We start from the raw sequence: 70,970 nt of genomic DNA, 5'->3' as shown, positions 1-70,970 counted from the left end.
GAAGGATTTTCACTAACACAAAATAGATAAGCAGAATACAATTTACAAGTTTGGGATTTGCAAACATGAGCCATCCTGCTAATGTGTCTAGCACTATGAGCATGACAGCGAGTAGCACTGTGAGGTGTCTAGACCTCCTTACCAGCGACATAAATATCCGATGAAGCAGGTGGTGGTTGAGCTGGTTCCCTTGGGTTGCTCGTCGTGGTGCTCCTAGTGTTCACATGGTGCACAACCCTCATGGTGTGCTGCTGCGGCAACGATAAGTTGAGGAAAGTCCCTGACATGCACATCGTGGGTAGTGGGTGCAGGACGACAAGAACGGTGAAGTGCATGGTGACGAGTAGTTGGAGTTGAGTGGTCTTTTTTGGTGCACACCAGCGAGAACAGCGAGGTGCTCTAGGGGTCGGGAATGACAATGCCTACGATAGAAAACACAGGCGAGCAAGGTGATGGTCAGTGATGGGATGGTTGGCGCATAAACGCTTGATTTGGTAGTCATTCGATGGTGTGCATCCTTTGCCTGCTCTATGCTAGATGCAACTAGCTACCGATGTTGGGGAACCACCCCACCGACTATAGAAACTGCTGGCAATGCGATTGTTGGGTGGTGGTCGCCCTGCAAGCTCACAGATGCCGGTGTGTGGGCCTCCGGTAGCTTGTTGCTCTCCACCCACATTGTGCATGGCGTGCATAACACTTTGATTTGGTGAGTTTCAGGCGAAAGCCTCTGCCATCGCTGTATCACCAATGGGTCACCAGTGGCTGTAGCTTTCGCTGGTGTAGGAAGTGGGTGCACGCCATGGACCCCTTCCTACGTATGCAGTGCATGTTGCACATGTGTAGTGCTTCTATTTCTTGCGTTCTTTCTCCACATATAATATATGTATATGTATATTTTTTATTCACTGAGCGGTAGTTTGTAAAAAAAAAAAAATGAATAACAAAGGTGAGGAGATCTTATCTGTTTTTTTGAAGACATTCTTGTGAGTCGCGGAATTCCCTTTCTCTCCTTTTCGGTATTAAGAAATTGCGGTTTGTGTGCGATTGCGTGGTGGTTAGTGTGTGAAAATCATATTGAAGTTTGTATAGATCCTACAGACGGCGTCATTGTAAAGGACGTGCTTCACACCACCAACCATATGGATGACCTATAACGAACAAAGGGGTGGCATTGGTTGCCCTGAGGACACTTCGATACCAAAGTCAAAATAATAATATGAGGGTAACTGTATGTAGAAGATGAAGTAAATCAAGTGAAGAATTTGTTACCTCTTATAGGCTATTTATAAAAGTTATTTCCTTAGAGTTATAGGAGTCTAATTAACCTTGTAAAGCCTTTTCCTTGAGGAGTGTGAGTCTAGATCCTGTTAGAAGTGTGAGTCATCTCTCTCTTAGGAGTCTAAGTTCCTTATTGACTTTATCTCTTAGCTAAAATTGTAAGGGTTCAAATATCCTTTCTAGTGTGATTTGCTAGACTAGGGGCATCATCTTGCTCTGTTTTTAAAAATTAAAAAAGAAAACCATTTGATATATTTATATATGCTATTTTGGGCATGAGATTACTGTTTTAAATTTGTAATCAAACAAGGTGAGACTAGGGACATAGCGTAAAGAGATTCAAGCCTTCAAGGAATAAGAAGATAGATCAATTGGTACTTCGGATTAGTGTAAATTTTGCACGAATTTGGTCTAAGGAGAATTACCACCAATGGCAAGTGCGCCCATGCAAAAACCTCATAATCCTTTTCCTTTTTTTTTTTTAATTTTATATATAGAAGGAAAAAAATAAAACAAAACAAATGTGAAAAGGTTTCATTGCTCTGTAATCAGTTTAAGTAGGGTTGCAGAGGCCAAGTTGAACCATGCTTCCAACTTTTAATTGAAGCAGATTTCAACTCCGATTGGAGTTGTTGGAGTCGGAATCAGTGTTAGAGCCATAAAGGAACTACAATTTATTAACAAGAATGAATCCTCGTGCTAGAGAAAATATACATAACTTAAGGGGTTGATTTTCCAACAATTTCTTGGCGACCAAATAGAGAAATAAAAAGAGAGAGAGAAGAAGAAGAAGAACCCCTTATGAGGACGTGAGAACCATAGTACTTGCAGTAATAGACAAAGAGATCGGAATCCGGTCCATCTGGAGTGATGTCCTCGCTCAAGTACTTATGCATCGTCCTCTTCATCATTCCTTTGCCGCTACTTCTCTCTAAGAGTTAGGAAAATATTTTTGTTAAAAACTGTGTTGTTTCACGTCAAAATTTTGCAACATATTCATGTAGAGGCTCAAAGCACTAGAATTTTGCAGTATACTCAAAGGAAAATGCTACTCAACATATGGAGAGAGAGAGAGAGAGAGAGAGAGAGAGAGAGAGAGAGAGAGAGAGAGAGAGAGTTACCAGTGGTAAAGTGATAGACTCGATCTAATCAAAGGATGTCGAAGTGACAATGGAGTGGTAGATGTAACAGAAGGAGTGGAGGGGGATGCAGTACTAGGAGAGGAGGGTGAATATCAATTTGTTGGGGGAGTCATCAAGGAGGGCGGTGGAAGGAGACAAAGAGAACAAGAGAGCAGCGTCGGCATTGAGGACAAGAGAGAAAATAGAAGAAGAGAGAACAAAACAAATGTGTAGGGTTTTAGAATATATAAGAGGAGAAAATATCAAAGTTTTGAATTCCATTTCGGTGACCATTTCAGTTGAGACACTGAAACAGAATATTTTGGTACCAATACGTTTCGGTGTACCGTTTCGAAATAAACATTATATAAATAAATTTTCTCTATATATATAAAAACTATTTTTCATAATAACATCAATGTAATATTAAGCAATGAAAAATGTAACAATGGATAAAACATCAATGAAAAGCATCAATATTGTATTGCAAAAGCTTTTCCCTCCTGAGCTATAGTCTTTTTTATTTTTATTTTCACAGCTAGATCATGATCTACCAGTAATAGCAGTAAATTTTATTTCTATTTTCTACTTTTTTGACTTTTCCAAAGCATTTTCAAGTGTTAAAGCCTTTGAATTTTTACAGCAAGTCAGAGTCTAAGAGATCTTGTATGCTAGTGTGGAGTTCCAGTACACCAGTGTACGAATTATATTCACTTTTCGTCTGAATGTCATCATCACTTTACCTATTCATTTTTTATAAATTACTACTCTATCCTCAATTTTTAATTTATTTTTAAAAATACCATCAAGTTGAATTCCGGTACGAAATAACCATGCCGACTGAAATATCAAAATCTGGCCGGAATGGACCGAAATTGGCCGAAACGGTTGGAATTTAAGCCGGTACCAAATATAACCATATCATGTGCTGACTACTATTCCGGTACGAAAAATTCTAACCATTCTAGTCAGAATGGAACGAATTTTAAAACTTTGGAAAATATTGTTGTTTTAAGATTTCCTTAAAAAATAAAAAGTTTGCAAAACACTATCTCATATATAGGGACTCAGACATGGGTTCTTAGGTTTGCAAAACACGGTTTTAACCATTAGATCACTCAACTACCTATTACATATATTATAATACGAAATATATTAAGTAAAATATCATATTCGAAGCCTATATCAGCTCTGACTCTGACTATTTTTTTTTTAAACAACTCCGGCCAATTCCAACTCTGAACTCTAAATTTTTTGACTCTATTAGAATCAAAGCGAGTATTAGTCGAAGTCGGAGTAGCTGAAAGTTTTGCCTGCCCCTCTAACCCCGGAATGAAAAGCTAGTTTTTAAACCACCATTTTTCAGTGATCAATTATTTCATAGAATTCAGGTCAAAACATAGAGGGACTGTTATCCTATTTTGTCTTTCATTATTTGATGTTAATATTATCTTGCAAGTATTATTAAAACATGATGAAAAGGATCACATCCCTTACCGCATCTATTATAAACAAATAAAAACTAAGTTAGAACCACGATCGAGTACTTATTACTAACCCGGAAGCATGATAATTGTTACATTCGATACTCCGGAAACTACTCATATAGGGACGGGCGGACAGGTAAGGATCCAAAAATCAGATACAAAAAGTGGTCATGAAAACTTTAATTTAGTGCCTATGATGATACTCTGAATAGTAAGTAAAATAGTGTATGAACGTCTGGTCATTCAATTTGTTTTTAGCTTTCAGATGATTGACAGCGACAAAAGAGGAAAATTTACCTGCTGCTAGGAAAAAAACATGAAATACTCGTCCTTTTAAGTGGTATTTTACTATCAGAATAAACGTACTCCATATTATCCACCGAGCATTGTGTTTTTTTCCAAGTACTTCACTGGAGAATCTCTTTTAAAGTTTGGTGAAACTCCGTGAATATTTGAAAGGACAATATCTGGCCGGTACTGGTGCACATACCGGGAAACCTGGCGATGGATGCAGCAACATGGCTTCTGTATATGTACCGAAATGACAGTACTCAGCCCATTGAAAGACATTAATATATAATATGGCGTCTCCAGGAAAAGCTAGGATGGGCGGGCGTGGCCAGTCTGGGAGGCCTTGGGCATACAGCAGTCAAATTTTGGAAGGAATGCATTGGTCACCATGCGAGTGTCTCGATCAAAAGAATGTAGAGAGCGTTTGTGGCGCTGATACTTTTGTAGTCGAGTTAGTCTACTTACAATCCTTATTAGGTAGATTGCTCGTCTATACAATTATCTTTAATTTTTTTTTAAATTACGATAATATATTTCTCAAAATAATACTTTCTTCCTTTTTATCTCCATATATCAATAGATCTACACACACAATCCTTACCTTAGATTACAAATAGAATTTTTGTTTATAGGAGTACCAGTATCAGCACACTATTGCAATTGTAATGTCAATAGTGTACTTGAAGCCTTTTCACCCAGCAAATTGTGTCTCTTTTGGAGTTTGGAATTCAGTCTGCTAAAATGGGTTAAAAAATCAGGCTAAAATATTCAAGAAAGGCCGTAAGAGCCCATTAGAAACGTCCCTTGAGCCTGGCTGGCCCAACGGCTTCATTCCATTTTATCACGTATTGGTACATATATAGCCGAGTATCAAAGAACACCCAGCAAATAAATTATAGACAAATACTACAAGATTTTATAAAAATAAATTTATAAAATGATATAATTGTATATCATATATTAGATAAAATAGATTTAACATACTACATCAAACCACATCAATTTTTATAATTTTTTTTTTTTTTTGGCTAAAGCATTACTTAGCATTACTTTAAATTATAATGCTCTCTAGGGTCAACAAAATGAATATCCATATAAATTTTAAAATAATGTCTAGCCTAAAAAAATGTTATATATATATTTTTAAAACTGATCGACTGTAATATATATATATATATATATATAGTTATAGATCTCTTATATTCAAGTCATGGACTAATGTCATGTTCATGTATATTATTTAATTAATATTGACTAGTCTTTTTCTATTTTAACCAAATTCTCTTAATGATATATGAATAAGAGCCTGTTTATAATGTAATGCATGTCTAAATAAGTAGGTGTACGTATACGTACGTATTAGGCCGTATGCATTTTCTCTTCTAGAAGCTATCAAGATACAAACGCACGTATATATATATTTATTGTCTTCGGTTGGTTTTGACTTTTGTGTTAGGTTTTTGTCTTTTCTCTTAGCAATGAAATGGTTATTAAGATTTTTTTTATGCCTGGGTTTTGGATATTTTATCTGTATATTCCAGGTGTCGGATTGTAAACACGCGGTCACGAATGGAACCAAAACTTCTTGTCTCGGGGGTCCAAATAGGGTTTTGAGTAGTATGTAATCTATGATCTCATGACCACATAGCGCACCAATCACCAAATTATGCTCTATCTCCAATATCTAATTAATTCGAGCGATCAATGATTAATGTTAGAAGCAAACCTATGTACGGTACTTGGAAATCAGTACTAATCTCGGAATAACAAAAGAATCAAGAGAATATTTATTATATGCCGTTTGAAAATAGAATAACCTTTGCTAATTCTTTCTCCCAGAAAACTATTGTTCGTCAATCGTCGTACAATATTTGGCCTATGCTCACAGATAGAGTGCGAGTTAAGGTAGGTAGCCACTTATTGAATGGACACCTCTGCTTAATTTAATCCATTTCCCTCCGTTAATTTTAATTTGTGAGAATTAATAAGGATAATGGATCGGAAGACGTTTGATAGATCATCTGTTGGCGCATATTATATGATCGAGAATCATTTTGATCAATTCCTATGTACTGTCCACCGCATGTGTGATATTATTATTAGGGTGGCACTTCAGCCACCACTCTGATAAGCTCTTGTTTAGAGCTACCGTTAATATAAAAATATGTTTTTTTTTTTCTTTTTACTTTGTATTTTTTTAACATTTTAAATATATTTTTTAAAAAATCACAACATCATTAAAAAAAAACTTTCTTAATAACAAAGTAAAAAAAATAAAAATAAAATAAAAACTGACAGTGATTACTCCCATTGGAGCGGTGGATTTAGCATTTTCCTTAATGTTATTTCTCAGTAAATTAGTTGTCGTCCTTGCATTTTGTTTTTGTAGAGAATCTTAAATGAGGGCTGACAGAAATTAATAAAATATAATATAAAAGAAGCGGGAGAAGAGAGAAAGAGGCTTTGAGAGCTACATTTTTACTTTCTGAATTGTTTTTTAATACAATACATACATCCCTATTTATAGGAAAATTATATACATTAAGATAAGATAAGCTAAATATCTTAAATATTATGAAAATCAAATCAATATAATATCAAATCAAATTATATTGATTTTATTTTATTTTCAACATCCCACCTCAAACTCAATGGGGAGGAGAACTTTGGAATCTTGAGTTTGAAATTTGAAAGTAGCATTCATATTCATTAATTGATTGTCGATAAGATGATGGTATTGGTGATGAAGTGGCTGGCAACTGGACCATCAAATTTGGAGCTATGGCCAACAATGGGTTATATATGGCCTTAGTCAACTATTGGACCAGCCAAAATTGGATTTGGGGTTTCAAACAATGCTCGCAATAGATTAAAACCCCATAAAAAAAGGTCTCATAGCTAATAGATATACTCTAAATGCATTAATTTTAGACGATACATAATTGAACGACCATAAAAATTTTGTGAGAAGTAAACTTAGATGAAGAATAAATATTCCACTGGATCAAACCTAGCGTTAACCAAGAGCTCTAATATCATGATAGAAAATATAATATAATATAAAAGAAGATGGAGAAGAGAGAAATAGAGAAAGAGGGAAAGAGACTTTGAAGACTATATCTTTACTTTATCAATTGTTATTGAATACATGAACACATAGATCCTTGTTTATAAAAAAATTAAATTGAGATAAGAAAAGATAAGTATCTTAAATATTATAAAAATTAAATCAATATAATATCATATCAAATTACGAACAAGGGCAAAGCCAATTACCGACAAACTAAAATTTGTTACTGTGGAAGAAAAGCTATTACGCACAACCCTGCTTTTTTGGATATCTAAGAGGTTGTTTGGATAGTAAGATGTGATAAGATAATTTTAAATAAAACTTGAAAGTTGAATAAAATATTATTGACCACATTCTATTATTCTATCCGAGATGACATTTCTTTCTCACATGACACGCAGACATGGTACACATAAATTCAGTCTTCCTCTCACACTCTGTCATCAAGTAGTTCTCGGTTCATCTCTAAAGCTGTAAAGCAGCGAAGAACAAAGAGAAGAGAGAATTACTATATAGCTAATTAACTTCTTGTTGCATGTTCTAATCTCAGTCTTTTAGAAACTTGTAAAAGATGTCTAAGGAAGTGACTGAAGAGGGAGAAGCCTCTCAGCAAGCGAGAGATCATGTTGACTGTCCCCTCGCACCACTTTTTGACACCAAGGAACTTTCCCTCTGGTCGTTTTACAGAGCAGTTATAGCGGAGTTCGTAGCCACCCTTCTCTTTCTCTACATCACCATCGCCACTGTTATCGGCTACAAGAAGCAAGCTGATAATCCATGCGGGACAGTTGGTCTTCTGGGCGTTGCTTGGGCCTTTGGAGGCATGATTTTCATCCTTGTTTATAGCACCGCAGGAATATCAGGTTTCTCTTTTCACGACTGCTCTTCAAATCGTCATCTTCTTAATTTCCTATATTTATTTTCTTATTTTTATAAACTTTTACGATATGTTTTTAATTATATTCTTTTGGATACAAAGTACAGGTGGTCACATTAATCCAGCAGTGACCTTCGGTATGTTCCTGATACGTCGGAAGGTTTCAATAATAAGAGCGATTGCTTATATGGTAGCTCAGTGCTTGGGAGCAGTATGTGGAGTAGCGATAGTGAAGGGCATCATGGAAGACTACGAGAATGTTGGAGGTGGTGCTAACACCGTATCTCCTCTCTACTCCAAGGGAACCGCTTTTGGAGCTGAGATTATAGGGACCTTTGTACTTGTCTATACAGTCTTCTCTGCCACGGATCCCAAGAAAACCGCGCTCGATTCCTACCTCCCTGTAAGTTGCAGGCCGAAATTATAAAATAATATATAACTTTGTTGATAATCAGTTCCTCAATCATTAAATAAAATAAAAAATTAAAAAAAATTAAATATAAAAAAAAATAGTAGATAAGTTGTATTAAAATAGCAAGTCTATAATTTTTTTAGCATATACAACGCCAACGCCGCTATATACTAAATTACCAATGCTTATAAAGTATCTCTTACTTGTATAATGATACATCATCGATTATTTTACAGTTTATCTGTAATTTCATATTAAAAAATTATTTCTTTTTACTTTAATTCAAAATGATTGTCCTAGCAACAGTTTAAATTACAACAAAAAAAATAATTATTTAATACTTAGTTGTAAACCAATTTGTCATTATATCGTTTTCCTATTTACTTTGTGTTTGTTAAAATGATAGGTTCTGGCTCCCTTGCCAATTGGGTTTGCGGTGTTTTTGGTGCACTTGGCTACAATCCCCATCACAGGCACAGGAATAAACCCCGCTCGCAGCTTTGGGGCTGCTGTAATCTACAATAAAGGCAAAGTTTGGGATGATCAGGCGAGTTATTTATAGTTAATTGACGAACAGTTGGTTTAATTTTCTTGTTGAATTGATGTTGTTAACTGAGATTGATCAGGTACTGATATATATGGTGATAATTTACAAACAGTGGATTTTCTGGGTGGGTCCTTTTCTGGGAGCGCTTGCTGCAGCGTTGTACCATGAATTCGTCCTACGAGCGACAGCCATCAAAGCTTTAGGATCGTTTACGAGCCAACCCGGCTGAGTACGAGACCGGTACCGTTTGGAGTTGAAAAGAGTTAAAATGAGTTAGAGTTTTTTTATAAATAATAATGAGGTAAGATGGCAGAATAAGTTTTGTAAAGATTTACTTAAAATAAGTTTAGATGTATTTAGATATTAATATATGTTTATATATTGTATTTATAGTTAAAAAATTAAAAAAAATTATGGATCTCTTGTGTAAGACTGTTCATCCGAGTTCCGGATCGGAAATCTGGGTATACCCGGCCTGGAACTTGAGTTTCAAACCTGTGCCGGGTTCCAGACCAGATTAGTGCGGATTATGATCCGAGCCGGAACCCGAATGAATCTGGGTTCCGTGCTATACCCGGGATTTTTTTTTTCCCTAGAAAAAGATAATGTTGAAAAGTATAATTTTCTTTTAAAATCTAAAAGCCTATATTCTATTACAACTTTTTCAAGAAAAATGTTGGAAAGCATCTTTTTTTTTATATATAAAACAAAAAATATTTCTGGCTAATGTTATAAGAAGTGTCTCCTTCCAAAAATAAAATAAAAATAAAACTAATTACCTTTTTAACTAATTACATTATTTGATATTTATATATTACATTACAAAACACGACTACAATATATGAAAATTACATATCTAATTGTCCTATTTTACTGCAGGAACCTGTTTCATTTATCTGGAACACTAAGGGCAAAGCATTGCCCATGAAGTCGATCACTATATTAGCTTTTTTCAATAAACAGATCACTACATTAGCTTTTTTCGTTGGTCCATGAGAGTTTCGCTTTCATATCAAAACCATTTATTGGAACTGTATCTTCAATGCTTTTCAAAAATTTTATGATTTGGTAATTTGTAACATATGGAAGAACTCTGTCTAAATCAGTGCATGAACTTACTATTGTATCAAATGTGTCTACAACAATCTCCAAGAGCTGCAATAACAAAATGAACTTTAGAGAAGAAACTTTAAATGAGAAAATGGCACTATAAATAAATAAATATAGAATGTATCTAGTGCATATATATGGATAAATTAATAGAAATGATAATAGTCAAACAACCACTTCAAACCCTTTAAAAACTTATCTTTCAAGAAGTCTAGTAAGAACTCCAACACACATGCCCACGTACAAATTACAGACCAGCCTACTTCACACATAAGTACTAGTACATGATATTATCTATATATTTATAATTGAATTATTATTTTAAAAAATAAGATATAATCCAATGGGATGAGAATCATATTGAGGATGAGATCATCTATATATAGCTAGCATGTACTATATATATATATATATTAATGAAGTCTTGAACACATTTATGTAAAGTTTTTATATATGGAGATGACCTGATCATTTAAGATTAGCAAGTACATCTAGCTAGCTAGCTAGGTCAGACATGTCTATATTGGATGGTCCATGTTCATGGGAGTTTTTTAATTAGGGCATGCACATAATAATAATTGACAAGTTTAGTACTCATGCATGGTACTAGCGCTAGAAGGTTCTATCTTGAAAGACATTATCCCTTTTATATGTTTCGGAGAAAAACATTAATTTTGACCTCCTTACACACAAGCTTAACAGACATAGAATGCTTCAGGTGCATCTGCAAGAGTGAGCAGCATAACAAGAGGCTAAATCTTATCATCAAAACAAAGAGAGAACCCTCTCCTCAAACATTCTTCAATTATCTATATTCAAAACCATTATTCAAAATATTAACAAAGCACCAAATAGTGAACTAAAAAGTAAAGCAAGAACAACAAACTACAAAGAATTCACTCAATTCAGCAGCCTTCCATTAAAGAGCAACAAAACATTCCATTTCAATTGCTACAAAACTTGAAAAGAAAATGAACAAGCACTCGTGCAAACTAAAATTAAGCAAGCATACTTTTCAATTAATTAATTTTCATTAGTGGCAAGAAAAAAGACTAACAAGTAACCAACATAACAACGTTAAAATGTTCTAAATCTCTGAATCTAAGCCCTCTTACTACATAACAAAAAACAAAAAAGCCCTCTTACTGCTTTGTCCTTTCGCATTTGGCGCCAAGAAGCCAATGAATATATCTGTCACTTGCTTTAGGATAATAAAGTCAAAATTTGATAATTATTATTTTTTATTCTATACCTGTATTAAATAGTCCAATTTATATAAAAATATATGCAAAATGTAGATTCTCCCTTATGAGTTTTTCCGTTTTCCCCCTTCTACAAATTTTGAAGTGACCATTCATGACCTCTCCTCTCCAAGTCCCTTTGCCAATAACGACAAGATTGTGGTATATATTCCCAAATATATAGTATATAATATACCCAAATACTCCTTAAATCAACAAAGCAATAAAAGAAAAATAAATCTTAAAAAAATGCTTCAAATATGAACTTGAACGGGAGCATTGGCAAACACTCTTGTAGATGAGTCACCACAGAGAAAAGAACCACATCTCACACATAGAACAGAACCACCACAGTAACCTTATTTCTATCTAGATTTGCCTTTTTTCTACCTATATATTGCAACCCAATCAACAAGTTTGCCCAAAAATTCCATTAGTAGATCTATCCAAGCACATAGAGACTCAGTTCACTAAATCACTAAATCTACCATGTTTATATTTATTGTTCACAGATCGGGAGAGAGACTTACCGAAAGATTACTGGCGATCGAGACAAACACGGCAATTAAAAAAAAAATTTAGACAGATGAAAAAGGTATCGGAGAGATGAGGGATTGAGGATAAAAGGAGATAATTGGTGAGCCGCGCTTCAGGTTCTGGACAAAACGAAAGCGCTTGAGGAGAGAGAGAGAGAGAGAGAGAGAGAGAGAGAGAGAGAGAGAGAGAGAGAGAGAGAGAGAGAGAGAGAGAGAGAGAGATCTGAATTGGGTAGGGCCAATTCGGGTTCTGGATAAAACCCGGGTCTCGGATTTAAAATTTGGGACCCAGACTGAATTAATCCGATTTTTCAAATCCAGGTGCTAGCCTGAATTGGACTTGGCTAGGCCAGATAAAATCCGGTCTCGATGAACAATCCTACTCTTGTATAAATAGGTGTTGAGTTGAAAAAAAATTGTGAATATTTTCAATTGAAATGGATTTAATAGATTGAGAATTAAGTATTTGGATTATAGACTCAGTCCAAATTTCAAATGGAGCCGGTTATGTACATATCATCAAGGTGTATTTTATTTTATTTTTCTCTCTCATGTGTGTGTATAAATATATAGTCATATGTACGTGTATATATATATATATGTATATGCATCATGCTATTGCTATTAAATTGTTTGTGTCTGGATAGTTACGATGTGGGCTTGTGGGGCTATTATCTATACCGTTCTACCAGGCATATGAGTTTAAGTTATGTTGTAAGATAATCATATTCACTTCTAAATACTATATTCCAGTCCAAATCAGAGACGTACATCTAACGGTCACGTGTGTTGATAATATGATAAATTGTATAATAAACAATAATAATAAATAATTTAACTAAATTTTCAAAATCCCCTATAAAATATAATAAACAATTTAAAATTTTTAAATTTTAAAATAATCATAATATTAAAAAATAATATTTTAATAATATTTTACTCAACTTTTAATTTTTATCTTAATTCATCTTATTTAAATTTATTATCCAAATAATATCTTAAAAAATAAATTTTAAATTTTAAAAATCAAATTATGCAATATCAAAGATATGCCGGCGTATAAAAATCTTTCCGTAACATTAGTCAATCTTTATATAGATGTAACTTCCTATCATTCGCAACCATTACAGCTAAATACAAATCACGCGATTTGACCCGGTGTCTCATCCTTATATGAGTTATCTCTACAGTGGCCCTTTGAGCGAGTAATGCTCGATTGGAAGTTAATTGACATCGTTTAAATAAGATAAAATAATAAAATTAAAAATTAAATAAAATATTATTAGAATATAATTTTTTAATATATTTTTTATTTTAAAATTTTAAAAAAATAAATTATTTATTATATTTTATAGAAAAATTAGACAAAATGAAATAATTTGTATAACTGATGCTTTATTCAAATTGAATGCATAATAATCATGTGAACGTCATGTTTTGTAGGCCTTTAAACCTGGCTCTTAGTAATCTGGTCTTTGGTTTTGGACCTGTAAACACAGAGAAAACACCGAGAGGGGTGATAGCCCTTGGGTGGTTGGGAGAATTTTCGATGCCAAAATCAATAATGCTTATAGTAAATGTATAGGAGAGTCATAAGAGTAGAGAGAGTGCAAAGAGTCTAGAGTGTAATGAGTACATAGAGCATAACCTCCTTTCGATACTTGGGAATTTCCTTTTATAACCGATTTTGAGGGTTGAGCAACCATGTCTTGCGCTGGTTAGTGAGGTATCATCCCAAAGTCCCTTCTATCATACTCATTTAATGCAGTGTGACCCTCTAAGAAATGTATTTAATGGAGCATGCTCCTTTAGTAAGCGTATTTCATACGGCATGATCCTCTACTTGTCTTAGGGTTCAATCCCTTTTAATCGTGGCAAATTTTCTGCGCACCCTGGGTAGTAGGTTGTCCTCCACTCCAAGGTCCCAAATTCGGCTTATAAGTGTCAAGAGCCCTTCGGCCTGATTAACAAGTGGCTAAGCTGGTATGAGCTACTGGGTATTGGGCTTGGTCACTGGGTCCTTTGGGTTCGGGACAAAACCCCCCTAACAAATCGGATCTTGCCTTTTGGGTTATAATTATTATTTATAAATTTGCCCACGGCATTGCAATGCTTGCTTCCTCATTACATGACGGCCCATTTTAGTAATTAAACCAAGCTTATGAAACTGTTAATTGTCCAATGGAAAAAGAACGGAAATAATGATACTATTTGGGCTTTGCTAGATACAGCCGGGAAATGCAGTTGGCGTGCAGTCGGTTGTACGGAATGAATAAAAAAAATTATAAAAAAATTATTTTATATTCAGGAGAACCTACATGAATAAAAAAAAGTTATAAAAATAATTTTTTTTTTCATGTAGGTTCCGTATTAATTCACTTTTTTCTCCACGACATGCCGACTGCATTTTCTGACTGCAAAAAATATTTCTCTATTTGGATATCCCTGCCGGCCTGGATGCGATCTAGCTACTCGATCTGTCATCACCCCAATTAACAAGCAACCAAGCATGAAACCTGACTTACCTAATTAGAAATGAAAAAATTTAATTGTAAATATAAATATATGATAATATGTATATTAATTTAATGTGATTAATCAATAATTAAATTTTATTAAAAATAATATTAATTTAAATTTTAAATATAAAAAAATTAATATTAATATATAAATTAGTACGGAATTTTATTTATATATAACAAAATTTATTAATAATTAATCTTGAGAAATAAAGAAGTGATAAGGGTGGAGAAATAATTTTAGTAGGCTTTGACTCGTAGCAAAATAGGAAACGACTGTCCCTTCGTGCCTAGGAAAAGACATTGATGAGCTCTTTCAACATTAACCTCGGAAACCATGGGAACGCGCGCAGGTGATCATCGGGAAAAACGACGTTTTGAACTCTTTACGCGTTTGGTTGATGGATGAAACTCAATTTATTTTAAATTAATTATTAATAAGATTTACGATCTGTTAGAGATTATGATAAGAATCTTTAAAAATATTTAAATAATTTTAAAAATAAATCTTTTAATAAAAAATTAAGTTGTTTAGGTGTTACATGTAAGTTAAAAAATAAGTTTAAGAAAAAATATCAAAAATGTTTTTTTGGATAATCCAGAAAGTAATTCAAATTTTAAAAAAATTATTAATAGATAAAAATATCTATATAACTTTACAATAATTATAATTTTTTAAATTTTAAAAATATGGAAATAATATTTAATAATTCAAATAATCATCATTTCTATATCAGAAAGTACTTTTTTTTTAAATTTGTTTCCAAACAAAAATAACATGTTTAAAAGTACTTTAAACATATGATTATCAAACAGTAAATAAATTTTTAATAGTTGAACTTATACTTAAATTATAAGCTATAAGTCTTAAAGTTATAAGTTATATTTTTTATCACAATTCCAAACGTGCAACTACAACTTTTTTAACTTATCATAAAAAAATTAAATTTATCTCTCAACCTACTTCATGCATTTCAACTTAAAAAGTAATTAAATCCTATCAATCTATAAAAGTTAAATCCATTTGAATAAATTTCATAAAATATTATTATTCATAACTCAATTCAACTTCCAAAAATAGCAAATTACTCGAAACTCTACCAAAACTTACGTACGACGTTACCCAATGGGTATACATAGTTGCTTCATTAGGCCAATGTCATGAAATTAGGGTCGCATGCATGTATGCGATCGAATGTATAACACGTAGCATACAACATGATCATGCATTACAGTTGGTCATAGCCGGCGGCTCCGTTCTCACTGCAACAATGTTCACACGGCCGATCGAGGTCCATTCATGTGCGCGCATGCTGCTGCGACGTTTTCTTCTTTTTAATGTCTTTGGACGTTGTTGACGTAACTGTCATAAGGCTGCACTCGAATCCCAATCCGAACGAACAACCAAATTACCAATTGATTCCTTACTAATTTCCTGCCACGTGCAAACTTGGAGGCCGGTTTTCTAATTCGAAAACCAGGCCAATTAGTCTAATTAGTTCGTTGTTTTAAAGAACTCGCGGTATCCTTCTCACGTAGACAAGTGGGATGTGCAAAAGGCATGCAGACCATCCATTAGAAACATCATGGAAATTAATGTTTAAATCCCGAAATATCGTGAGAGATAAAAGGATTAATATTGCTGCGTACGTGGTGGATACGTGGACCGTGTATGCATGGAGAATTAATGTTACGTACGCTTCCTGCAGAGCTCCATGAAAATTATTTTTACGATAAATAAATTATAGACATATATTACGCATGAGGAAACTAGTTAGCAATAATATTAAGTATAACCAAACCACATATATCTAGAAGGGGCAGGTGGCTAAATCATAGCCTCATGAGACTAGATATAGTTTGTGTGTCGGTTTGAAAGAGATGTTATAAACATGATATGCAAGGAGTGTAAGCAAGGATTTATTAAATTTAAGAGCTAGTTTTAGGTCCGATCGAAAGCAACGTCGTCCATGCATGCATATTATCATAATTATGAGCTAAAGATCAAAAGAATTAGCTTTCGTCCTGCCAAACTTTAAGATATGAGAAATGATATTTATAGTCGTGGTTGTATAAGTGACGTGCAGTCATTTTGAAAAAAATAAATTAATATGAGACTCACATGAAAAAAAAATTAATTTTTTAATCATAAATTCCACTTTTTTCAAAACGATTATACGATATTTATAATTTTACGACTGTACGTAATATTGCCCTTTAAGATATTTACTTATTCCTTGCATGCGACCATTGCACGCACCCAAAAATGATCTTATACTGATCAGCGCTAGCTACTGGCCAGCATGCGCGTAGGATTTTAATTTCAAAGTTTTCTTACAGAATTAATTAATACGTACAGTTAAAAGTATATGTGCTAATTCCTAGACGTTTACCGAGGTGGAAGTTAATTGATGGCGACCTTATCTATATTTGCTCTTTAATTTTTACAAAACATGTTGTCTTTTTTTTTTTTTTTTTTTTTTTTTTTTTTTTTTTTTTCTTTTAAAAAATCAAATTAATGTTCATTGTATATATTAACTAATTATTGACAGAAAAACGTGAGTATTTTCTATATATAAAAAGTGTGTATGAAATAGAAAATCTTGTTTTAACGATTTTTCTTGTTTTTCCGTTAAAGTTAACACCGTTTGTTTTAACGGTTTGACACATAAAATGAAGACATAAATATTGAGAGAGATAGCATTCAATATTGTTATATGATTTATTAATCTCAATAATTATAATACTTAATAGTTTATATAATAATAAGTAATTAAAGATTAGTTATTATATTTTTCTCTTTCTCCTTAACATATACACGTATTAGGTGCATAAGATGTGAATCCCTAAATATAATATACATATATTATACGTTTCATTAACTCAGATTATTGAGTATTCCAAATTTAAAAATCTCATATAATATATAATACAAGTGTGTTTAATCAAGTGTTTTTTTTTCCATGATAGTAGGACGTAGCTTCCGCTAAGTCATATTCTATACGTAGGCTTGCTTTGATAGGCACGTAACAAAGGCCGTGATTCTTGAGCTAATCAAGAAAGAGTAAATTCGGCCAACAATTTCAAAATATATTTTATGATTTATATATATGCTATATATAGAAAATATTATACCACAAATTTTATAAAAAGATTATGTTTTAACTTTGTGTTGTCCCTGATTGACTCAAACAACAGCAAAATAAGAATTTCAATGTTGTCTCTATTGATTGTCTACAAGATGACATAAATTGATGAATTATAATACAAACATCAAACGACACATATTTTAAACTACCGTTTGTGTTAGACTTTTATTAAATTTTTCGCATACATCTTTGCTAAAATTATAGATGTTATAAACATGTATTGGATTATATGATATTTTGAACTAATTTTTTTATTTTCTCCAATATGCCTTAAATTATTAAGTGACATCAATAATTTTTATAAAATATATATTATTTTTTACAAATAATCATTTCATAAAATTAGATAAACGTGCTTTGCACGTTACTCCCACTTAGTATATATATAAATACTTTAAACACAAATGAATTATAAAAAATATATTTACAAATTAATGTAACTTAATATAGTACGTTAGATTATAATGTTATTTTTATCATAAAATAAATCTAACGTATCCTATAAAACTATATTAATTTATAAGTTTACTTTTGTATAATCTATTTATATATAATATAGCAGTTCTCATATATATATATATATATATATATGTATATAGATCCAACTAAAAAAATTTAAACTTGTATATATATTTATAATGCGATTTAAATTTATTTATGCAGTCGCTTTTTAGCAAAATGCAAGAAATTTGCTAGAGAAATATATAAATCCAGTACTTATATATATATATATATATATATATATTCATGTACTAATAATTGTATATATCGGCCTGCTGGTAATATTACGACCGTACGTATAATTTTGGGATATGATCAATTAATATCTAATTCTGTGTGAAGTGACATGACCTATTGATCATCAGCTATTGCATGCTAATTGTTAATTTAAATTATTAGTGTCCCGTATAGTGTATACATAAGCTTTTGCCTATATATTCTTATAATCAATAAAATTTTATTTATGGATTAAAAAATATTAACGTCGCGTTAAATTAGAATCTTGGGTGATTCATGCAGTCATGAGCTTACGTTGGTACGCATTCCCCAGTCATCAAGTCAGTTAAATCTGATCGATCACCTGCTTACCAACATTCACTCTCTCTTTTTTTTTTTTTCTTTGTCGTAGTTCTTAATTTGAAAATGACAAACAATCTAGAACTTTTATCGGAAAGTCTTAATTTGTTAGCTTAAAATGTAGAACACCAGGTACAGAAAATTAGCTATATATAAAAGATCCCTAGCTTGCATCTACCTAAGAAAAAACAAGAAAAACTAAGGAAATTATCTACATATATATATCCTTTTTAGGTGCAAGAAATTAAGAGGGAACTTCATCTAACAATTGTCATGATCTCTTGCGTTTCCTCCGTTATGATACAGCTCGATAATGAAATATCTGCCTTGTTTCGAGGCATTTGACACGTAGAGAACACTAACCGTGTGAGGGACATTAACGTGTGGCGAAAGCCATAACCAATCAAGGCGGTGCTTGATTAATATATATCAACAATCTTTCTATATATATACCCAAAGACGCCATAACCTAGCCGTTTTTGATTGAGACAAGAATCCAGATAGAACCTGCAACTAGCTCGCACCTTCATTTTGATCTCACAGTTTCTTCTTATTATTTTCTTTTATCGTATCCCGAACATGAGAAGCATTAATAGTATTGGTTGGCCCGAGTTGAAATCTCCCTTTGGAAGGCAAGGTTAGCTTCTCAATATCTTATTAATTTCTTCTTATTTTTCCCGTTCAAAAGGTTCTTCGATCAAATCTTTCTATCTAATCTCGAGGGTTCAAAATATTCTAAAAAATATTTTTGGAATCTGATGAATAACACGTACACACGCACGTATACAAGATTTTCTATAGATATATATTCTCTGTTCACTTTAGTTTGCGTTATGGCCTCAGGCAGATCTCGAAAGGAAATTAGCGTCAATAGCTTGTCAAGCAAGTCGAGCGTGAATGAAGAATACACGGAAGCTCTCAGAACGAAGTCTTACATGGAAATATGGAACAAAGCTCAAGGTCAGCTGGGAAGTACAAGCATTATAAGCAATCTCTCTTCATCGTCGTCCACTCTTCCTATCTCTATGCATCTCTCCCAATATTTACTCGAACCACGTCAAGAAACCCTAGTGGAAATGATGGAAGACATGAATCTACACCACCTTCTAATTGACTTTTTTGAAGCCAGCTTAGAAGCGTGTAATGTCTGTGAACTAATCCTTCAAAGCATCCATCAAACACGTGCTAATTATAAGAAAATCAAGAGGGTAATCAAGCTAAGCAGAAGTGTGCATGATCTTGCAGATCATGATTACACTGATAAACAATGCCGGGCTATTTCTAGCGAGCTTGCTGCCTTTGTAATGTTGAAAAACCCATTATTGAATATTGGTGCAGTACAATTTCGTGACATTCGTGATGGCCACATGATACTGCTCCAGAGGCTAACGTTAAAATACAGAAAGATGAAAAGGAGAGACAGATTCCGTAGAATTTGGAAGAAGGTTTGTGGGACTGCTCTTTTTATTTCACAGAGCGCACTTCTGATTCTGCTGCTAATCTGTGCACTCCATGGCATGGTTGGAATCGTGGCAGCCCCAGCGCTTTTTGCTTTTTCCTTGGGTTTATCTTGGAAGAAAAGGAAGGGGGCTTGTGGAGGGCTCAAGAAAAGATTGCCTGAAAGACTTAGTGTGCAACTTGATGTTGCCGCCAAAGCGGTTTACATATTGATCAATGATTTCGATACAATGAGCCGGATGGTCAAGAGGTTAAATGACGAGATAGAGCACCGGAAAGCTGTTGCTGATGTGTGTGTTAGAAATGGAAAATCTGAAATATTGAAGGAGGTTGTGAGGGAGTTTCATGTCCATGAATCAAGTTTTCTGGAGCAGTTAGAAGAGCTTGAAGAACACATCTACCTGTGCGTTCTCACAATAAACAGGTCCAGGAGTCTTGTAATTCAAGAGATAATGGCGGCCCACCAATGAACGTATAGATATTAAACGTGCAAATACTGAAATATACATTTGGTGGATGACACTACGAAGATTGCTGTGGAATAAAGGTTATTCACCACCAAGGAAGAGTTCCAGTACTGAAGTTCAATTTATTCAAGCGCTAATTTCTACGCCTTTCATTCTTTTGTAATTAATATAATGCCAAAAAAATATGGCTTTATAAGAGGTGAATTACGTTTTTTATTTTTTTTATAAGTAAAATAATTATATTATCAAAAGAAGGCAAAAGCCTGATACAAAGTTTAGTGACCAGTTCTAGGTATGATCAATGGATATAAGGAATTCATGTAACCCCAAACCACTGAAATCAACCGCTATGGTCAAAGTACAAAGAGTTCTAAAGAAAAAAACTTTCAAATCCTCCATCGATCTCTCTTTGTCCTCGAATGTCCTGTCATTGCGCTTTCGCCATAAACACATGATGCATATAGAGATCATCTTCCACACCGTTTTTATCTGTTGATTTCCTCTCAGATTTTTCCAATTGGCCAATACCCTGACCACCGTCTCCAGCATAACCCAAGCCAAGTCCATTTTGCCAAGAACCTCATTCCATAAACTTCTCGCTACCTCACAATGTATTAAGATATGGTTACCAATTCACCTCCCTTCCTATACATGCAATACTAATCTGCGATAATCACCCTGCGCTTTCTCAAATTATCAGTTGTAAGAATCTTACCCAATGCTGCAGTCCACACAAAGAATGCTACTTTGGGTGGCATCTTATGTCTCCATATCTTTCACCATGGAAACTAAATAGGTGTCTCTTGGGTAAGAGACTTACAGAAAGAGCGCACCGAAAAAGTACCTTTAACTGTAGGTATCCACCATAAACTATCTTGTGAATTATCCGGTTTAATAGAATACAAAAAGTTATAAAAAGCTTAAATACTGCTCATCTCCCAATCTTGTGCCGCCCTACTGAAGTTGATGTTCCATTGAATTTGCTCCCCTGATCTTTCCAGCACATCAGCTACTGAGGCATCATTATCTCTTGCAATTATGAATAATGAAGGAAAAGATTCCTTTAGAGCCACATGATCACACCAAGTGTCATACCAAAACTTAATACAGGTTCCTCCTCCTAAACGGATTCGGGTATAACGAGTGAAGATCTCCCACCATTTTCTTATATGTATCCATAAATCCACTCCATGTGCTCCTCTCACTTCTTTTGTACACCAACTCCCCCATAGGTCCCCATATTTGCTTTCTATTACCGTCTTCCACAAGGCGTCAAGTTGCTTATGGTATCTCTACAGCCATTTACCTGGTAATGCCTGATTGAAGATTCTCATATCTCTAATGCCCAAACCCCCGTTCAAGATGGGGCTACATACATTTTCCCACTTAACAAGATGAAATTTTTGTTCCACACCTAGTCCACCCCACAAGAACTCCCTTTGAAGTTTCTCCAACCGAAGATCAACATTTGCTGGAATAGGAAACAATGACAAAAAATAGGTGAGTAGATTAGAAAGAGTACTCTTTATTAGTGTAATCCATCCACCTTTTGACAAATATAATCTCTTCCATCCGGCTAGCCGACGTTCCACTTTCTTAATAACTGAGTCCCAGTGAAGCCGCTCTCGAGGCTGCCACTAGTGGAAGTCCCAGATAAGTCATGGGTAAAGATGCTGTCGTGCATCCCAATATACTAGCCAACTATCTAATATGTCGAACATGTCTAATAGGCACCATCTCGAATTTTTCCAAATTGACTTTTAGTCCGGAAGTTACTTCAAAACAAAGGAGAAGGGCCTTTAAAATTCGAATCTGGTTAGGATCTGCTTCGCAAAAGAAAAAAGTATCATCTGCGAACAAGTGAGAGACATTAACAAGTCCCCTATTCGGAGAGACAATATTAAAACCAGCTAGAAACCCATTCGTAACCAAGACTGATGACATTCTGCTCAGTGTCTCCATCACAATAATAAAGAGTAAAGGGGATAACAGATCTCCTTATCTCAAACCTCGTGTACTACGAAAGAAACCAGTTGGGCTTCCGTTTATCAAGACGAAGAATTTCACCGTTGATATACACCACCTAATCCAAGAACACCATCTCTCTCCGAACCCACATTTCCCCAAAAAATCAAGAAGGAACTCTCAGTTGACATGATTATATGCAAGCATCATATGCCTTCTCCATATCTAGCTTGCATATAATCCCTGTCTCGCCAGTTTTCAACCGACTGTTTAGGCATTCATTCGCAATAAAAACCACATTTAGAATTTGTCTATCCTTAACAAAAGCATTCTGAGGTTTCGAAATAAGCTTCCCCACTACCTCACTCATACAATTTGCTAGCACCTTGGAAATAAACTTGTAAACCCCATTTACTAAGCTAATAGGCCGAAACTCCTTAATATCCCTTGCCCCTACCTTCTTTGGAATTAATGCGAGAAAAGTAGTATTAAGGGCTTTTTTCAAACTTTCTCGCTGAGTAGAACTCCTGAAACACCTTCATGAGGTCATCTTTTAATACAGCCCAGCAAGTTTGAAAGAAACCCATCAAGAAACCGTCAGGGCCCGGCACCTTGTCTTTTACCATTTTCCTCATAACTTCAAAAGGCCTCTCTAGTCGGTCTACATCATTATGTTCAATGAAATCAAAACCAAGCCCTTCTAGTTTAGGCCGCGAACCCACCTGTTCAGAAAGTAATTGCTCAAAAAAAATCTACTACATGGTGGTTTTTCACTTACTCATCCCAACACTCCACTCCATCAATTTTCAGCATTTCAATGTTGTTATATCTTCTATGTGAGTTAGCTATTCTGTGGAAGAACTTGGTACTTCGGTCTCCTTCTTTCAACCATAACGCTCTTGACTTCTGACGTCATGATGTCTCTTCAAGAACTACTATTCTTTCCAGATCTGCTTCCAACCCCTTTTTTACAACTATTTCTTCTTGTGTTAAGAGCTGATTTTCTTGTATTCTTTCCAAACCTTGGATCTCCAGCTCTCTGTTTTTTTTTACGCTCCTTTATATCTCAAAAAGATTGTATGTTCCATATCTTTAGATCTTTTTTTAGAGCTTTCAATTTATCCACAAAAATGAAACTAAGGGTTCCTTGTATCTGATATGAAGTTCACCATTGTCTGACCTTTTACTCAAATCCATCCGCCTTCAACCACATATTTTCAAATTTGAAGGACCTACGCCTCCTTTGGACCCCTCCACAATTCAACAAAATTGGCCAATGATCCAAACTCAAACGAGGCAATCTCTTTTTCCACACATCTGGGAAATGACATTCTCACTCTGGTGAGATTAGAAATCTATCTAATCTAGACCATGTATGATTATTGGACTAGGTACATGCACCCCCCATTAGTGGTAAATCCACTAGATTCAAATAAAAAATACATTCCGAAAATTCTGTCATAGCTGGCCTCAATTCTTCTATTTCCAAAACACTCAGTTGGGAATCTAGTTAAATTAAAGTCTCCACCTATACACCATGGAAAGTCCCACCAGTTATGTAGTCCAACCAATTCTTCTCATAACAATCTTCTCTCATGGTCTAGGTTAGGACCATATACACCTGCAAAAGCCCACATAAAATCATGTCACGCTTCTAAAAGAGCAAGTTACCGAGTATACTCCTACAAACTCCTCTATTTTCTCCACTACTCTTCTATCTCACATCACTAGAATACCACCTGATGCCCCTTTGGCTGCCAAGTATACACAATCTACATATGTGCAGCTCCATATATTTCACACCATGTTTCTACTAATAAGTTTCAGCTTTGTCTTCTGTAAACACACTATGTTCGCCTTCCACTCGCGCAGCAAGTGTCTTATTTATAGACGCTTACTGTCCTCGTTTAACCCGCGGACATTCCACAATATAATTTTTGGTTTCACTTGGAATATGCCAAGTCCTTCCCTTTGGTCCTTTCCTTACTAGCACTTCCTTCCGAATTCATGGACCAATTTAGGTTCTACTTGGCCACTGAGATTTCTCAGATAAGAATTTTGAGTTTTAAGATTAAATATTAAAGTATTATATTTTAATATTATTGTTATTTTGAGACTTGAAAAAGTTGAATTGTTTATTATATTTTGTATCGGAATTTGGGAAAGTTGTAATGATGAAATGAGAATTTTATGTTTGAGATGAGAAATCTTGATGGTCAAACCGAACCTTAACCTCCTCAAGTCTTTTTGTTTTTTTTACTCTGCTTTTCTATGTTGATGATGGCTTGTTTCAATTACTATAAGTAGGGCCATAAACTGTTCTTCATAACCTTCACACCTCAATCCCACCAAATGCTGAATATCTTTTACCGTATTAAAGACCTAATCTGAAATCCTGGGCTGCTCTGGACTCAAGTAATTTAAAGGTACTAGCTCACTCTCTTCATCCTACACTCTCCCCGTTTCCTCATCTATCTGTAAAGGAACCAAAATGATCAGGGCTGCATCCATCTCTTGAACTCCCTCTCCATGAAAAGTGTCTTCAACCTTCTTTCACCCTAATGATATCTAAACAACCCTAAGAATGCCTTAAGAGCATTTCATCATCATTTCACCCCAACTCCTCACTATCAGAGCCTAACGAATATCCATCCTCTTTTGCCGACAGCCCAACAGTCTCCAAACACAAAATGGAGTGGTTATTCGGCACCTCCACCATTGGAAAGGTCATCAATCCTCCCGTCGACGAGGTCTGTCCCATTTCCGGCAAAAGAGAATAACCCGAGTGTCTCGGAGGAAGATTTGGGATTTCTGTCAAGGATTTCCGGCCACCCCACTCAGGCGTTTTGTCATCCGAGAGCTCCACCGTCGGCATCGGCAATTTCTGACTTACCTCCGACGAGATACCCTGCGTCAGCAACCGTCGCACCTGCTCCAACGATGGAGCACGAGGCTCAGTTCTCTCTTGAGCCGTGTTTCTTTCAGGGCTAGGTACCGGCACAAGGGCCGTGGCTTGGGGGTCCGGGCTTTTTTCGGATGGGCCCTGAGGGTGTGGCCCATCACATCTCCTGGTTGGTTGAGCTTGATTCAAGCTTGTGGGCCTTGGGCTGGGGCCTGGTTGTTGAGTTCCTAAGCCCCTTTCGGAAAGACCATGAAGGTATGTCTGGGCCTTAGGTTGGGGCCCAATCTTTAGACCAGGTTTTTGTCTCCATTTAAACCCATTCTCCAATTTTTCCTTCCCCTTTCCTTTACCCGTGGGCCTCTGTTATTGGCCCAACCCCTTCTAGCCCCTCTCACTTATATCCCCTACCTTATTTCGCCCAATCACCTTTCTCATTTCAGTCATCTCCCGCTGCAGTTGCCATACCTGCCTCTGCAACTCTTCTATTTTCCTCCCCACGTCTCTGTCACCCACACTGTTTGCTTCTGAAAAATATACACCATGAGTGGCTCGAGGCCATCTCCTGTCAGTATTTTTCACGCCACCTCTCATTCCGTCTTAGACCAATGTCTCCTTGTACTACCTCATAGCTGTCTTCCATGGCTGAGCGCTTCCATGCATGCCGAAAGCCCTTCCTTGCCCTTCCATAACATACTCCTCCAACACCTCTCTCATTCTCCTGCATCCACTTCTCCCTTCTCCTTCCGGAATGATAATGGAGCTTTTCTTTCTATCCTCCCGATACACAAACACCACAATGAATCTTCTCCTATCATTGACACATCTCTGAGCAAGAATACGTCGATGCCCCTCCCTGATGGTGCTATAGACTTCCTTTTGCTCACCACTTAGGCATACTTCCATTGTCTTACGCAGCCACTATACAGTATTTTCTTCTAACCATAGCTCTTGTTCATTCTTCCATTTTCACTCAATAATACATAGTTGTCTGCCTACCTTAGCAAGAATAAACAATTTTGATTCTATCCCAAGTTCTCTCAAGAATCCCATTGAAAACTAGAATCTAAAACCAACACCTTAACTCCCCATAGAAGTTACTGTAATGGTGATTTACGCAAGGAAAGAGTTTTCTCTCAAAGTGTACAGAGAGAAAATTTTAGAGAGAGAACCAAAATTTTAGACACTTGGCACCCCAGAATTACTAGAATTCAATTGCTATATATTCCATTGGAATCGTATTAGCACCCGAACTTACTGTAGTGATATGGATGTGTCATTATCTGTAGGTCCTCAGAAATCAAAAGATTTTCTGCTAATTCCAACCTACATATTTATTTTTCCGGATAAAAGAATCCCCAACCTTAGCTCTACTTACTTTCATATAGATTATTTCACAACAAAATAATTAAACAAAACACAGAGAAACAAGAAGAAAACCAAGCTTCCCCCACAAAGATTTAAAATATCAAAAACATTAACGCCGTGAAGCTCATCACCAACGGTGAGCTTTACCAGGCAGGGCCTTCAGATAAATCGAGGAGGTGGCACACAAATGCAAAATACACTTACAAGGGGCAACACTTGTCTTGGCTCATTTTTCCCAACTCTGTAAACTAACAGAACATTCCAATGACTTAACAATCCCTCAACTTCTTATATGCTTCGAGGCCCAGCAACAATCCCTTGGCTTTGAGCCAATCTGCCGGTTTTGGCATGATAATGGCAACGTATCCTTCTCTATCTGCCTGGGGGACAAAAGGCCGATGCAGTTAAATTATGAACTAGCAATATGTGCCATAAATGTCACTAGAAAAACGAAGAACCAAAATCATTTGCATATGGAAACAAGAACAACAATTAAATGCAGTCAATGGCGAGGTGCCTGATGATGATGTCCTCAAATGAGGTAACCTACTGTGGAAAGAGAAATATAAGGCTTAGGTAATATGTTCATGCAAAAGATAATCAAGAAATCACCATCTATTTTAATAGAAAGTAGTAGGCAATTTATCAGAAAATCACGAGAGGAATGTGAGATGACCAGATCAGCCAGTTCTTTAGCTGGACAGATTGTAATCGTATACAACCTGTGTACTTGAGGTTCTCCGTTTTCTAATAAAATTATTATTACCTATAAAAATTCAATATCTCTACCATCAACATAGTTTTCAATCATCACAATAATATGACAACTGTCCAATCCTAGAAGGCCACCACCTCCACCACTTCTCATCCAACCGGTAAAATATTTATTTCTTACAGGTCAAAATCAACTAATTTCTTATCCTTTGCCTTACAAGCTCCTAGATAATTTTCCAGACAACCAAACCTACCAATTCATTCTACTTCATTGGATTAGCATGTGATTAGATTAACAATCAAGTGCATCCAAGAGGTCTTTAATCTATTATGGAAGCACATATGGTCTACCAATACATCTCAAGTACACACAAACAGTCAAACATAGATCATTCTCCCTAATTACCATATAGAAAGCCAACTACTAGATGCAAACTACTGGTCATTTTATTATCTAGAATATGAAAGACAATTTTTAACAGCTCACCCACACTATCACTATTCTCCTGCCTTGCCTTTTTTTTTTTTAACTCCATGGACTGTTACATTCCCAAATACCATTGCTGAAGATCATCGTATCATGTATAAGTACTTGGCCTTCACCTTCTCAGTCCCAACAAATTCTCTTACTTGTTATAGGACAAATGTACGCCTGCATAGTTTATATTGTCTTAAAAAAGAGGTAAATTTATTGCTGGTACTGTTTTTTTATAAGCTCTGTCTCATTAACTTATGAACTTATGTGTGCTTAGTACAATAGGTATAGATCATGAAAGACTCAAAAGAGCTAACGGGGAATCATATACTTTTGGCTATTGTTTCTTTTATTCACAATTTGAAGCAAGAAATAGTCGGGAGTGTTAAAATATAAAATAAATAATAAAATCTACATCTTCATATCAGTTTAAACTTTTGGGACAAATGGTGATTTCACATGGTATCAGATGAGAGGTCCTGTGTTTGAACCCTGACTCTACACTTTACCCTATTTAATTAAATATTCCATGAGTTGGGCCACCCATTAAGGGAGAATCTGGCCCACACATGATGTGGAGTGTTAAGATATAAAATAAATAATAAAATTTACATTTTCCTATCAGCTTAAGCTTTTGGGACAAGTGGTGATTTCACATGGAGCATAAGGCTCCAAGTTTTGAAAATCATCCTACATGAAAGCCAATGTAAAATGAAACATGATTAAAAACTAGAGGATTTAAGGGAGGTTTGGATACAAAAAGCCTTTGAACTTATCTCATTTAATTTTTACAACTTTCTCAAACTCCCACACAAAATACAATAAACAATTCAACTTTTTCAAATCCCAAAACAATAATAATATTAAAAAACAATATTCTAACAATATTTTATTAAACTTTCAACTTTCATCTCAACTCACTATCCAAATCTCCCCTTAAAGTGTCCAGACAGTTGAAGACAGAGATATTATACTAATTAATTACACTATAGGAACTCTGATTTATTGTGATATTTTGCATGATATAATATGATTACTCAATAAAAGGGTATTAACTATTCTCACCGATGAATGAAGCAAACCTGGCAGCTTGATTAACCTATCATTGACTTCCAATAGAGAGCCTTTCACACAACATCTGTCAAGCCAATACAACTTTTAACTTCACCTGAAAAGAACTTAGAAGCCAATACAAATGAAGCACCCCAAAAGGGATAAGGGAGTTAAAAGATGCAGATTTCTACCTCACTATATAAGAACCATCATTGGTGCAAACTTTACACAAAGCTGTGTTGGGTTCAAACTGTTGCGCATTCTGCATAAGAACATCTCCAACTTTAATCAAGCATAAGGTTCAAAGAGATACATGAAACAAAATATATTGAAAAAAAGAACTACCCTGAAAAAGCATTTTGTATATATTTGAAGCCACTTAATTTGATTCTACTGAAAATTGATACACAATAGGGGACACTGTAGCTGAGCCACCAATACACCAATATTAACAACTTCAGTTCAACCCATTTAGCCTTTAAGGAAGCACTTAGTAACTTGAAATTGACTCAATTCAATTGAGATTACTACCAAAGTAGTCACATTTTTCCAATTATACACACTTAATATGTAAACAGAAGCAGGATAGAAGAATGGTGTCAAGTTGACGATAAAGCTGATTTAAGATTTGGTCACAACTCACAGCTAACCCAGATGCTGGGTCAAGTTATAGTGGAGGAGCTATAGTATACCACTATACCCTATTCTTGAATAGCTAGAAACTGAAAGCATATTTATATTTTAAGCCTCTGTAATTCATGAAATCTATAAATATAACTATGTCATTTAAATGACAGCAGATGTGTACCTCTCAATTGCTGTATCAAAACGATAAAGAATTCCCTAATTCAGTCACTTTTTACTCTGCTTTAAACATGAGAAACTCAAAACATATCTTGCCATTTTCAGATTTTTTTTTTTTAATTTTTTTTTTTTTTATTGGCACTGGGTGTTCAAGAACAGCGTCCAAACTAATCTCGAGGGTATACAAGCTCTCGGCAAGGAGTTTCCTACAAGTGTACCTCGGATAATTAAGGAGAAAATCCCCGAGTCTATGATGGCTCCCAGAGATTGTTTGCACCCAAGGGGATTTGAACTTGCTGTATAATCTTGAAATTTTCAGATTATAATCTTGCCATTTTTGGGTAATTATAATCTTGCCATTTTCAGATTATAATTTACCCAACCAGAAACTTTTCTAGTATCTGCTACTGAGAGTGATCTGTGATTTCAAATGATCTCGAAATTGACTCCCAATCATTGGGGAAAAAAACACGTTCAATTTCTTCTATGAATTTGATTATTAAAAAGAAACTCAAAATATTAACCAGGATTTAAATGGTAATCTTGAATATACAGTAAATTAATTTCTGCAGATACACGCACTGATAAATAGACATTATTACCTTCTTGCGCTTCCCGGTGACCTTAATTACACTGCGATCAGACCTCCCAACGTTGAAATCTACGGCCGTGATACCACCACTATCCTTAAATGCCACGTGCGTCGGAGCCAAGCCAATTACACAGAGTCTTTTTTTTAATGAAGAAAACAAACCATCATAATTATGGAACCTCTAATTTAACATCTAGAAAGAGATTTTTTTTAAACATAAATAACAGAAAGTTGATTTTTTAGAGAGAGAGAGAGAGAGAGAGAGAGAGAGAGAGAAGATTGGAAATTCACCCATTGGCATGACGGTAAACGTACTGGTCGTGTCCTGGCTTGATGAAATCTGCCAGGTTCGACAAAAAATCGGTGAACATGTTAACCAGACTAAAACATGGGGAAGTTGAGCGGAACTTTCAAGTTAAATACGAGTCATAAAAGGGTTTTTACTCATTAAATTAAATGCATAATACTTATCGCCGTCTATGGGAAGAGAACCTGGAGCGAAGTAGGAAACGAAGTTGGATTCGACGGCAGAGGGAGGAATGAGAGGAAGGTCGCGAGCATCAGGTAACAGAAGCCGCTGTAACCCATCCTCCTCGTCTTCTTTGTGTTGTTGTCGTTGTCGCGTCGGATTGTTTTGCACCGAACTGTCTAGCTTGTCTGTGTCGTCGACGCTGTTGTCCTTCATTGAAATCTAACTGGGAAGTCCGTAAAGGATTCAAGGGCTTATTACGACTTCCGAGTTTCGACCGCCGTGCTGTTTAGTACTTAAAGCTACTCACGGCAATTACGTTGGGATGCTCGGGTCGATAGCAAACGACCCGAGAAATTAACGATTGGGCTTAAATTAAGCGTTCGGCCCTTTCCATATTAATGCATTAGGCCAGTTAGGGCCTAAAACAATGATATGGCGATTCAGGCCTGGCCCGTCCTTGATTAACGACATGTTGCTTTATCTTCTGATGTTCGGCCTAGAGGGAACCACTATGTATCGAGAAGTGGTTGCTATGATCAAGATCAATGGAGGATTAAGTTTGTGTTAGGGACTTCTTTGTATATTGTTAATAGATTTATAGAATTTTTCAAGTTTTTTAGTGTTTGGAGTTCAATGTAACCCTACCGTGTACTAGAGTGTTGACGTGTAATGTGTCTCAGACAATTTCAAATGAGTTTAATGGAAGATAGCTTTTTTGTTTAAAGAGTTTCCTCTAATTGTTTGGCTTTCAACTATGAGACTGCTGCTTGTATATTACCATAAAATAAAATGTTACACTTAGATTTGTAAGTGACATTCAGATTTGTATAATGGTTAGGACTAATCTAACATGCACCATATTCTCAAATGGAAAAATAACTCCTCCATATGATACAAGTTCAATATATAGTGGCAGAATGAGCAATTATTCTTAGGGGGGCCTACTTTTCTACTACATGAGATGTTTATGTAAAATGAAAAAATATTACAAAATCATAAAGCATAACTGTATATAAAACTACATCTCGATAATTTTTCAAAGAATGTAGAAATAAAATTTTAAAAAATACAACTTAATGTCTGTTTTAGATTTATGATGACAGTATTTCATAAAATAATATTCATTCATTATTATTTTTATAAATATGAAATATTTAGAAATTGTTTTCTTCATAGAAACTATGATCAAGTGATCTTTTGGAATGTCATCTCTCATTCTTCATAGCAAGTCTTCATAAAATGCTGCAATTGAGAGTTTAAATAAAATTTTCTTTACTCAATGAAGTTTAGAGGATAAATCATTTCCACCATTTTTCATATAAAATCATTAGTTTTAAATGATTTTTCTTATATTTTCACTTTGAATTCTATATTAAGACACTTGATATTGTATAATAAAAAACTTTGGGGTCAATGTTAAGAGTTCATTATTTCTCCTAATCTTAATTTTAATTTAATTTTAGTGGGGCTACATCCTCAACAATAGATTATATATAGAAATTATACAAAATCTATGGGTTATAGGAAAAAATTTGAGAGAGACATTTCGATGTATATTGAAATTTTACAAAATTGTAGAAAATATATAGAAATAAGAAAATTATAAATTTTTTTGGAGGGGCCAATTTCTATATACATGAAATTATGATCAAAATTTAGGGGCTATTTAAATTTTGAAACAATTTTGGGGGGGCCATGCAATATATAGATCTGCCACTATCAATATATATTGTACATTCATAATTCACATTCACATTAAGTTACAATCAATACATTTAGGTACTACAAAAACTCCCATACTGGCATGTTGCAAAGCTACAAAATTCACATATAGAGATATTTTCCAAGTTACAAAATTCTCCAAAAACAACTGATCATCAATGCACCAAAACTACTTGCTCTCAATGATCCTAATCAGCGCCATGATGTAGAAAGTCCACCTGCGATGTGTAAAATTGATAAGTAAAACCTCGAGCATTATTAAGCAAATTAAGCAAATAAAATTGCATGGAACTACAGCATACCTGTGTATTAACACTTAATTGTGTGCTAGACAATAATACCTCATCTATTGTGACTGCAGTGCCACTCATGTTCAATACATCCATCGAAGGTGAGTTTGCCTACAATTCAATACATAAATAAATTTTCAATATTCAGTAAAAACTTTGCATAAATTGTATGATAAACAAATTAAATATATCTTTTCTCTTTCTCTTTCCACCAAGCTCAGTCTGTTTACTTTTCCTCTTTATAACCTTCTATATTGGAGGTACCAGCTTCCTCTTCGATGGGGGCCTCCCTTTGCCTCTAACCATGCTAGAACTCCACTTTTTTAGAACTTCTAGTTTCAACATCAATACCCTCATTACTAGGTACTACGACTATGAGCTGGGGCTTTGTTTTAGTGTAAATCAAGTTCATTGCATGTAACTTCTGTGCCATATCCATAGACTTATCTTCACTTTCTGCTGCATTTGTAACTATTTCATAACATATATATATTTTTAATCAAACTAGAGTACCTATTAGCAACTGGTTTACCACTCAAGTCATCGTAATTATTTTGAATGAAAGCATATCTACGTTTAGCATATCTACGTTTAACGTCTTTCCTCTACCTATCCATAATATACCTTTTTAGCAACACTCGGATATCCCTTGTGGCAAAAATTGCAAGAATGTGTCTAGATATAATTCATCTCATCTCAAATAGTCCATATATTCACTTTGCCTCGCACTCATCTTCATTGAAGTATGCATGCAAAGTTGATCGTTTGATGTAGTCTTCAACTTGCCTATAATCATTAACTTGATATGTTATAATCGCCCATTTCGTTTTTATGAGAATACAATGAGAATAGATAATTCTCATTACTTCTGCATCTACTTCCTTAAACTTAGAATTCGTATATACTTCTTGAAATTTCTTCTCCACGGGTAAATGGGATATATGGGACTGTAGCCTTAAATGAGTGAAAGTTTATTGTCATCTTATTCTCTACTTTCTTCCCCAGTGCATTATCAAACTGATCAACAAATTCTTTTAATGTAATCCCTGAATATACAAATTCATCAAAAAAGGCATGCATGCTCTCATTCCTCTAAGTTGTATTCATCCCAACCCCATAATGTATATTTCAGGTATACAAAAACCTATTACATTTGCTTACTATAGAGATTTTGAAGCCATGTATTCTCATACAAATTGTAAGTGCCAAAAAACACCTCTCAAGATTTCTCAAACTCGCCATAAGTCTAAGAATCATAAACACATTTTTGCAATGCATTATTCAAACCACAATTCTCTATCAAGAACAATCTTGATATATTAAAGCACAACATGAAATTAAAAAAAAAAAAAAAGTATAGAAGTTTGATACGGGAAATACAACTTTTGTTCCAAACAAAAAACCACACTTGCTTATTCTAACATCACAAAGCACAAGCCTAGGGAAGACATGGTTTTTAACAAATTATAGTTTTTATTTTACAAACTTGATACTAAAATAAAATGACAATCAGGGGAATTGATAATTTGATACTATATGCAAATTTTCAGTGTATAAGATTGATACTACAAGCATATTTTTGGTGTATAAAATTAGACTCAGGTTTGCTTTTTTCTGAAAGGTTGAACTCAAAGAAAATTGGGGGACCAGCCCACTCCTTTTTCTAAAGTTTTTTTCCTCAACAAAAGATACCGTTCAAGAAGCCAGAATTAAAGTTTTCCTAAACCACATCACAAGAACATGTGGAGGACATACATATAGAATTGAAGACTTTGTGTGGATAGATGGATCTTTTTAGTGTCGAAATAGCACATATGGTGGTCGTAATTTGTAGACAGCTAAGCATGATAGATCCCTACATTTAAAAGTAGGTGATTCTTTGTCTTCAACTTAAACACAAAGGTTTTTAACATGTAAAGACAAGGTTCCATAAGGCCGCTTGCTAGCCCAAACATGCAGCGATACCATCGGCGAAAATGATATATTGGAAAACAAATAAATATCAAAGAACGTCGAGGCAAAAAGTGCAGGTACATGAGCACAAACATTTAAATAGACGATGACTCTTTAACGAACATATAAATTACGTTAAGCATGATAAGCAGAAAATCTGAAGTCTAACTCGAAGCTAGAATCAATTGATCAATATGGTCCAATTCAAAGTCTAACAAGCACCCAAAACAACCACACAAACACAAGCACCTGACATACCCAAAACATGAGCATATGATTTATTCTGATTTATTCTATTGTAGGTTCTCAATTCCTTATCTGTGAAGGAGGTCGGCAATGATGGAGGAGATCGAAGTGCACTGCAACTCTATGGATGGTGGAGGAGGTCAACGATGGGCAGTGGAGGAGAAGAGCATTGCGAATCCATGGATGGTAGGGGAGGTCGTCGATGGGCAATGGAGTATGTATGTGACTCGTGGATGGTGAAGGAGGCCATCCCGTGGATGGTGGAGGAGGTCGTCGATTGTTGGGTGCTGAGAGGGAAAAATTGCGAGAATTGCAATTTTGATTTCTGGGTTTGCAGGAACAGCAATGAACCGGGGCCAATTTAGTCAATTAATTGACACACACGTGTGCAAGTGTGTAGGACTGCTAAGGAGTCCCAGGAGGGGATTCTATGTAGTAGCTCTCATTAGATAAACGTTACAATTACGAAGATATCCGATAAAAATAAACCCACTAAGTAATATGGTTTTATATTATTATACATTAGTTCTATTTTACAATAAAATTATATTTACAATCTAACATACCATATCAAACTATATCAGTTTATAAATTTATTTGATTTTTTGTGACTTAATCATTAAACATCATTTTTTTTCAACTATTATTCTCAATTAGAAAATGAATTATACAATATTAAGATTTGTAAGTCTCGCATATTCTCTATGAAAAAAATTGGTAAATATAAATCAAGATAAAAAAATTATTTTTTTAATAATAAATTTTATTTTCAAATGGAACACACGAGACTTACATGTCAAAATATTATATCTAGTATTACTTTTGGCAATTATATTTGGGTTTTTTCGTGACTCTACGCTGACGAGTTTAATTAATGTTAAGAGGGGAGACATTCATGGCCAAAATAAAACAAACAAAAAAATACCACTTAATCAACCGAATTATAACAAATGAAAATCGAATACGTACTGCATGCCCATTAAGCATGCTTATAGATATTCAACTTATAATCTTCAACGGTACTGGAAACGCAGGAGCTTGCATTCTTGCTTGTTCACAATATCCACATATTTTTCCCCTCTTATCCCTCACAATAAAGCTAAAAAAAGAAAAGAAAAAGATTGACTACACAACACCCATGAATAAATCCTCATGACTTTTACCATTAATTAAAATTAATCATCTAACTACTTTGCAGTCGAGTCTAATCTCTTGGCCACCGGTGATGCTACTCATCTTGATCATGGACTTCACAAAAGCGTCTCGAAACTCCATTTGGGAGCTAGCAAACTTGGAAACCAATGCCTTAGTTGTTGGGGCAGTGAGTAGAGCCTGATCCGAAGAGAATACGCTTTTGCCTTGGAGAAGAAGCTTGAAGTAGGCGTTGTCAAATCCTGCGGTGGTTGAATCCAGGACGGTGCCTGCATTTTTGGCCTTGTTGTGTGCAGGGCATATGCTTCTTAGTTTGGCCGCGAAGGATGGGTGCAGCGAGGGGTCTACGTTCTGAGTGGTGTTGAAATTGTGTATTCTGTTCCGGAAAGATGAACAATGAGCGAACCCAAGAGTATGACCCCCTGCCAATTAACAGTGCATCACATTATTATGATGGCCATTTATAAAAATTAAAATCTCACTTATCCTATAAATCTAACCTGATAGAAGACTTTGACTACAATTAATTTTCTTTTTAAAGATGGATTTCGATATTTACCAGAGAGAGCAACTAGATCTTTTGAGGAAAGGCCTCTCTGGGAGAAGCTTTGCCGTAGTTGAGAGATGTTGAAGGTGGGAGCTGGCAATTGTTTGGTCTCACTTGCCTTTGAGATTCTTCCATCTTTTCTTCCTTTTGGCACTTCCCAAGTGGGACCTCCTGACTGAAAACGTTGAATCAGAGCCAAAAAATAATCTACTATTAGCTTTATAGACCCAATAATTACTGGATCAGTTAGAAACAAAAGGTGATCAAAACGATTTGGTTCGAAAATCGGCAATTATTACAATTACTATTACCATGATTTGTTATACTTATCAATCTGACAATTATTACAGTTACTGTTGCCAGGATTTGTCATAGTTGTCAATGTCTGTAAACTAACCAGAGCAACGGCATCACGAGCCGCCAGAGCCAAGATATCAGCACAAGAGACCACACCGGGGCACAAAGCTTCCACCGCTTTCTTTGCGTTGTCTATGACATAAAATCCATGCAATGAAATATTAGGAGGCCCGTCTTTTTCTGCTTTGTTCTTTCCCTTTGATTGCAGCAGCACGGAAGCATCACAACCCTTAAAATACAAACACAAGTAACAAGTTCCCAGTAATTAATTTCGTCTTACACGATTGAGGGGCGGGATAAAGATAAGATGATTACTCTTATAAAGCAGTCATGAAAGTGCATTCGAAGCAGCGCCGCTGGAACTGTTTTGTCGTTTTTCATTGCTTTCTGGACAGCAGTGGTAACGGTGGACTCCAAACGTGGGCATGTTTTGTCATAGTAGTTTAAGCTCAGTGCATTGACTGAAGAAGAAATAAAAAGGATGAAAAGGGCTACTGCAACTATTGCTGCCATTGTTGAAACAAGTCAATTGAGGTCTGTAGTTCTAGTTTTCTGTGAAAATTTCAGATATGGCCTGGCATCGTATTTATACCAGAGGAATCCAGCATATGAAGGGGACAGACACTAGGAGTGGTTATGGAGGGTATAGTCGTTCCTAAATTTGGTTATCAAGAACATGATTTAGTGGAGTAGTGCTACTGAAGCAAGCTCTCGAAAGAGGACAAGCAATGTCACATCGATATTTTTATCCGATGTTAATGCCTAAAAATGAAGGAAGAAATTATCCCTGACACATTATGTGGATTTGGATGTCGGTGCTCTTAGCATACATTTACCTACAAAATAAATAATAAATAAGTAAATAAAAGTAAATAAAAAAAACATATAAATTTATGTAATTTGGCATAAAAATTTATATCTACAAATTGTATAAGGGCAAAATTTATTATAATTATTGATTTTATAATCTCTCATAATTTCACATATTGCTCAATAAAATATATAAATTTTGTCTAGATAAATATAAGTCGTACATAGAAAGTCTTTTTTATTTATAGAGATCTCTTCAATTTATAAAAATTTATTTTCTTCTTTAAAGTAATAGGGTCTAATTAAATCTATTCTTTTTAAGAATATGTGCCAACTTTTAGATTTTCCTTACCTTATCTCTTGAGTTTACCTCTTCTTTACTTTTAGTTATAGGTATTCAAAGGTCCAACCCAATCAATTTAGTACCTAACACTGGAAAACGGAGTTCAAGGTGATGCCGAGTTTTGACCGACGAGAAAAAGTGCGATCATCCGAAGGAATAAAAGAGTAACAAAGAAAACACGACAAGAAGGGGGAAAAAAATAGCTCAGATCACTGCTCAAATGTCAGGATCCTATTTGAGACCGCTGGACCCAATAAAAACCTTGAAATGGATGTTTCAATACGTGCATGATAGGATAAGCTAGGAGAGCTTAACAGGATGTTCCCCAAACTTGCTGCTGTTGGAAAGCAGAGAAATGATTGCCTTAGATTCTTGTCGTTTTAAGTAGGCTAAAAATAAACACATAAAATAAATTTTATAATATTTATTATTTTTTGTATAAATTTTTTAGATAATTTAATTGATTTTTTTTTTTAAATATAGTAAAAATTCATATATTTATTTTTCTGAAATTTGAAAAACAAAATCATTATGGGTGACGATACGATAATTGTAAAGTTATCAGTTGTCAGATCAACTTTTTTCTTGCTTTAGACCTGATCGGTAACCAGACAAAGGAAAGGACACTCTTTAGAGTCACGTGGTGACCCCTACAACATTAGACGAGAATATGTTTGGTGGATGGGATTGAACAAATAAAGGCCACTTTTTGTCGTTTCCGCTATCAAGGCTCATTTGGTCTGCAGCTCCAAATCCCACTGCCTGTCCACGTGTCACTATCAACGGCTGATAAAAAATTAGATAATCCAGTTTACAACTCCTAATTAGTAGTAGCTTTAACAAGGTCCTTATAATATAAAGTTGTATTGAAACGATGATGCCGTTTTTAAGGAAATTAATAATCAAATTTATCTTTTTTCTATCTACTTAAATTTTTAAGGCAAGCAATGATTTTATGACATGGTATCAAAGTAGATATCATGATTTTGAATCTTAACCTTACACTTCATCCGGTTACTTGTACATTTCACCTGTTTTACCCACTTGTTGAGGGAACTTCACAGTGATGACCTATCTTGAAAGGAAAATAAAAGCTGTGGTACCACAACCACTGCTGACTCATTAAATATAGTTTTGTATATTTGTAAAACAAAGACATTTTTGTTTGTTTTTTGCTGTACAAATGCCAGATTCCTCTAAATGGGAAATCTGTTGAGATATGAACTATTGGAGGCATAATTTTTAGGGTATGGCCAACTACTATGTCGTGACTCTCTGTGCAATTGTCCACCTACTAAATTAAAAAAACCCACAAGAATTGTAGATAGAAAAACAGAGAAATCCACAAGGCCCTACAGAAGGCAGGCTTGGTGGCGTTGCTGTATTTGGGGTTCGAGCAAGGATGGAGTTTATGGATTGATCTTTACAGCTTTGCAAAGAGATTCATATTGTTATCGCACTCAAGTTTTGGAGATGACCACTTGCATCTCAGCAACTCTATACACAACTTTTCACTTGAGATGACCACTTGAGATGACGGCCTTTGTCATGAACTTTTCACTTTTCACCTTCATGCGCTCAATTTTGTCATGCACTTTTCACTTTTCACCTTCATGCGCTCAAAGTATTTTCCTAAAATAATAGCCTTGAGTTCATGGGTTTGCTCCTCATCTCAACTACCGACCAGAACTGTATGTCCCGACCACCATAGGCGCCTGAAAAGGCGGGCTGCTGCAGTAAAATAATAGGCATGCCTCTACCAATCGGTTCCAAACCCAAAAAACTGAACTCTGAAGTAGTTTTGGGCCTAGAGTTGTACTGTACTAGAGAATGTTGGGCCGAAAGCCCAATTAGAGGGCACAATGTTTTGGAACAATCTGGTTTCTCCGAGCAATGCTACATACAATCACTTTTGCGTACTCCCTGCGCACTCCACTGATATGATTGGCTGGATTAATTTTTTTTTAATATCCAACCAATCATATCACTAGAGTGCACAAAAGAGTGCACAAAAATGACTGCACATAGAATTTTTGGGTTTCTCCATCACTACTGGTGACCTTGAAGGATAGAGATTGGCCATTGAGATAGGCATTGGATTGCCAATTAGCTCCCCAGTTTCTTGACATTGCCATTCAGTTAGTTTTTGAGCCTTCGATGGATACAGATTGAATTGATCCTGTCCCTGCCACATTACTAATCAAGACAAGCTCAAAATAGTCTCTTCCATTGACTCTGAATCTAACACCTCCATGTTTCTTGCAGGGAACCCTGCACCAATATCAGAATTAAAAAAAAAAAAAAAAAAGAGCATTAGATTACCTTTCTACGTGGAACATCTCACATAAATATAAGATAAAGAAAGTAAAACAAAGTTCAGACCTTTGGAACAAAACGGGCACAATCCCTCCCTTGTAAATGCCAATCTTTTACCAGGCAGGCTGAGCAATATCGAAATGCTGGAGAGGTGGGTTGCACCAGCCTCCGTTATTGCTCGGAAGATCAAAGTTAGGAGGGCAGAAGTTTGTTGCAGTGACTGTCACAGATGCCCCCTTCTTACACCACTTGGAATCAGCTTGATAATCGCAAATGATCTTGAAGCATTGCCCACATGAACCTCCATCATTGAACAATGCAGTACTTAAGGCCGCAGTCCTAGTCCCATACCTTGTAGAATACAAGTTCCCATATATACCCACATGCTCCTCCTGCATGAAACCAAACCATTATTCATTATTCATTATTCAGCCTTGCAAATTGTGCGTGCTGTTTGGCTTGAGAAAAGCAGGAAATGAAAATTATACTGAATTGGAGTTCCATACCCATAGTGCCTGAGGCATCACTACCACCATAAAAGGTAGCATGTGCTTTAGTCCACCCAGAACGCGAAAATGCAATGGCATGGATAGAAAAATAGCATAATCCAAACAAGATTGCTGATGCAGAAACAGTTTTCGCCATCTTTTGCTTGCCCAATGAAGGAGAAAAAACGGAGACGGACGGATGAGGGGATTTGGAACGTATCTATAGCTATTGTCATTTCTAAGAACAAGAACTTCCTCTATAAATAAGGGACCAGATTCACAAATGCAACAACTTTACATGTGAACTCTGCAAGTAGAGATAGTTGATATGTTTTATTTTATTGAATTCTGTATGCGAACATGAAGATTTCTGAGCCTCATTCAATTATTCCCATGTTCTCTACCTCTCCCCTCCAACACCCACATGCTTTCCCCAACGGAAGGGCCGTGAATAAATCGAAGTCCACACTCCCTAGTGGTCTTTTATAATTAATTTTCTCTTCTTTTTTTTCTATTTTTTTTTATTATTTTGTTTTATTAATGTGTTGGTTGTTGCTACCCGAAGATGAGATGAAATGTTCACTAATTATGTGATGGTATATTTGGTTCGGTCAATCATATCATGCACGCAACCTCATCACACGGGACACGTGCCAATCGTATGACTTGTTTTGACAATGGATGGGGATAAGTAGGGACATATTCAAGGGTTTCTTCCCGCAAAATATTTTGAGAGAGAGAGAGAGAGAGAGAGAGAGAGAGAGAGAGAGAGAGAGAGAGAGAGAGAGAGAGAGAGAGAGAGAGAGAGAGAGAGAGAGAGATTAATTAACCATTACAAGTGGATTTAGACTTTTATGGAAAGGGTATGTTTGAAAGAGATAACACAAGCAAGGAGTAATTTTAAGAACGCACTTTTCTTGTCTTTTTCACCTGAAATGTTGAAGACCACTGGGCGTTGCAGAGCTCAGATGAGTGATATCAGCCATTGATGATTTGCAAAACCCCACAAGCCCTGTAATCTTAAGGAAACTAAAATAATGCGAAGCACCAGCCACCGGGTATAGACCATTGATCAACCGCATGCATTTTATGCTGCGCGCCTTCTTTTTCGTTGCCTTCCTTCTTCCCTTGTGCAAGGTGCTCATATACGGTAATACCAAATATCCCATAAATTTGTTTCTTAACTTCGCTCTTTACTATAGCGTTACCACTGGAATAGTCAAATTTTAACTTAAAATTTTACTCTTTTATGTCCTATTTTAATTTTGAAAGCAGAACTAGCACCCATTAGAGAACATTATTTGAAAAAAACCGCTCTTTTCAATTTCTCTCTTTTTTACAAGAAAAGTTATTTCAATATTTAAGATCGGCGGTAGGAATATATGCTGCCTGCGTGACAGGTTTCGATTTTACTTGGTAATTAATATAAGTATCTCATTAAATAAATGGTTAAAAAAAAATTGATAGGTGAAATAAATGATTAAAAAATAAAAATAAAATATAGAAAAGTAAATCTAATAGGCCATATTGCAATTCAAAGAGTAAAAATTCTATGTGCAAGTTATTTTTACGTACTGTTTTGCACACTCCACTAATGTGATTGGTTATGTATTAAAAAAAATATTTTTTAAAAGTGCCAAAGAATATACAAAAGTGATTGTATATAACATTACTCTTAATGCCTTTGATTTTCATATGTTATCAACACAAGTAAATGATTGGATATTCATCCTTGAGATTTAAATAAGCCAACAAGAGAACCATAACTCAATACATTGTTCACTATTTCACAAGTTACCAACACATTTTCATAAGTTATCAACACGAGTAAATGATTGGGTATTCATCCTTGGGATTTTAATAAGCCAACAAGAGAACCATACCTCAACACATTGTTCACTATTTCTCCAAATTCCTTTACTCTGAACTTGAGGGTTATAATGGCAACCAAAACGCAGAAATAGACTCATCCAAGTTAAAAAGGCTATAAGAATGGGCTAAATGGTAACATATCCACACAACATCCATAGAATGGTCAGCTTAGAATATCGAACTACTGAAAATAGGCAAGTAAATGTAACCACCAACATGGCCGGTAACTGCCAGGAAAATACATGTCTTGACTGGGCACTTAATCCTCCACGTTGGGGTTCACCGCCACGTTTATTAAACACAGCATGTGAGAGAGAGACCTTTTCAGGTGCGATTACGACCGGTAAATTGGTCCTAAAAGCATACCTTTTCCGGGAATCCATATTACATACAACTCCGTTTAAATAGTTGAAGTATTTCATCTCCCCTCATCTTATCATTACAACTTCCATAAATTCATTCACAAAATATAATAAACAATTCAATTTTTTAATTTCCAAAATAATAATAATATTAAAATATAATATTCTAACAATATTTTATTCAACTTTCAACTTTGATCTCAACATACTATCCAAATGACACCGTCAATCTTTAGGGGTGAAATTCATGATAGATATATTATATAAGTATCATATATATGTAAGTAGGTGCGAGATGAATAATACTCCGTATGTTGTCCTGAAAAAAAATTGAAAGCACTACATTGACAGCAAAAACTCTCCAAACGAAATAAAAGAATGCGCTGCTCAGTCAAAATGAAAAATTACAACTGTCCAAGATTTCACCTAAGTCTACGACAAAAAGGGTTAGACTCATATGGCAGATATTCCAAACTAGAAGTATACAACACCAACATGTGAATACGTCCTACAATAAATACTAGCACCGAACCAAAAAAGAAACTAACAAGAGATAACAAAACATAGATTGGAGAAAAACTCCCACCACTGAAGTCATTTGCATTGTGCTCGTGATAGCTCACTCAAATGTATCATGCAGCTGCCTGGATCGGCACATTGGATCTAAAGCCACGGCCTCTTCCACGATAACCCCTCCCACGGCCACGTCCTACAACAGAACAATTCCATCACATTTAAACAAAGTTAAAATAATATATGGAATAAGAAGGGCAAATCGCTTGAGAACAAAGTTTGTCGAAAGTAGTCCAAACTCTCATGATTTATCGATGATAATCCCATCCATCAGACAAAGTCAAACTGACACAACTAACTCTCATAAAAGGTTCGCTCAAATAGCCTCTGGCTGGATAAATCATGATTGCAACAAAATTGAGGCAGCTCTAATGTCAAGCAAAGGATTACAAGGAAATTCAATAGTTCTTCATGCAATCATGGGTTTTAACACCCCATCCATACAGATTGGAAGCATGGCAAACAATGTTGTACTCGAGTTTTGACTAGTGGCTAAAAAACCAAAAAAAAAAAAAAGGAAGGGAAACTTTTAGAAGATTCCATTATAGTGTAGGAAAGGGAATCTTTTAGACGAGTGGATGACTAACAATATAGTCTCTTTCATCCTCCTAGCCTTCAGAAACTCTATGTATCAGTTACAACCTCAAGGTATGAAGTTTTCATCATTACACACTAGAAATCTACCTCTTAAACCATCCATTACTTATCAAGTTGCAGCACTTAGCCAATTCGAAACACATTTTTGAGATGCTTATGGGTTCTAAATATTTCAAAGGGAATAATTGAAGGGTAATCGATAGGGTTCAGGTCCGTTGGTTGTCCAAATAACTTGTCATTATAACAAGAAAAGAAATTGATCAAACCCACTTATTTTTAAAGAGGAAAGTGCGAGAACACCCATGGTCAACCTACAGGCACAAATTCAACTTAAACCAACAGCATTGAACAAAAAAGAAAAAGAAAAAGTACCACGGCCTTGAACAGGTGCTTCTCGATGGTATCCTCCATCTTGTTGTGTATCAACCTGAGGTCCACCATACCACCCCCTTCCACGGCCACGAAAACTACGCCCTCTTCCACGACCACTACCCCTAGCATTACCCCGACCCCTGTCCCTTCCTCCGTCCTCATAATCAGCCGACACAAAACCATTCCCTGAAATAAAATGTAACATCAGGGGCTGAAAAAAAAAAGATTACTGTGCAGCTAATGGTCCTTAAGATTTCAGAAAAGTGGCTCAAGAAACAATAGCACATCAACAAGTAGAATACAGAATTACGTGTGGGTTATATATAATTTGAATGCATGGATAACACATTCTAGAGCCACTAGTTTTTGGAAGGAAAAAAGAAAATCCTGTCCGCTGCTATCTATTTGCAACAATTCTCTCTTTCATTATTTCAGTTTTCTTTGATAAATCATTTCAAACAATCATCTCAAAACTGGCACACACAAAATCAGTCTATAACTAAATTTCCAAGTAAACCCACAAAGTAATGAACTACAAAGTGGAAGCATGGAAAGAGATCCCATATGAGATGTACCTCTAGCCTTTGCCCTTCCTCTGCCACCGCGGCCCCAACCACGACCATTTGGTGAGCCCTCTGGAAAATACAAAACAATTAAACAAATTCGGGTACAATAATTTCAGACAGGTGAGGAAAATCATGATGTGGGACTACCTCCTTCATAATCAAACTCTGTGGATGCCTTCACCTGTTCCACAGGTAAAGGAGGCTGGTACCTGAGAACACCATAAATTCATAAGTTTTAAGCGATGTTAAATATCAGCAACTAATTAGAACTTGAGAGAGAGAGAGAGAGAGAGAGAGAGAGAGAGAGAGAGAGAGAGAGAGAGAGAGAGTCCTACTAAAAACTGTTCCAGTTAAAGCTCATCATTTAATATAGTTTCTTTCACTTTCAGCCCATTAATCCCAATAATGCAAGTGAAAGAAGTCTGACTTCCTTCAAAATTTAGTACCCACTCACATTCTAACTCATGAGTTGAAAGTGCCTAATGCTACACCAACCAAACCATAGTACAAATTACAAAACTTGCAAAGCAACTAACACTTCCAGTCCTACCAATGCAATCCATGTGTAACCATGACACAACAGTTCGAAAACTTCAGCAACCAGGTACTAAGAGAAAATATGAGTCTCCTAGATGAAAAGCAACATGAAAAAAATGGTGACAAAAATCAATCACGACATATCACCAACACTGCAAATTTATCTCACAAAACACTTCAAGCATTTAATAAAACTCTAAAATAGCTTTAACAATTAGAATTTTGGAATGCTTTCAGTTTCTATCTTGCAAGCATATACACAAAATTCCAACAATATAGCAGCAAAAAAAGGCAACCCCTGCCAATTTGCATTCAACAATAAAATTAAAAACTCACCCAACAGAGGATGTATTCAGTTCCTTCTTTGAAAGGGTTATTATTATCATTGACACGTGCCTTGTGGTTTCCAATCTGTGAAAGATTAGAGAATAAGTCATGTACCATTTATAATCATACATAACCCATGAATAGGAATGTCTGTTTCTCATGAAACTTGTGACTGCAACATTTCTTGAGATAAAGCTCAAACTGCTCTTACGGAAGGAGGCCTTCCTCTAGGGGCTCCCATGTATCAGTTATGTCGGTGGATCCAATTGAAGTATTCTGATGAAGGCCAACAATTCTCCTCTGCATGAAAATAAAAGATCCAATTGAAGCATATTTCAACCCAATAGGAAAAACCAAATTGTCTGCTGTATGCAAAAAGTAAATAGAACCTTTATTAACTCCACAATCGTCACGGTCTTGTTAATGGCTCTTCCCATTGCCTTGAAGACAATTTCGCTCGAACCCTTTTCCTCCTACAGAATATATAAATGGACAGAGCAAAGGGGATAAGGTATCAACATACACAATATTCAGGGAAGAAGGGGACACTACATATAACAAAGTAAGCCCTAACAAGGCAAACCTACCAAACACTTTAAATGCTAGCACAACCATTCGAAAACAACAATTGTGTTCACACCACTATAAATCGAACTGAACCACTACAACTCACAAAACTTGAAAACCAATCCATCAGAACATTGCAGACTATCAACCACCCGTCACAGCATTAACAGATTTATGATTCATTGCATTTCCAGCATACAAGATTTGAGCCTAAGATTTTAGGCAATGTTCCAGCCATTAGCGCACTTTCTCCAAGCCTCTAAACATTGTTTTCATCTCTGTCAGAGAAATTCACAATCCATTTCTCAAATTTTTCCTACCATGAACACAGAAAAATCACTGAACCCAAACAACAAGCATTGCCCAAATTCGACAAAGTCAAATAAGTAGCAAGTTCAAACAATAACAAGTTGACAACTATAAAGGCCCGGGAAAAATCACAATCTATACAATTCTCATAAAATTAATCCACAATATAAACATCAAAGAGAAATAGGAGAGAGAGAGAGATACTTGAAGCAGGCTCATGGCATAGGTGATATAGTTGCGCATCCTTCCCTGACTTGTAATACGAATCTCATTCGCATCAATCGGCGTCTCTGCTCTCGGTTTCTCCACTCTCTGGTACCGATCCATCTTCTCCGCAAAAACGATTTTGAAATCCAAAAAACAAAACCAGTAACAGAAACCCCAAAAGCACATCAGAACCAAGCACGAAAACAAAGAGAACTATCATTATTGAAAAAAAAAAAAAAAATGAAGGCACGAAACTAAAGAATGACTATCACAGAAAGGAAAGAAATATCAGAGAAAAGAACGAAAATCAGCTAGGGTTTCCAAGTGAAGAAATCTAAGGTTTGGTCTCGATCTACAGGGCCATTTACCGTGGTTCGTTAGGATAAAGTTTGCTCCACCACCAACAAAGAGCCCTCTTCTACGGCTTCGTTATTCTTTTACGCCCTAATTTGCATACAGGACATTCTGCCCTTTATATACCGTAACCTCAAAATTGCCCTAACCAAATCTTTCTCCAGGTTTTTATTTTCCCACCCTTTACGGTCGGGCGTGAAACCTTGTTTTTTTCTCTCCGACGTTCTTTTCTTGTTTTATTTTATGGATGGATAGTGCATATTAACTGTGGATTTGCACAACAGTATAATTAGATTTTTTTTTAAATATATTTCATTATTAAAAAAATTAAAAATATGGACATATTTGAAAATTATATTAATATTTTTTTATAATTTATAATAAAAATAATTTTATAATAAATTATATCCTATTAAATTATGTTAATTTCTATAAATTTTATAAATTTATTATTATAAAATTTATTTATAGTTAAAAAAAATTCTATTTACAGTCTTTAAATGTAAATTACATGAACATATTTTTTATTAAATAAAAAAAATTATTTTAAAAGATATTTTTTATAATTTTAAAAAATTTTAAAAATAAAATTATCTAAATCTAAAAAATAGAAGCTGTACGGAAGCTTGCTCATTGGATAAAAGTATTTATTTATTTGTAATCTGTTTATTTTTTTTAATAGGAAATGCTTGAGCTATCGAGAGAAAAAGACGCTCCAGGTGTCAACAAACGTGATCACCGAGTTTTACACCCGTTAACAGGCCATTAACACCCGTCAATTACCCTATGTCAATGCATAAATCCCATTAAATTAAATCGTAATTTTTGTTAGGAAAAAAAAAACAAAAAAACAAAAAACAAAGTGGACTGTGGAGCACCAGATTCTTTATGCGGACACGTGATTATGACCGCACGTTTAGACTGGAACAATGCAGAGTTTCGTGCCACTAACCTCACTCCTAATTGCATTTTGGACTCCAAAGGTGATAAGTATTTTATGAGAAAAAAAAAAAAAGTAATGGTATATAATTATGAAATATGTAAATTGCACGGATTCTATTTAAAAAAAGTAAATTTTATTAAAAAAATCCATATAAATATTAAACTTTTTATTTTTTTTAAATGAATACAAAATTTGTATATTTTAAAATTACAAATATCATTTCTCATTAGATGATATGAGATATTTTCAATAATAATGAAAAAAATATTAATTTTGTTTAGAGAGTTAAAAAAAATTAAATTATTTATTATATTTTGTATAGAGATTTAAAAAAATAATAATGATAAGTTAAGATGAGATGAAATAATTTAGATTTTGTTAAACAAATGGCCGACTTCACATTTTGTCAGGGCTTTACCTTGAAGGAAATTCTAGACAGCCAAGGCTGAACGCAGGCCGACGAGGTGGTTTAGAAATATTTTTCAACCAGTAATAGACGTGTCTCGGTAGAACCTCACTAGCTGCGTCGTTGCCCCAAGCACAAAGATGGGGGATACCGTACACAAATTTCATAATCAAACTGCATTTCACATTCTTTATTTTATGGGAAAGCCTTTGTTGCAGGATTAAATTACACCCCAAGGCAGCTACTGGTATAGTGCTACAGAGCTCAGCACTACAGCTTACTGGCAAGGTGAAATCAAATAGTTCATAGGAAGAAATGTAGGTTGTCCTTGCTCTAGAGGCCTTGTGCACGAATTAATGGATCGATGATGTTTTTCCATTGTCTGAAGCCTATAGCGGAGCCAGCATCAGCCAACAAAAATCCATTTACGTAGAAAAAAGGTGTCCCATATACACCTCTGGAGGCACCATACTGCGTGACAAAAGATATTCCCCCATAAATGGTTATTAAAAAAATAAGTCAAAACGGATCAAAGGAGAAAGAATAGGCGGCATGTTTGTTGCTTAGAAGGTGATTTTCCGGTCAGATAAGATGTCGGGATACCACAGCATATGAGATGTTGAAACATATTTAAACATGAAACCGATAGTCTCACCTTGAAGGAAACCCTTGTTTTGAGATCAGTTTTTGTGTCATTGAAGCCGGATTTAACAGCACTATAATAGGAGTTCCCAACTACGTCTGTTGTAAACTTCACAATTTCACTAACGACATGAGCCCTGGACAAGTTCCGGGTTTGGGCGTTGTAAAATTTCCCCTGTTTCATAATATGCAAGAGGTTTAGTGCACATAAAGTTCAATGACTAACCAAAAAGAGAGTATATGGCTACTTATCAACAGCAGACAAATTGTTGTTCATAAAAATAGCAAGAGACCAACCAAATCGCAGTATGTAGGATCCAGAGTTTTAAAAGAAAATTGACCAGGAAAAAGGATGACTTTGACACATTTCTCTAATGGGTAACAGCAACTCAATTTCAAAAATAGATGAGTGAGGACAGCAATATGTCCAGGGCTCGTCCATGCAATAGGTATCTCGTCATCAATAAAACAATCAGGGCCATCACAAAGATCTTACACAACAGAATGAAAAGTTAAAGAAACAAAAAGGAACATGGATTCATAGAACTTAATTGCCCCAGATGCTTCAGAGAAAATTAACTGCTGACAGAGTTACAAGGTGGAGAGATCAAAGATTCAACGGAAGAGGGAAGGAAAAAGAGAAAGGGAGAGAGAGACCACATCATCAACCAAGAAGGTATGAAGTGATGAGAAACAGCAATAATAACACATACGCCAGCAGTTTCCCAAAAATTGCTAGAATTAAAGTCATGGAAGTCTGTGCTAAAACTAGCAACCAGATAACTTCAACACTCAATATGGATCAATTCAAAGTGAGATTTCAATGCGAAACTGAAAAACAAATCACGCAACTAGGGATGGCGTGGGTACAGGTCAATGTCTATATGTTATACCATATTAGACTAAATTCAAAGGAATTTTCATGCAAGAAAAGACTATGCCATAAATACTGGAAAACCCTAACCTGATACTTGAAGAAGTGCTCCAGCAAGGGGAAAGTGGCAGAATCATCCAATGAATTTACAATGTGCAAAGCACGAGACGCAACAAAAGCATTATCATGGTAACTGTAGTTTTCAGAGAGAAGATCAAGGATCGCGTCAAGAAGCAAAAAGATCAATCATATTTCTGGAAGGACAACATCTAAGATCATCAATATCAAGGTTAATGACGTTATTAACATCTCTACTCAAGCATCGTTTCCGTTGGCTGCATACACATGGAGCCCATTCATACTTAGGAATTGGGCTCACATATCTCAACGTGATCATATAATCACGACACAGTGACATTTCATTGTGCGACTAATTACAAGTATTGCGAATAGACAGTGGCTTGGCCCTGTGATGTTATGTCCGACATTTTTTGAACCCAATATGGAAATGAGCAAGCACAACGCACATTGATATACATACTGGAACGACTATGAGGCAGTACATAGCGGTACAAAAGAAAAGAACACTGAAAATTGTGATTGCAACATGAAAAAGGTATTTTCGTGTCTTGGTAATGCTCCATGTACCACAGTTAAGTTCTATGTCCATCAACGGCGATGCTCAAGACAAAAAAATTCAAAATATAAAAAAAAAATACAAGTGTTAAGCCAAGGCAAAAAAAGATACGGCACATTTGGATTCAGAGTTGATATCAATTCATCTCATTTAATCATTACAACTTTCTCAAATCTCTACGTAAAATATAATAAACAATTCAACTTTTCAAATTCTAAAATAATAATAATATTAAAAAATAATATCCTAAGAATATTTTATTCAACTTTCATATCAACTCATCATCCAAACCTCACCTTAAACTGACAAATAAGAAAAGTTGTTTCGTTTCTGGGTCATAAGCAAATAAGCTGTAAACCTAACTATGCTCAAGAAGAACCAAAATTCATGGCTGAGTACCAAACAATCTGAACGAATAAACTCCACGCATAGTAAATTATGACTCCAGACATTAAACTTTTCCGCAATTAGGCGAATTGTTGGAATTGAATTAGCTATTGAATATCGAATTGACACCTATTATAGAATAAAACTAATTTAGAAGAAGGATCAACACTACTTCAATCCTCTGTGGCTGTGGAAATTTCAAGATTCAACCACGGATTTCACGGCAACCAAGCGAAGAATCTAAATGAATAATGAGAAAAAAGAAAACAAAATTACTGACGGCAAGGGGAAGAGGTGAACGACGAGCCAAGCGCTAGAGCCGTAGTAGCGAAGGGCTTGTTTGAGAGGAGGCCAGGAGTCCCTACTATCGGGGCAGACCGGGTCGTAGAACGCTTCGATAATGATCGTATCCGAGTCAACTGGGGTATTTTTGTAGACGAAGCCGTCAACCCTTTCAGGTGGCAAGTTCTGGGCAGGAACATGGAGAACAGAGAGTAGAAAGAGCGAGAAGAACAAAGCCGATTGCAATATCAGGGTCTTGTGCTCCGGACTCTCCATTTTTGAGGCCTTTGTTAATTTGAATGGCCAGTCAAGATGGCTGCTCGCTGCTCTCCAATAATTTCGTTTAAACTACTCAAAAGCAATTTATCTTATGATGTTGAATGTGTATGGATGGAAGAAGGGCATCTGAAACTGAAAGGACCATCTGTGATTGATAAGTATGTCTACGGGACAAATTCTGCATTGGATGAATGAATTAAACCGTTAAAGAGTCCGTGTTATTTTTTAACGTTATTCCAATCTGAATTAAACCGTTAAAGCGTCCGTGTTAGTTAACAAAGGAGTTGGACCACTTGGGGCCGGCCTGCAATCATCTTCTTTTATTTAAATGATACTGTAAGAGATTTTAATTTTAAATCTTTTAAATAAATAAAATTAATAAATAGTAAAAAGTTATTTTTTCTTTTATTTATTTTAATTTATATTTTCTCAAGAGTTATGATCTGTCTAAAGGAACAGGATTTATCGATTCGGGGATGCATTGGTGGTTGTCTTCGATCTAAATGATTCATCTTCAATCCCTATTTGTCATTTTTCTAATCAACAATGCCACACACGCCTAAAAACTCCTTTGAGAATATTTACCGAACGTGTAAATTCTTTTTCAACTTCTTAAATATTTATAAAAATCATAAATTTATTAAAAAATACTTCTTGAAGTACTAAATAAAAAAAATTACAATAGTACACTTTTTAGATAAATATTATCGATGGAAATAGCATTCCTCTTTTATAATATAATTGTTGAGCATTTTAAAAACAATATTTGGAACTTTTTTTCTAAAAGAGAAATGCTAATTATCTTTCTTACCACTATTTTTAATACCGTACCGGCCAGTATAGTATAGTCATTGGTTTGGTACAAGTATTGTATATGTTTTGTACCGGCCGAAATACCGGCCTACGTACTGACCTGTATCGGTTGGTATTTCGGCCTTTACTTTTTTTTTATTTTTTCAAACTTTAATCTCATTTTTTGACCTCTAATTCAGACCAGAGTATTTATAATTTATATATATTCATGTATAATTTATTCATATATAGACTATTATTTTGAAATATAATTTATTTATATATCGACTATCTCGAAACGGTACCGGTACCGAAATATTTCGTTCCAATACTTTGACCGGTACGACATCTAATACAGTATTCAAAACATTGTTCCTCACACTATAGATCAATATGTGATTTATTATTTTTATCATTTTATTTAAACATACATACTTACACATCAATATATGTAGGGATGGGCAAAAACTACGCTTACTGCCGACTTTACCCCAAATCCGACAAGGCTCTGACTTTGACGAAGTCGGAGTCTGGAGTCCATGTCAATTTCGAACTTCAACATTTAGACTTAATATATTTAATATTGTAACATAAATAGTAGGTAGTTGAGTGGCCTTATGGTGCAACGCCGTGTTTTGCCAATTAGCTGAACCACATTCAAGCCTCCTGCGTACTTGATGATGTATTTTGCAAACCTTTTTTCAAAACGATGTCGTTTCTGCCTCTCATATATTTATCTCTTAAGGACCAAAACCCTACGTTGTTTCTCTCCTCCTCCTTCATTTTCTCATATAACTGAAAGTCTCTGTCTTTTCTCTCTTGCTGTTGTTTCCCTCTTCCTCATTCGTTTTCTCACAAATTCTCTTTTATCACTTGTCCTCTCACTTGACAACTTTCTTTCGTCTTTATTTTTTCTCTACGCTTGTCTTCCTTTGTTACAATCCAAAATCCTATGATGCAAATATTATCTGTAAATCTGTTTGTTATAAGTTTTGTTGTTTGTTATAAAAAAAAATAGGAAAAATATGTGTTTCTCATAAATGTATGTTTTTTTTGTTGTTTACTGTTTTGTTATAATTTTTGTTGATGTTCTATTGATTTTTTCTGTTATAAACAAATTGAAACATATTTGTTATTTGTTGTTCTATTATACTTTTTTGTGAAATGTTTTTGGTTGGGAGATTCCGATTCCAAGAGTATATTGCAAGAGTGAAAACAGGTTATAAATTTTGAAATGTTTTTTGTTGGGATATTTTTTTTTTTTTTTTACTTTTCTTATTTCATTCAACTTCAATCAGAACTCTGACCCCTAACTCCAACAACTCCGACCAAAGTCGGAGTCAGAGCCCAACTTAATTTTCGACTTTGGTCGAAGTCAAAGGTCGAAGTTGGGCTTTCCAACTTCTTCAAAGTTGGAGCCTAACCCTAAATTTGTATATTTATATAAAATAATAAAAATGATAAATCACATGTTAGTGTGTGATATAAGAGATGATAATTAGAACTTTTCTTTCCAAAAACATGCATGATAGACACAAACTTTAACACTTTTAAAAAAGTCTCAATACAATTATTTAAAGCAACAAAATGCGTTAGGTGGTGGGGATTGCCAAGCAACAACTGAAGTAGCTATGGACTGACGGCTGACGCGTAGAAGAACTGCCCTCGTCCATCCCCCGAGCTTGTGCACGGCCATTGTGGGAAAGGAGGATTCAAAATGCTTTTGATTCTATAGCGTCCGTGTAAGGAATTGTAGAAGTCTCCACTCTTCAAGCTGTCATCACATGTGGAATAGAAGATCAGTCTCCACTCTTCAATCTCCTAATCCTTACGCGAGTGCCATGGCCCATGACTTTGCAATAGAAGATCAGGGAGAGATCTCAGGCCACTTTCATCACATGTGGCCGCTTCGAGGTCGTCATGATTATGATGGAGGAAAATTTTTTATATCTTATTTGGATTTAGAAAGTATTTCAACTCATTTTATCTTATTTAATTTTTATAATTTTTTTAAATTTTCAAATCAAATACAATAAACAATTCAATTTTTTTAAATTCTAAAATAAAATTAATGTTTAAAAAATAATATTATAATAATATTTTATTCAACTTTCAGCTTTCAACTTTCATTTTATCTCAATTCACTATCTAAACCTCCCTTAATGTTTGTGGGTGTTTGACCAAAGCTATATCCTAATTAGAGAAATGTTAAATTTATAAATAAATATTGTAAAAATAAAGTTTACAAATTGTTGTGATTAAATTCGTTACATTAAATCTACTGATATAAAACAGTAAATTGCATCATAAATTTATCTGTAAATCAAACATACATTTACGTGTTACACTTTAAACTTTCTCAAGTGTTGCAGTATTAGAATCCGAACATTAACCTGAAAAACCTTCCCCCCATCCCCGTGTTCCCAGTGCTTTCAACAGATCAAGAGTGGGTCACGCCTGACCGTGTCGAGCCATTGGGAAGATGGCAAGGGGCACTAGTCAGTATACCAACCATAGGCTACTCAGCAGTTTTCTCACAGGTAAGGCAGAAAACTCTATTGGTTTCAGATCCAGATTGCATTATAAAATTGCGTCCAAAATTTCTAATTATTTATTACATAAACCATATGTTTCATTAATTACCAAATGCAGGAATATCCAATATTAATTCACAATCAATTTGCGTAAAATTATTTCAGCTCAATAACTTTAGCCTGGTCATGAGATATATAGTATCCTAACCATTGATCAGTACTAGTTTTTTTTTTTTTTTATACATGGGGGAGGAGTTCGAACCTTGGTTCTCTTAGTGGGAAATCGAGGTGTTGCCAATTGATCCAAAGGATCTTGACATTGATCAGTACTAGTTAATGCCGCAAAGACACAGATAATTCTTCTAAGTAATAAGAAATGCAGATATTCTGTATTACACTGATCCTTGATTCCCATTAAGTAATGGATCAATGAAGCTTCTCCATCCAGTATAATTTGTAGCAGAACCAGCATCAGGCAGAAAAAATCCATTTATAAAGAAAGAAGGCGTTCCATACACCCCCCTTGAAGCAGCATACTGCATAATACAAATGGCAATCAATATATATATATATATATATTTACAGTGACGAAAATCAAAAGCGAAACTAGGTCATCTTACCTTGAAGGAAATTCTTGCCTTATGACCCGATTTATGGTCATCGAAGCCAGAATGTATGGCATTATGATAGGAATTACCAATTACTTGTGCGGTAAATATGGCTAAATGATGTACAACAGAGACCCTCGACATGTTGCGAGTTGGGCTATTATAAAAATTCTCCTGTTCAATGGCATGCAACAAGTTTAGTCCAATTTCAAATAACATCATTAAAGAAATACAAAAAAAAAAAAAAAAAATCACAATTGACTGAACGATATATTATCAGGTACGTACCATCAATTTCAATTTATATTTATAACTCGATAAAATAAAATAAAAAAGTTTGTGATAGCAAGAGGATTTCAATACAGATGTGTTGTGACTTTTTTAACTTTTTTATCAAACAAAAATTTTATGTATAGTGACTTTTACGTATTTTTTTGTATACTTCATTTATGTGATTGATTGAATATTAAAAAAAATTAATACGGTCAATCACATTAATAAAATATATAAAAAATATACAAAAATAACTGTCTATAAGATTACTAATTAGCAATTAACGAGGTGTATTGGCTCTAACCCTTTACCCAGTACTACTACTAGATCATTTATTGTGAATTTTATAATTCTCCGTATCAATTAGAGCACCTTTAGAAATCAGAAGGCTTTAAAATGTTGGTGGGCCATATTTAAGGTATCAGCAAAACCATAACTTATTGAGTATCCAAGGTAAATGAATAATAAGAAAAATATATTTAAAATAACTTATCAAGCATCTGTGCTACATGGATAATATGAAAATATATTTACAAGACGCATGGATTCTTCACGACCAAGGGTAACTGATGAAATCACAAAAGGATCGCTATTTTAAACAAAAACAGGTAAACATGTTTGAATCTGATCTGTTTAATTTGAGATCATGTTAATGTTATTATTTATTCTTAAAGTTTAAATTGATAAAAGAAAATACATTAAATTATTTATATTATATTTTTTGTAAGGTAACTCAATAAATTGTCATTCTATTATATGGGAATTAAAAAATATATATGTGTTTTATCTTGTTGTTCATATGTCATGAAAGTCTTAGAGTACCACCACACATATTTACCTAATCAATGTGTAATTTATCATTTTTGTGTTTCTATTTTAATACTTCAATATGTGTGTTTAAATAGATGGGACAAAAAAAAAAAAATCACGTGGTAGTTGGGTTGTGCTTGTGCCCCTTGACCCGTTTTTAAAGCGGTAACAACACGTTTTCTTAGACATGCAGACGAGAAAGCTGTGCTGTAATATTATTGTATGACGGAGGAACAAATATATTACCTGATGCTTGAAGAATCCCTCCAACAAGTCGAATGTATTATGTAGCAGAAGTATTCAGCCTGTTCACAATGTGTAAAGCACGAGAGGCAACGAACGCATTATCATGGTAACTGCATGTTTCTCCCACAAAATAATCAGCAACAAAAAGAACTGAGTATTAGAGCAACATACAATACACAATCTTTCCTCCGCTAGCTGCAAATTAAAGTAGGTAGGAGTAATTAATCTTTTTTTATACCACTAATTAGCAAAAATACATCACAAAGACTTACGGATTTAGTTTGGATTCAGTTTCTATTGAAATAGAAGTATTAATGGTGCTTTTGGATGTATGGATTCGGAGAGGAGGATTTGAATTTGGGTCTTATTCTTCTATCCAAACACAACCTAAAAATATTTCTGTATCTATTGGTTTAAGAAATGATTATACTAAAGGATAGTTGAGAACAAATAACAAGAGAAAGCTACTGACGGTAAAGGGAAGAGGTGGACGGTGAGCCCAACACGGGGACCGTAGTGTTGGACGGCTTGTTTGAGGGGCGGCCACGAGTCCCGACTAGCGGGGCAGACAGGGTCCAAGAACGCATCGATCACGATGGTATCCTTGTTAACAGGCCGATTCTCGTACACGAACCCATCAAATTTTGCAGGAGGTACGAACTGAGAATGAACAGGATCGAGTACAAAGAGTGAAAAGACGACGAACAAGAAAGCTAATTTCTCATGGCTCAGCAACATGATAATCTTTCGCTTTTCCTTCTAGATTGGGAATAGTTAATCATAAAGTGGCTGAGCAGGCCACATTTATAGCATATCTCCTTATTAAGACTCCTGTATGAAATAATTAAAAACTGTTGCTCCTTGCAAATTAATATCCAATTAAATAACTGTATACAAATAATTAAAGACGTGTAATGGCCAATAATTAAAGACATTGTGTTCAACAAGAAATTCATGCGGATTCAACTCCACAAGATACCTCTTGGAGGCATGACCAGAGATGTAGGCGTGAAGATTGGTAGTATGGTTGGCGAGGTAGAGAGGCAGATGTTGTTGAAGAGGGTAATATTGGACGAGAGCCTTATCTTAGGTGAAAATCACTATTACTATCACCAAACCTCTTATGAGAGGCATCCTTCTAAGCATGCATGGGAGTAAAGTGTGGATATCTTTTCTTTATGAGAGATTACCATCTTTCTATTTCAAGTGTGGCATTATAAAGCATGGGGTGAATGGCTGTTTAATGGACTATATTTCAACTTCTATGCATTGTACTATTAAGTCCAAGTATGCGGCTTGGCTCAGAGCCTCAAGTTTGAGAGATACGACTAAAAACAGTTGGAATGGCTATGGCAGAAAAGAGAAGACAGGTTCACAAACCTCAGACTCGCATGATGAAGATGATGACATGGTAGGGACCAAGGCCAATTATGGAAAGGAAGTAGGCAGTGTAGAAGAGGTGGTAGAATCAGTGGAGAATCCCAAGATCGATAGAAGTTAATCAAGATAGTTTTCATTAAGAGGAAATTACAAGAATCAAGGGTCAAAACTCCAATAATGAAGGTAGAGCTTTAATTAAGGCACCAGAACAAGGAAGACTTTTTATCCCGGAAGAAATCAAAATCTGGTGATTTTAACATGGTAAATACTGATCTTGTCTTTGAGAGGTTGGGGTAGACCAAAGCATCAATTCCAGTCTTTATATGGTAACCTCTAAGCTTGATATTAATGTGATCTTAGTAGCCAATCCTCTTACTTATCAGGAGGCTGGCCAAGAAGCTAACCAGGGTAATATCAATCAACAGAACACTAGTGAGGTGATTATGGTTAAGGAGAATGATCAAAACATGACCAGTTCAAATAAGGTTATACAGTGGTAAAGGAGGGCACGTGACAAACAAGCTAAGGAGTTGGATGCTTGTACAAACTTGGACATAGGACAAGTTTCCAAGGTGAGTCTAAAACCTAGAAGCAAAAGGGTGCGAAAAGGGGGCAGGGGAAAAGGAATATTCATGTCTCGAAGAGAAGCAAATGGCTATTGGATGAGGATGAACAGTTTACCAATTAATTGGCAGAGACTGGCTTTCAACCTTGCCAACATCAATGAGTCTTTTAAGTTGAAACTGCCGAAAGCTTGAGAACCCTCAGACAATCAGATTGCTTAGTCTTTTGACTAAGAAAAAGTGCCCCAATATGATGTTCCTAGTGAAAACCACATGTTCTACGACACATTTGGAAGAAGTGAGGAGGATACTATCATACTAAGGTTTGATAGTTTTCTTGATGTTGACAGTATGGGCTGCAGTGGTGGACTTGCTCTAATGTGGAAATCTGGAATGTCAATATCTGTAACTATACCAGATGGAATATAAGTGCTACAGTTCAAGAGGTTAAAAATGGCCCCTCATGGATGTTCATGGGTTCTATGGTCATATAGACACTTCTAAGAGGGAAGACTGTTGGAAGCTCTTGAAACATCCCAGACCACCATCACTTATGCCTTGTATTTGCACTGGGATTTCAATGAGATAACTTGCCAGAGTGAGAAGTTTGGTGCAGCATACAAACCTTATAAACAGATGGAGTCTTTTAGACAAGAAATTGAAGTTTGCTCTCACTATGATATACATACCTCAAGCCATAAATTTACATGGTCTAACAAGAAACATGGTAGGGACTTTAGTAAAGAGAGAATTGATAGGGCCATGGCAAACCAAGAACGAAAAAAAATGTTCCTAGATGCAATTTGTAATGTGTTGCTTGAATTCAAATATGATAATTCTCCTCACCATATAAGTATGCTCAGGAGTTCTATAAGAAGAAGGAGAACACGTGTTATTTTCAAATATGAAACAGCTTGGACATTGGGGAAGGAATGCTCTAAGACAGTAGAAACAGCTTATTGTAAAGGGATAGTAGGAAATGATGGGGCTTCTATGATAAGAAACAAAATAGCTAACTGTCAAGTTAGCTCTTTTGAAGTGAAATTCTAGAAGAAACGAATAAGAATCACGAGTAAACAAAAGGAGCTCACATTGAGAAAGTTCAAAAGCTACAACTTGAGGTGGAACAATCATTAGCTGAAGAGGAAACAAGATAGAAGCAACGAGCCAAGCAACACTAGCTGCTACAAGTTGACAGAAATACTAAATTTTTCGATATGCAAACTAGCCAAAGGAGGAAAAAAATGACATCAAAAGCATTATGAATCAAGATGGATTCTTGCTAACTGAGCAGGATCAAATTGGTTATGTCTTCACTAATTTCTTCTCTAATCTTTTTACCACTTCTAATCCTACTGCAACTAAGAGATGTCTACAGGGCCTACTCCCCAAGGTCACTAATGAAATGAATCTAAAACTAATGATGTAGTTCACTGAAGAGGAAGATCAAGAGGCAGTTTTTCAAATGAATCCACTGGGCTCCCCAGGCCCTGATGGATTCTGTTGAACTCAAGGTTTCAAGTTTCATGTGATTATAAATCTACACATGGATTTTGATGATAACAAATGAATTCAAAGAATAAAGAAGTCTCAAGCTCAAGTTGTCTACACAATGGAGTCAAGCACATCAAGGAAACAAGCATGAGCAAGAAGAGAACAAGTTCACATTAAAATTATAGAGTAATGTTGTAAATCTCTTCAAAATTCGAAATTAGGATTAATGCTCAAAATTAATATTTTATCATAAAGCATTAAAATACATTTTCCACATGTGCATGAATATTTTTGAAAATTAAATTTGAAAATTTTGAAAGATGATTGATTGTCATCTTTTGCATGTGCATGCCTTGATTAAAGGGTTGAACTTTGAAAATATTAAAGATGATTGATTGTCATCTTTCACATGTGCATGTTTTATTTGAATATTTTCAAAAGTGATTGATGCTTTTTTAGACTTATACAAAAAGTAAAAGATTAGGTTTGAATTTTTTGAAAATGAAAGTGTGCTCATTTTGTCATATGCCAAAAGTAAAAGATTAGGTTTGATTTTTTTTGAAAAAGTGAATGATGTTGTCTTTGACAATTGAGAAAGAAGAACCTTTTATTTGAATTCTTTGAAAAAGTGAATGATGTTGTCTTTGACAATTGAAAAAAGAGAACCTTTTATTTGAATTTTTTAAAAAAGTGAATGATGTTGTCTTTGACATGTGAATCTTTTTAAATTTGAATATGAAGTCTCATATGCCTATAAATAGATCATTTGAGAGCTTCACATTTACAACACCAAGAGCATACAACATTCATTCAAAGCTTTCATTCTCTCTTCTCTAAACATTGAGCCTTAATCCTTGTTCATTTTGAGAGATATAGCTTGCGCTGTATTGTTCTTATTTCACTCGTTGAGGAGTGTTTTCTGATAACCTACCCACTATCAGCTTTTGTATCAGAAAAAGGGTGTGTATAACCCTTGTGTGTGTAGAAAGTATTCTACACGGGGAATAGTTGAATCACCACGTGTAAGGTGATTGCAAGTGTAGAGGGTGTTCTACACGGATCCTTTGTAGCGGTGTTGTTCAAAGGTGTAATAGGTTTCTATCTCCACCTGAAGGAGGTTGAATAGTGAATTTGGGAATCCTCAAGGGGTAGCTTGAGGCGAGGACGTAGGCAGTGGGGCTGAACCTCGTTAACATACTGAGTTTGCTTCTCTCTTACCCTTACTCTTTATATTTATTGTTATTTCATATTTTGTTTATATTTTATATTATATATTTGATTTATAATTGTTATTTTTTTTAATACAACTCAATTCACCCCCCCTCTTGTGTTAGTCATCTGGGCAACAATTGGTATCAGAGCTAAGAGCTCTATTATAAGATTAACTATCTTTTGAGTTAAGATCTTATGGCTAACATTGCAGCTTCATTTGGTGAAGGTCAATCTAGTAGTCGGCCTCCACTCTTTTGTGGAGATAATTACTCATTCTGGAAAGTTAGAATGAGAATATTTCTTCAAGCTCAAGGTAGAGAAATATGGAAATGTATTGTAAATGGACCTTATATTCCAACAAAAGTGGTTGGTGGAGTAAAGGTCAAAAAGGAAGAAGAAGAGTTTGATCGTGAAGACGATAGACTTTATACTTTAAATTTAACTGCTATGAATTTATTATATAATGCTCTTAATGGAAATGAGTTTAATAGAATAATGAATTGCGCTACGGCAAAGGAAATTTGGGATAACTTGGAAGTAACTTATGAAGGAACTTCGCAAGTCAAGGAATCAAAAATTTATATTCTTACTCATGAATATAAAATGTTTAAGATGAATGATGATGAATCTATTTCTAGTATGCACACTCGTTTTACTAACATCATAAACAGCTTGACAGCTCTTGGCAAAGTTTATTCCAAGGTGGAGATAGTAAGAAAAATTCTCAATTCTTTACCAAAACGTTGGGAATCAAAAGTTACAGCGATTCTTGAAGCTAGAGACCTCAAGAAGCTCGAAGTCAATGAACTCATCGGGTCACTTATCACCCATGAGTACACATTGAAAAGAGGAGAAGAAGAAGGAAAGCCAAAGAAGAGCTTAGCACTTAAAGCTGTTCCTCATGAAAGTGAAAGTGATGAAGATGAGGAAAATGACGATAAAGATGAAGAAGTTGCGATGATAACAAGAAGAATTCAGAGGTTCTTGAAGAAAAATAGAACTCCTCCGAGGAAATCTTTCAAAAAGTTTTCCAAGAAAGATTCAGGTAAAAACGACACTTTAATTTGTTATAAATGCAATAAACCTGGTCATATCAAGCCAGATTGTCCTCTGCTAAAGAAAGATCGAAACAAGGGCAAGAAAGCAATGAAAGCTACATGGGATGATGATTCAAGTAGCTCAGATAGTGAAGCAAGCAATGAAGAATCAGCAAATCTTTGTCTTATGGCTAAAGATGACATTGAGGTAACAAATCTTGATAATATTGAAAATCCTTCATATGAAGAATTGCAAAATGTTTTAGAAGAGATTTATGAGGAATTTGAAAAATTGGGTATCAAGTATACTGCTTTGAAAAAGAAAAATTCTTCTTTAACAAACGAAATTGAAATTTTAAGAAAAGAAAGTATCATTTTGAAAGATGAAAATCTTGAATTGAATAAGAAGAAAACCGATTTAGAAAATATTATTGAAAACTTTACGAATGGAAAAAGAAATTTTGAAAAACTTCTTGGTAGTCAAAGATGTGTTTTTGACAAGGCAGGTTTGGGATATATGCCAAATCAAAAATACAAACCTTATAAAAATTTCTTTGATAATCATTCTACCTCAAAGACTAATATTCAAAATTCTTTTCATAAAAATAATTTTGTCAAAAAAGGATATTATTATAATCATTCAAGTTTTTCATATATGTCACATGCTATTTGTAATTTTTGTAATAGAAATGGTCATAATTATCATACTTGTCTTATTAGAAGAAATCATACAATGACTATTAGGGCCATATGGGTACCTAAAAATCTTGTTTCTTCTAATACTAATAAATAAAGGACCCAAAGAACTTGGGTACCAAGAAAAATCATTTTAATTGTTTTTATAGGTATGCATAAAGTCATCCACAAGCAAAAATAAGTGGTTTTTAGATAGTGGATGTTCAAGACACATGACGGGAGACAAGACTAAGTTCTTTGATCTTAGATCTAAAGAAGAAGGACACGTGACATTTGGAGACAACTCGAAAGGGAAGATCGTGGGAATAGGTAAAATTGGTAATGAATCTTCTCTCATAATTGAAGATGTTCTACTTGTTGAAGGTTTAAAACATAATCTTTTGAGCATAAGTCAATTATGTGATAAAGGATTTACGGTTACTTTTAAAATGGATAAATGCATTATTTTGAATGATCATGATTGTAATATTTGTTTTATTGCTTTTAGAAACAATAATGTTTATACAATTGATTTTGAAGAAATTACCTCACAAGATGCTATTTGCTTGTCAGCTCAAAATGAAACTAGTTGGTTATGGCATAGAAGATTAGGTCATGCCAACATGGAACTTATTTCCAAACTTTCAAAAAATGATCTTGTGAGAGGTTTACCAAAAACATATTTTCTTAAAGACAAAATTTGTGATGCATGTCAATTTGGTAAACAAACAAAAACTTCTTTTAAAACTAAGAAACATATTTCCACTACTAGACCATTGCAACTGATACACATGGATCTTTTTGGACCAAATAGAGTTGCAAGTCTAGGAGGAAAATATTATGCATTTGTTATTGTTGATGATTTCTCTAGATATACTTGGGTCATCTTTCTTGCTCGTAAAGATGAGGCACATAATGCCTTTACCAAGTTATGCAAGAGAATTCAAAATGAAAAGGGCTATACTATTTCAAGTATCCGAAGTGATAGGGGAAAAGAGTTTGTTAATAAAAATATTGAAACATTTTGTGATGAAAACGGTTTTATTCATAATTTTTCCGCTCCTCGAACTCCTCAACAAAATGGGGTAGTAGAGAGGAAAAATAGATCTCTTCAAGAGATGGCAAAAACAATGCTCAATGAGAACAACTTGCCTAGTTATTTTTGGGCCAAAGCGGTAAGTACTGCATGTTATGTTATAAATAGAGTTATGTTAAGGTCTAAATTAGATAAAACCCCCTATGAGTTTTGGAATGAGAAAAAGCCCAACATTGGTTACTTTCATGTATTTGGATGCAAATGTTTTATTTTGAATGACAGAGATAATTTAGGCAAGTTTGATGCAAAATCTGATGAAGGTATTTTTCTCGGGTATTCTACTAATAGTAAAGCTTATAGAGTATTCAACAAAAAGACTTTAACTGTACAAGAATCTATGCATGTAGTATTTGATGAATCTAATTCTCCACTCTCTAAGAAATCTATTGATGAAGAAACAGAAGGTATAAATAACACAGAAAGTCTCAATCTCAACAAAGAGAAAGCAATAGAGGAAGTTCAACATGGAGCCATCAGGAAAGATCATCAAAATTTAATACAAGATGCAATCAAACAGTGGAAATTTGTGAAAGATCATCCAGTGGAACAAATTTTGGGAGAACCTTCATAAGGTGTAAGTACTCGATCATCTCTTAGAAATATTTGTAATCATACTGCTTTTCTATCTCAAATTGAACCCAAAAATATTGATGACGCACTTCTTGATGAATCTTGGATTCTAGCTATGCAAGAAGAGTTGAATCAATTTGAAAGAAATGATGTTTGAACACTTGTTCCTAGACCCAAAAATTATACTATTATTGGAACAAAATGGGTTTTTAGAAACAAGAAAGATGAGTCTGGAGTCATTACTAGAAATAAGGCTCGACTTGTAGCCCAAGGTTTTAATCAAGAAGAAGGAATCGATTATGATGAGACATATGCACCTGTCGCAAGATTAGAAGCTATTCGAATGCTACTTGCATATGCTTGTTATAAAGATTTCAAACTTTTTCAAATGGATGTTAAAAGTGCTTTCTTAAATGGTTTTATAAATGAAGAGGTATATGTTGAGCAACCTCCAGGTTTTGAAAATCATATTTCCCCAAATCATGTTTTCAAACTCACAAAAGCACTATATGGACTTAAACAAGCTCCTAGAGCTTGGTACGAGAGACTCAGTGGTTTCTTGATTGAAAAAGGTTTTTCAAGAGGAAAAATCGACACAACTCTTTTCATTAAATATGAAAATGATGATATTCTTTTGATTCAGATTTATGTTGATGATATAATATTCGGTGCTACTAATGAAAATATGTGTCAAGTTTTTGCTAAGACTATGCAGGAAGAATTTGAGATGAGCATGATGGGTGAACTTACATTCTTTCTCGGATTGCAAATTAAGCAAGCAAAAAGTGGGACATTCATCAATCAATCAAAATATATTAAGGAATTACTGAAGAAGTTTGGGATGGAAAATGCTAAGGAAATTGGAACACCAATGAGCCCATCAACTAAACGATAAAGATGAATCCGGTAAGTCAGTTGACTCAAAGATATATCGAGGTATAATTGGTAGCTTATTATATTTAACAGCCAGTAGACCAGATATTATGTTTAGTGTGTGCTTATGTGCACGTTTTCAATCATCTCCAAAAAAATCACATTTAATTGCAGTTAAGCGCATTCTTAGATATCTTAGTGGTACAATTAACCTAGGGTTATGGTACCCTAAGCACACATCTTTCGATCTAATCAGCTACACAGATGCAGATTATGCTGGCTGTAAAATAGATCGAAAAAGCACTAGTGGAGCATGCCATTTCTTAGGTCATGCATTAGTTTCCTGGTTTAGTAAAAAACAAAATTCTGTTGCACTATCTACTGCTGAGGCAGAATATGTTGCTGCGGGTAGTTGTTGTGCTCAAGTTCTCTACATGAAGCAACAACTTGAAGATTTTAAACTCATGTATAATCACATTCCAATCAAATGTGATAATACAAGTGCTATAAATCTTTCAAAGAACCCAATACAACATTCTAGAACTAAGCATATTGAAATAAGGTATCATTTTCTTCGAGATCATGTGCAAAAAGGTGATATAATGTTAGAGTTCACAAACACACACGATCAGTTAGCAGATATTTTCACAAAACCTTTACCAGAAGATAGATTATGTATGATCAGAAGAGAAATAGGTATGATGCATGCTATGAATATCTCTTAAAAGATAGACCAGAGTCAATAAAAATAGAGATAGATTTTTTTTTAATACTTTTACATAAATTTGAGATTCTTAGCCTCATGTTTGAGGCGTTCATTCTCTTCATACAATATCATGTCATTCTTATTCATGGGAACCGGCAAGCGGAATGAAGAATCTAATAAAGATTTCAACTGTTTATTCTTCTGCCGAATGATTCCTTCCCTTGTGTGAGACTCTTGAACAATTTGTTGAAGTACAACAATTTGTTCTTTGAGCTTTTCAACTTCGTGATTTTTGGCTTGTAGCCGCTGAGAAAAAGCCACAATAGAGGAAGAGTAGCGAGTCCCAAGACTCACCAAGTCATAAATAGCATCAGAATCTGACTTATTAGTCAGATTATTATTTTCTTGCTGCAACATGGCACCAATGGTAGCTGCAGAAAGAACAGGAGGTTGAGATGCAGAATGCCTCATAGATGGATCTAGAGAAATGTTAGAAGAATGAGCCATTGAGAAAAGAATAGAAGGCTTAAAACGAGAATGCTGAAGGAATGCAGATGAGTTATAGAGATGAGATGAAAACTTGATGCGGATTAGATGAACTTCAGGACTGATTTTATAGAGATAGCATAAAGAATAAGACAAACTATTTTCTCTTCAAATCTTATTTAGTCAAAAGAAATACAAGATATGCTGGACACACATTGTCAAAAGTTTTCTTACTAAGCCAGCGAGATTAACAGTAGATTGTCCCTATTTTTCTAGTAAACGATGAACCTCTGCTGTTATCTGCCGATGTTGACCTTGTATCTGAACCCTTTCTCGTTCCAGCTCTTCTATTCGTGGTTGCAGATCATGAGCATACCAATCTGCAAATTTTTTCAACTCTTGGTTTTCTTGCTTTAGCCTTTTATTCTCACTATCCTTATTAGCAAGCTTCTGTCGTAACTCAAATATTTGCATGTTAAGATGATCAATCTCACTCACCCTCGCCATTAACCTTCAAGACATGATCGTAACAGAGGCAGCATATTGATTACTGAGCATTCTTGATTCTGCAATAATCTCAGAATCAGCCTTACTAGAAAAACGGTTCACTGCTCCTATCATGGTATTGACGGCCTCAGGAGAGAAGATTGATGATTGATGCGTCAAGGGTTCCTGATTCAAGTCTGGAACATTAGTGGAAGATAATTGCTTAGCCATTCTATCGTTGTGGAAAAACAGAACTCAGGTCAAGAAGTGATTATTTTTTTGGCATCCGATAGATGAAAATGATCATTTTTTTATAGAAACTCGAAGCCTTCAATCCCGTTTGTCAACAACATCAGGCGATTGTTTAAATCTTCAGCCGTATTAAATTCATAGAGTTAGGCCTCGAGGCTTTGCAGCACTTGTCGGGTCACGGACGGCTCCATTTTTCAACTATATACAGTGACTATTAAACGCATCGTTTTCTTCAGTCCATTTACTTGTTGCGGATCCTTTTTAATGATGCCAAAAGGGGGAGAAGTGTTAGACTAGAACATTAACATTGTTTAAATTGCTAAACTTGTTATATATGCTTGGAATTATATTTATACTTTTGCTTGAAAAACTAACGCATATTTTCAGTGGGAGCTTAAGTATTAATATAGGTTTCAAGTTCTATCAAATATTTGTCATCATCAAAAAGGGGGAGATTGTTGAACTCAAGGTTTCAAGTTTCATGTGATTATAAATCTACACATGGATTTTGATGATAACAAATGAATTCAAAGAATAAAGAAGTCTCAAGCTCAAGTTGTCTACACAATGGAGTCAAGCACATCAAGGAAACAAGCATGAGCAAGAAGAGAACAAGTTCACATTAAAATTATAGAGTAATGTTGTAAATCTCTTCAAAATTCGAAATTAGGATTAATGCTCAAAATTAATATTTTATCATAAAGCATTAAAATACATTTTCCACATGTGCATGAATATTTTTGAAAATTAAATTTGAAAATTTTGAAAGATGATTGATTGTCATCTTTTGCATGTGCATGCCTTGATTAAAGGGTTGAACTTTGAAAATATTAAAGATGATTGATTGTCATCTTTCACATGTGCATGTTTTATTTAAATATTTTCAAAAGTGATTGATGCTTTTTTAGACTTATACAAAAAGTAAAAGATTAGGTTTGAATTTTTTGAAAATGAAAGTGTGCTCATTTTGTCATATGCCAAAAGTAAAAGATTAGGTTTGATTTTTTTTGAAAAAGTGAATGATGTTGTCTTTGACAATTGAGAAAGAAGAACCTTTTATTTGAATTCTTTGAAAAAGTGAATGATGTTGTCTTTGACAATTGAAAAAAGAGAACCTTTTATTTGAATTTTTTGAAAAAGTGAATGATGTTGTCTTTGACATGTGAATCTTTTTAAATTTGAATATGAAGTCTCATATGCCTATAAATAGATCATTTGAGAGCTTCACATTTACAACACCAAGAGCATACAACATTCATTCAAAGCTTTCATTCTCTCTTCTCTAAACATTGAGCCTTAATCCTTGTTCATTTTGAGAGATATAGCTTGCGCTGTATTGTTCTTATTTCACTCGTTGAGGAGTGTTTTCTGATAACCTACCCACTATCAGCTTTTGTATCAGAAAAAGGGTGTGTATAACCCTTGTGTGTGTAGAAAGTATTCTACACGGGGAATAGTTGAATCACCACGTGTAAGGTGATTGCAAGTGTAGAGGGTGTTCTACACGGATCCTTTGTAGCGGTGTTGTTCAAAGGTGTAATAGGTTTCTATCTCCACCTGAAGGAGGTTGAATAGTGAATTTGGGAATCCTCAAAGGGTAGCTTGAGGCGAGGACGTAGGCAGTGGGGCCGAACCTCGTTAACATACTGAGTTTGCTTCTCTCTTACCCTTACTCTTTATATTTATTGTTATTTCATATTTTGTTTATATTTTATATTATATATTTGATTTATAATTGTTATTTTTTTTAATACAACTCAATTCACCCCCCCTCTTGTGTTAGTCATCTGGGCAACAGATTCTTAGCTCAGTTCTACCAAAGTCACTGAGATGTAGTTGGGAAGGATGTTTGTAAATCTACTATTCATATGCTCAACCACAGTGGGTCCCTTAGAGGTGTCAATGATACTTTCATCATTATCATTGCCAAAATCAAGGAATCAAAGAGACTGGCTAACTATTAGCCCATTAGCTTGTGCAATATAATCTATAAAATTGTTGCTAAAACATTGGCTAATAGGCTTAAATGTGTTCTACCTGAAATCATCTCCTTGAATCAAAGTGCTTTTGTCTTAAGAAGGCTTATCTCTGACAACATTCTTATGGCTTATAAGACTCTCCATTAAATGAATTTTCGAATGAAAGGGAAAACAGACCATATGGCACTCAAGCTTGATATGAGTAAAGTTTATGATCGAGTGAAATTGAGTTTTCTAGAAATTGTGATGATCAAGCTGGGTTTCAATCAAAGATGGATTTCTCTCATTATGTCTTGCATCACATCAATGTCATATTCTATATTAATCAATAGAGAGCCTAATAAAGAATTCATTCCATCTAAGGGACTTAGACAAGGAAATCTTCTCTCTCCCTACCTGTTTATTATTTGTGCAGAAGCCTTGTCTTCTCTATTATATCAGGCTGAAGCATGTGGTAGTATTTCCAGTGTCCTTATTGGCAAGGGCCCTATCAGCATCAACCACTTGTTTTTTACATATAACAACCTCCTCTTCTCTAAAGCTAACTCTAAGAAATGGTGTAGAGTGTTCCAAATTTTAGAGTTTTATGAACAAGC

At 34.9% G+C, this 70,970-nt stretch overlaps 6 protein-coding genes, 1 long non-coding RNA gene and 3 pseudogenes across 10 annotated transcripts; 2 read left to right on the top strand and 8 right to left on the bottom strand.

Moving 5' to 3' along the window:
• The first annotated feature begins 7,719 nt into the window (after positions 1–7,719).
• On the top strand, positions 7,720–9,393 carry LOC122315097 (aquaporin PIP-type-like). Its single transcript, XM_043130860.1, has 4 exons — positions 7,720–8,113; positions 8,235–8,530; positions 8,946–9,086; positions 9,199–9,393. The coding sequence occupies exons 1-4, from the start codon at positions 7,822–7,824 to the stop codon at positions 9,313–9,315; spliced, it is 846 nt and encodes a 281-aa protein (XP_042986794.1). The 5' UTR covers positions 7,720–7,821; the 3' UTR covers positions 9,316–9,393.
• A 9,771-nt stretch (positions 9,394–19,164) lies between these two features.
• On the top strand, positions 19,165–20,967 carry LOC122315096 (UPF0496 protein At1g20180). Its single transcript, XM_043130859.1, has 2 exons — positions 19,165–19,355; positions 19,562–20,967. Exons 1-2 carry the CDS (start codon positions 19,298–19,300, stop codon positions 20,644–20,646), a joined length of 1,143 nt encoding a protein of 380 aa, XP_042986793.1. The 5' UTR covers positions 19,165–19,297; the 3' UTR covers positions 20,647–20,967.
• Positions 20,968–26,815: 5,848 nt separating this feature from the next.
• LOC122317435 (protein Abitram) lies at positions 26,816–31,270 on the bottom strand. 3 transcript variants are annotated; one of them, XR_006244467.1, is made up of 7 exons: positions 31,006–31,270; positions 30,805–30,853; positions 30,524–30,650; positions 29,309–29,379; positions 29,130–29,202; positions 28,077–28,241; positions 26,816–27,255 (listed from the first exon to the last, which is right to left on the bottom strand). XR_006244467.1 is itself a non-coding variant. In XM_043134534.1 (6 exons), the coding sequence occupies exons 1-6, from the start codon at positions 31,196–31,198 to the stop codon at positions 27,156–27,158; spliced, it is 609 nt and encodes a 202-aa protein (XP_042990468.1). In that variant the 5' UTR covers positions 31,199–31,270; the 3' UTR covers positions 26,816–27,155. The 3 variants fall into 3 exon arrangements, 2 of the variants coding, with proteins under 2 accessions (XP_042990468.1, XP_042990467.1); XM_043134534.1 differs by lacking the exon at positions 28,077–28,241 and having other exon boundaries at positions 26,816–27,251; XM_043134533.1 differs by lacking the exon at positions 28,077–28,241 and having other exon boundaries at positions 31,006–31,269.
• A 1,495-nt stretch (positions 31,271–32,765) lies between these two features.
• Positions 32,766–35,546, bottom strand: LOC122317106. 2 transcript variants are annotated; one of them, XR_006244377.1, is made up of 3 exons: positions 35,209–35,546; positions 33,010–33,108; positions 32,766–32,925 (listed from the first exon to the last, which is right to left on the bottom strand). It is a non-coding gene; the product is annotated as an uncharacterized LOC122317106 (long non-coding RNA). The 2 variants fall into 2 exon arrangements; XR_006244376.1 differs by having other exon boundaries at positions 33,010–35,546.
• Positions 35,547–36,092: 546 nt separating this feature from the next.
• On the bottom strand, positions 36,093–37,896 carry LOC122315025 (peroxidase 64-like). The gene is made up of 4 exons (XM_043130707.1): positions 37,568–37,896; positions 37,293–37,481; positions 36,908–37,070; positions 36,093–36,770 (listed from the first exon to the last, which is right to left on the bottom strand). The coding sequence occupies exons 1-4, from the start codon at positions 37,763–37,765 to the stop codon at positions 36,376–36,378; spliced, it is 945 nt and encodes a 314-aa protein (XP_042986641.1). The 5' UTR covers positions 37,766–37,896; the 3' UTR covers positions 36,093–36,375.
• A 1,649-nt stretch (positions 37,897–39,545) lies between these two features.
• LOC122317148 lies at positions 39,546–41,856 on the bottom strand (annotated as a pseudogene).
• Positions 41,857–43,757: 1,901 nt separating this feature from the next.
• Positions 43,758–48,069, bottom strand: LOC122317147 (ribonuclease P protein subunit p25-like protein). The gene is made up of 9 exons (XM_043134083.1): positions 47,867–48,069; positions 47,496–47,618; positions 46,805–46,888; positions 46,627–46,715; positions 46,425–46,499; positions 45,699–45,760; positions 45,561–45,620; positions 44,986–45,171; positions 43,758–44,152 (listed from the first exon to the last, which is right to left on the bottom strand). The coding sequence occupies exons 2-9, from the start codon at positions 47,616–47,618 to the stop codon at positions 44,076–44,078; spliced, it is 756 nt and encodes a 251-aa protein (XP_042990017.1). The 5' UTR covers positions 47,867–48,069; the 3' UTR covers positions 43,758–44,075.
• A 1,134-nt stretch (positions 48,070–49,203) lies between these two features.
• LOC122317672 lies at positions 49,204–49,343 on the bottom strand (annotated as a pseudogene).
• A 24-nt stretch (positions 49,344–49,367) lies between these two features.
• On the bottom strand, positions 49,368–52,466 carry LOC122317261. Its single transcript, XM_043134247.1, has 4 exons — positions 52,022–52,466; positions 50,808–50,910; positions 49,857–50,018; positions 49,368–49,672 (listed from the first exon to the last, which is right to left on the bottom strand). Exons 1-4 carry the CDS (start codon positions 52,297–52,299, stop codon positions 49,535–49,537), a joined length of 681 nt encoding a protein of 226 aa, XP_042990181.1. The 5' UTR covers positions 52,300–52,466; the 3' UTR covers positions 49,368–49,534.
• Positions 52,467–55,781: 3,315 nt separating this feature from the next.
• On the bottom strand, positions 55,782–58,397 carry LOC122317332 (annotated as a pseudogene).
• Positions 58,398–70,970: the final 12,573 nt, after the last annotated feature.

This window comes from Carya illinoinensis, chromosome 7, assembly GCF_018687715.1.
Source record: "Carya illinoinensis cultivar Pawnee chromosome 7, C.illinoinensisPawnee_v1, whole genome shotgun sequence".
NCBI classification, from domain to species: domain Eukaryota; kingdom Viridiplantae; phylum Streptophyta; class Magnoliopsida; order Fagales; family Juglandaceae; genus Carya; species Carya illinoinensis.
Note: the sequence above shows the minus strand (reverse complement) of the source record. Positions and strands in the feature narration are given on the sequence as shown.

Excerpts from the sequence above, each read along its gene's own strand:
- LOC122317261 (XM_043134247.1), bottom strand. The coding sequence starts at position 52,299 with ATGGAGAGTCCGGAGCACAAGACCCTGATATTGCAATCGGCTTTGTTC. Across the intron at positions 50,911-52,021 it reads GTTCACCTCTTCCCCTTGCC|TTACCATGATAATGCTTTTG; the intron begins GTCAGTAATTTT and ends TGAAAACTACAG. Across the intron at positions 49,673-49,856 it reads AAACAAGGGTTTCCTTCAAG|TATGGTGCCTCCAGAGGTGT; the intron begins GTGAGACTATCG and ends TTTGTCACGCAG.
- LOC122315096 (XM_043130859.1), top strand. The coding sequence starts at position 19,298 with ATGAGAAGCATTAATAGTATTGGTTGGCCCGAGTTGAAATCTCCCTTT. Across the intron at positions 19,356-19,561 it reads ATCTCCCTTTGGAAGGCAAG|GCAGATCTCGAAAGGAAATT; the intron begins GTTAGCTTCTCA and ends TTATGGCCTCAG.
- LOC122315097 (XM_043130860.1), top strand. The coding sequence starts at position 7,822 with ATGTCTAAGGAAGTGACTGAAGAGGGAGAAGCCTCTCAGCAAGCGAGA. Across the intron at positions 8,114-8,234 it reads TAGCACCGCAGGAATATCAG|GTGGTCACATTAATCCAGCA; the intron begins GTTTCTCTTTTC and ends TACAAAGTACAG. Across the intron at positions 9,087-9,198 it reads GCAAAGTTTGGGATGATCAG|TGGATTTTCTGGGTGGGTCC; the intron begins GCGAGTTATTTA and ends ATTTACAAACAG.
- LOC122315025 (XM_043130707.1), bottom strand. The coding sequence starts at position 37,765 with ATGGCAGCAATAGTTGCAGTAGCCCTTTTCATCCTTTTTATTTCTTCT. Across the intron at positions 37,482-37,567 it reads TTCATGACTGCTTTATAAGA|GGTTGTGATGCTTCCGTGCT; the intron begins GTAATCATCTTA and ends TTGTATTTTAAG. Across the intron at positions 37,071-37,292 it reads CTCGTGATGCCGTTGCTCTG|TCAGGAGGTCCCACTTGGGA; the intron begins GTTAGTTTACAG and ends CAACGTTTTCAG.
- LOC122317435 (XM_043134533.1), bottom strand. The coding sequence starts at position 31,198 with ATGAAGGACAACAGCGTCGACGACACAGACAAGCTAGACAGTTCGGTG. Across the intron at positions 29,380-30,523 it reads TCACCGGGAAGCGCAAGAAG|AATGCGCAACAGTTTGAACC; the intron begins GTAATAATGTCT and ends GTTCTTATGCAG. Across the intron at positions 27,256-29,129 it reads CAGGTTTGCTTCATTCATCG|GCAGATAGAGAAGGATACGT; the intron begins GTGAGAATAGTT and ends TTTGTCCCCCAG.
- LOC122317147 (XM_043134083.1), bottom strand. The coding sequence starts at position 47,618 with ATGGATCGGTACCAGAGAGTGGAGAAACCGAGAGCAGAGACGCCGATT. Across the intron at positions 46,889-47,495 it reads ATGCCATGAGCCTGCTTCAA|GAGGAAAAGGGTTCGAGCGA; the intron begins GTATCTCTCTCT and ends TATATTCTGTAG. Across the intron at positions 45,621-45,698 it reads AGAGTTTGATTATGAAGGAG|AGGGCTCACCAAATGGTCGT; the intron begins GTAGTCCCACAT and ends TGTATTTTCCAG.